Here is a 65,206-nt window from a genome sequence, read left to right as displayed (position 1 = left end):
ACAGGCAACTGCCTCATGCATTTATATAACATGATTTCTTCTTCTTCTGGGTTCATGGACTGAAACTCCCATGTACACTCGTGTTTTTGCACGAGAAAAGCACGAGTGGAATTTTACGTGTATGCCCGTTTTTACCCTGCCATTAAGGCAGCCATACACTGCTTTCGGAGGATTATAACGTGACAGAAATCGCAGTCGCTGGTAGAAATAAAAAATTAAAAACTGAAATGCAATAAGCAGGGTTCCCACAGGTCATGCAAAACCTGGAAAGTCATGGAATTTGATTTTTAATTTTCCAGGCCTGGAAAGTCATGGAATTCCAATTCAAGTCATGGAAAGTCATGGAATTTAACAAAAATAAGAAAGAAAAAAAATTAACCTTTGAAATGACAGGACCAACAAACATTACCGATAATCTGACTGCGTAGCAAATGCTTGACTTGCTTGTCGAAGAGACACTGCGTAGAAACTGACTCAAATTCAGTGCAAAGCAAGCCAGTGTCAAAACTGGCAGTGACAAGACGTAAAAAGTTTGCGTGTTCGGAAATGGTGACCTGTGGATCTAGTCATGGAAAATGTTATTGAGGCTCATGGAAAGTCATGGAAAAGTCATGGAATTTTGTTTCTAAAAACCAGTGGGGACCCTGAATAAGCATACATGTGAAGGTCAGCGAATTATATCACACACACACACACCTTTTTATAGATTAGTATCACATAACTGGGCACCATATGGCAGTTAAGGTAGATTAAGAGATACTTCTTCTTCTTGTCGATCACACTAGAACCTTAGGCTTCAAAAAGGAATGGCCGATATTAAAGCATGAACAAGCATGCAACTAAGATAATTTCTTTCTTTATTTGGTGTTTAACGTCGTTTTGCGGCGGGGAAAAGGGGGAGATGGGATAGAGCCACTTGTTAATTGTTTCTTGTTCACAAAAGCACTAATCAAAAAATTGCTCCAGGGGCTTGCAACCTAGTACAATATATGACCTTACTGGGAGAATGCAAGTTTCCAGTACAAAGGACTTAACATTTCTTACATACTGCTTGACTAAAATCTTTACAAACATTGACTATATTCTATACAAGAAACACTTAACAAGGGTAAAAGGAGAAACAGAATCCGTTAGTCGCGTCTTACGACATGCTGGGGAGCATCGGGTAAATTCTTCCCCCTAACCCGCGGGGGGTAACTAAGACAATCTGGAAAATAAATACCCAATACAATGAAGAACAAATGCCGTCATTACTTATCAAACAATAAAGATCAATAACAAAAATAACTGTCATAGCTGAGACTACCTTCCAAACTTGACTAAATGTAAATCTTTGCACCGCCTTGCCTCATACGCCCCACCCTGAACCACCTTACCCCATAGATGACTCCCTATCTTTAACGACCCACAACAGGACATTTTCAAGACCCTGTTCTATAAGATACTAGCAGCCTGGCTTCCCCCGGGGTATTACCAGAGCCCTTAGGACTTTATTCCAAGAACCCATGCGTGGGGGGAGGGGGGGGGGGAATGGTACGCCATAAAAATCGCTATATGGTACGGCAGCATTTTGCAGTCTGGCAGGTTGTTGAGCTCGAAGGCCTGTATCTTACAAACAAATAATTACTGCGTCGTAATTATCAAACCAGTGAAATATGTTTGGGCTCAGCGGATTCATGATTGCATGAAGATGAGAATGTCATTGGTTTGATTTTCGAGGCATGTTTTTTATTTGTGACAGCATCGTAATTGTCAATATAGGTTGATTTTGGGACTTTTGTCAGAAATAGTGGAGATAACAAGAGCAGGGTTCGACACTAGCGGGGGCGGGGGGCGGAACGCCCCAGAGTTTTGTGTTCCGCCCCAAACATTGCCGAAGCTTGGGGCCCACTCCGCCCCAGGATAAATTCCAACAATGACAAACCGAAAATTCTAATGCCAGAGCCAATCACTAAAAATCGCCAGTCAAAGTCGTCACTGAAATTTGCGTTACGATCAATGCTGCAGTCAAGAAAAAAAACACATTGAAATCGTCGAAGGACAATGCCGCAAGGGAAATAACTCCCAGATTGCGCTCTTTAGCGTGAGAGATAAGTATCGCCTTCAAATGCCAAACGCAAAATGTGGCGACACATCCCTGGTGTAAAAAGACATGGAAATGAAGATGAAGAACAGGGTGGAGAGAAACGAAACAAGTCGCGTAAGGCGAAAATACAATATTTAGTCAAGTAGCTGCCATTTTTCAGCAAGACCGTATACTCGTAGCATCGTCAGTCCACCGCTCATGGCAAAGGCAGTGAAATTGACAAGAAGAGCGGGGTAGTAGTTGCGCTAAGAAGGATAGCACGCTTTTCTGTACCTCTCTTTGTTTTAACTTTCTGAGCGTGTTTTTAATCCAAACATATCATATCTATATGTTTTTGGAATCAGGAACCGACAAGGAATAAGATGAAAGTGTTTTTAAATTGATTTGGACAATTTAATTTTGATAATAATTTTTATATATTTAATTTTCAGAGCTTGTTTTTAATCCGAATATAACATATTTATATGTTTTTGGAATCAGCAAATGATGGAGAATAAGATAAACGTAAATTTGGATTGTTTTATAAATTTTTATTTTTTTTTACAATTTTCAGATTTTTAATGACCAAAGTCATTAATTAATTTTTAAGCCACCAAGCTGAAATGCAATACCGAACCCCGGGCTTCGTCGAAGATTACTTGACCAAAATTTGAACCAATTTGGTTGAAAAATGAGGGCGTGACAGTGCCGCCTCAACTTTCACGAAAAGCCGGATATGACGTCATCAAAGACATTTTTCAAAAAAATGAAAAAAACGTATGGGGATTTCATACCCAGGAACTCTCATGTCAAATTTCATAAAGATCGGTCCAGTAGTTTAGTCTGAATCGCTCTACACACACACACAGACACACACACACACACACACATACACCACGACCCTCGTCTCGATTCCCCCCTCTACGTTAAAATATTTAGTCAAAACTTGACTAAATATAAAAAGGAGACCGATGCAGCCAAAAGCGCGAAGCGCTGTCGTAATTTCAATGTCAAATGGTTGAAACACCGCTCGTGCGAGACACAATTACTCGAGTTCATCGAAGAAGTCTCTACAGCCATGGAACGTGGTACTACAACGGAGGCAGTGGTGTTAGACTTTGCCAAAGCTTTCGACTGTGTAAACCACAGTCTGCTCTGCCACAAGCTCTACCACTACGGCATACGAGGAAAGACCAACAGCCCTTCACCAGAAGCCATTCTCCCCCTCTGTCCAACTACACCCTCCACGGCCAGACGTTGGAGAGAGTCACCTCCACCAAGTATCTTGGGGTCATTCTAGACACTAAACTAGACTTCACCCAGCACATCGAGCACATCTGTGCCAAGGCCAACAAGACGCTGGGCTTCCTGAGAAGAAACCTGAAGGTATGCTCCAGCCTCACCAAAATGCTGGCCTACAAGACAACGGTCCGCCCTATTCTTGAGTACGCCTGCACAGTATGGGACCCACACTCCGACAGGCTCATCACAACCCTTGAGAAGGTCCAGCGCAGAGCAGCCAGATTTGTCACAAACCGCTACCATAACACCTCTAGTGACACAGATATGCTGACGCTACTCGAGTGGCCTACGCTACAACAACGACGTCGCTGCGCCAGACTCGCTATGCTCCACAAGATTCTCAACGATCAAGCCTGCCTGCGTCGGCCTCAAGCGGCAACCTCGAAGTGGACGTCGCAGCAACCACAGCCAACAGCTGGGAAAAATCCCGTGCGGCACAGACTACAGAAAGTTTTCTTTCTGGCATACCACTTCTCCCATCCTGGAACCATCACAAAAGAGTTTTCTGAATGCTCTATCAAATAACCATAAACGAGATAAAAAATATAAAAAAATAAAGAAAACTCCCAATCAAACATTGGGGAATATAAGTTACCTCCCTTATGTAAATTGAACACTTCCGGACATTTAACATACTGTATGGCCTCAAACACAGTTGAACACTTTCAGAAAATCAAGCAGCAGGTTCAACTTATCATTTACCTGACACCTTGATAGTAGCAGGGTATGCTCGTATATAAAGAGTTACCTCCCTTCCAGGGATGACAAAGAGGTACTTTCTTGCAATATAGATGGGCTGTATTCAACAATGGGGAGGGTCTTATCCGAGGAAGGAAACAAGGTCTCCCAAACTTAAAACACATATGTGGCTCCTGGGCCTCTGTGACCGGTGCCTTCCACAGCTTACACACTCAACAGTAAAAAGACAACTTAATCTAGCAGTAGCAGAGAGTCCGCCTCCACCATGTTTCTTTGTCGACCAATTACTTTTTTTTTTTTTTTTTTTTTTTTTTGCCTCAGTTGCATGCAGTCCGCTTCAAGCTGAAAAATAAATGAAAAGAATGAAACCCTAAGTTTTTTTTTCTGGTTTTTTTTCCCTTTTTTCTTCTTTCTTTCTTTCTCTCTACAGCTGAGCGTCCTTCTTCATTGGCGTTTTATAAATTTATCAATTGTGTGTGGTTTTCTACAATGGACAAAATCTTGCATCTTTAATGTTGGTTATTGTCTCACATATGTCTGTGTTTGGGTTGACTTAGGTGTTGTTTGTGGCGGTGTCATAATGGAGTTAACATAGTAACAATCACAATAAGTAAGAGGCGACCAATTACTGAATTAGATGTACCAGGTCCATCTGCTCCTGTGGAACTTTCTCCAGCAGCAAGAAGAGTTGTTCAATTTACCGCTTTGATCTGCTCGTAGTCGTATGTCTGCTGAACAGAAGAAAAGAAGAAGAAAAATTCATGAAGATATAAAACAATCTATTGTCCATACAATTAAAAAATGGATGGAAAAGTGTGGTTCATCTGCTCTTAAAACAACAAAATAACATGAAAACAACCATAAACATGAAAACACTTAACTATAAGAAGAATACTGAGAAAGTAAACATGTCACAGGAGTAAATAAGGATTGTTACACCAGCTAAACATGTGTGTGCGAGCGCCTTCGACATAGATTTTACTAGTTCACGCAAAGGTATGGTATGCCAAACTACCAAGATTTTCTTTCTGTTTGAATGTGGGGCAAGTTTATGTATTAATCTTTGCAAGGACGGACGCAGTGGCGTAGTGTTAAGACATCAGCCTCACAATCGGAAGGTCGTTAGTTCAAAATCTGGACGCAGCTGCCTGGTGGGTTAAGGGTGGAGACTGTTCCTCCCAGGTCAACTTATGGGCAGACCTGCCAATGCCCTATACCCCTCTGTGTGTACATGCAAGCACAAGACCAAGTGCGCATGCAAAAGATCCTGTAATCTATGTCAGAGTTTGGTGGGATATAGAGACACGAAAACACCCAGCATGCTTCCCCTGAAATCGGTGTATGCTGCCAGAATAGCAGGGTAAAAACTGTCATACACGTAAAAACCTGCTCATGCAAAAACATGAGTGAACGTGGGAGTTTCAGCCCATGAACGAAGAAGATTCCATCAACTTCCATTGATACATGTAGATGACATTTTTCTCTTCATTCTTTTCAGCTGCCATCTCGATTTGCGTCCCCCAGGAACCAGGCACCACGTCGGCGCCACTTGAGCCCAGCTGCCGCAAACCCCCCAAATGCAAAAATGCCAAAATTGAAATCATACTCGCTTCAGGTCATTTGCATTGAACAAAATGCAGATGAATCAATCCCCATTCCACGGAAGCCGACAAAGGAAAAGTTAGAGGACGCTGGGCTTGTGCAGACAATTTGCTGGAACAGCACCGACACCGCCACCGAACTTATGGAAACAATTGGGGGGCCCTTTAAGAGGGCCTTTGGTGTGGATCCTGATGAACCATTTAAGTTCAAGTACCTGAGGTATGTTGTGCATGTAGTTACTGAAACTAGAACACAAATGATAAAACGACAAACTAGTAGACCACCCATAGTTAAGCCAAAAGTAAGTCACTGATAATTTTGAAGTATATAAATACTGTATTAATTCATGTCTGTGTTAAACCCATACTCTGTAAAGAGGTTGTCAAGAGTTTATCCCCATTCGGATGGCGTGGGTCTTGTATGACCCATACTTTTTACGTAGAATCCTGCTTTAGAAAGTATGGGTGGTACAATGACCAACATGATCGGGACTGTGTAGTTCAATGCGTGATCCGGTGAAGTTCAAATATAATACAACCAGAAACCTGGTTTTGCTTCAAATAACTGCAAAACCGTAATACTATGATTACTGTTGTAGCAAAAAGGTGGAATGATTGTTACTGGTGATATGTATTGCAGTACGTAGTTTACAATGCTTTCATTCTTGTCACTTTTCCAGTTCAATGGCATCAGTCAGTATAACTTTTTTCTTTTCTTATAATCTGTCTTAGCTCAGTGGGCGGTGCCAGCAGCAGGAAGCTGCAGCAAGTTACAACTTCACCTAGGTTTCAGTGGAGCGGGGCATCCGTAAAAAAACTTGCAGGGCAGGGGTCCCTCTACATCATGGCCGACAGCTCCCATAAGCTGCTTCATCCGGTATGGAAACCTTGTCAAGTGTCTGCTTTTTTCAAAACTCACTAAATTTAGTTATCGGAGCTTAACATCTCTGTAAGTGTTACACTACAAATACAAGTATCACAACAGATGCTGTAGCTGTACCTGTAAAACCTGTTGACAATTACACATGAACATGCTTCCATTTGAAACTTTGAGGTCGTCATCGTGGATTGACGCCCGACCAAAGCCTTATTGAACCCCAGGAGGGCGTCAATCCACGATGAACCGGCGTTTCCATCTGAGTGATCGACAAGAAGAAGAAGAAGATAAGCTCTCAGCAAGTCACATTCAAATTACTAACTGACGACTGCATTGTGAAAAAGGGAAACTGGATCACACGGGTTCACAATGGCTCAGGGGTAAGATAAGCCATGCAAAAATAAATTCTTTGAAAATTGCTCGCTCTTTACGTAGGGCACCTAGGATGTTCTCAAGTGGTAAGTGTTTATTGAAAGGGTGTTTGTACTGTGTGTAAAAGCCTGACAGTATCTGTGATGGTTTACAGGAGGCTTACTGTGCCTTTAAAGTTTAAATTTGAAAGACAATATCAGAACAACATTAACCCTGTGATTGCAAGAGAATTATGTGAGATTGCTTTTAATGTTCCAGGTCCTCGAGTCCCAGCTTGATGAAGATAGGACTTTGCCTGTGATCCATGGGCCAAGAAGAACCCAGGTGAAGACATTTTGAAGTTGTCAAGCAAATCTTCTCACACATATTTAATCACTAGCGAACATAAGTCATGTTTTACTGTGTGACTGCAAAAGAATTATGTGGGATTGCTTTCTATGTTTCAGGACCTCGTGCCCCAGCATGCTGACATGATTTTGCCTGAAATCCCCAAAACACAGGTGAAGACATTTTGACATTTTGAAGTTGTCAGGCAATTCTTTCAGCTTCACACTTATTCAATCACTAGTGGTTTCTGTGCTCTCCAAGGAAGACTGACAAACTGGCTGTGACTCTTAAGTCATTTGACATTGTATAATGTTTGATGGGTATGAAAATAGAGAATACTACATGGCTTGCTGTGTCGTACCAGATTTACACGAGTTGTTTTTTTAAATATTGAACTGCGAGCGAAAGCGAGCTGTTCACTATTTCAACAAGAGGCGAAGCCTTCAAGGCTCACGTAAGAAATAAACAAACAGTAACACAAACTCAATCACTCCGTCACACATACACACCCACACACACAGTAAGCTTAGGTGACACTGTGCAAGAAAGAGAGACACTAGATCTAGATCTGTCTGTCGTAGCCTACTTACAGGGACACGACTGCCAAATAGTCTCGGCCCGCTCAAAATAACAATGACCGAGACCACACACACCACGCGAGAGAGAAAGACTACAGGGAGGCATGCCGTCATGATGCATTAATTGACGTCAAACACTTTTGACCGTGACGTAATCTTATGCGAGCTTTATCCATAGTCTTGGATAACCACTCACACATAGACTCGGAAATGTTAAAGTTTCTACCACAGACATACACACGCACAAACACACACACACACGCACAAACGCACAAACGCACAGACAGACAAAGTTACGATCGCATAGGCTACACTTCGTGAGCCAAAAAGCAACAAGTGTAAATCTGGTACGACACAGCAAGCCATGTAGTATTCTGTTTATCCTACATACTGTACTTCCAGGGGCGGATCAGTTCATTTTATGGGGGGGGTTTCCATAAGTATATTGTGAAGATATGGGTGTGAAGGCGCGAAGCGCCGAGCCGACGGCGCGAATCGCCCAGCTTGCTAGGGGGGTCCGGGGGCATGCCCCCCGGAACATTTTGAAAAAAAGGATGCAAAATGGTGCATTCTGAAGATGATCATTACCAGTTTCAGGCAGCAGATTTTGTCACTGATTAATACCCCAAAAATTGAAACTCAACCCAAAAAAACACAATTATTATTTTTTTTTTTTTTGGCTGTGGGGGGGGGGGGGGTTCCGGAAACCCCAGAAACCCCCCCCTCGTCCGCCCCTGACTTCCGTGTATTTTACTGAAAATGTCTTGCAGACGACGCAGCTAAACTTGACGACGCTTGATTTGGAACCTCGATCTCTTCTAAAGCTTCGTGCAATTTATTACGTCAAAGCAAAGAAACGTCACTCTGAAAGTGTGGCGTGACGTGTTAATTCTAAAGATTCATCGAGGGTAATTAGCGAGCGCAATTTTTGTTTCTATAATGACGTTTGTCTCGGTGACTTTGGCATCAGAAGCAGTGGAAAAACAGGTCCCTGCCAGACTTGCTTGACATGACCTCATTTACATGATATACACACGTGTGATTTGAACGATTATTATCTCACGGGTGTCTCTCTCACGTATGTAGGATAAACTAAAATATAACACGTGATATGTCAAACACATGCAACTGCAAGTTAAAAAGTTAAACGAAAATAATAAAAATATGAAATTTAATATAACAAAATCCAGAAAAAGAAAAACCTAACAAAGAATGTCAAGTGGCAGCCCAAATTTTCTACCTGTTGCCAGGCCTTCTTCAGGGGCGTGTAATTCAGCGAGATGCCAATTCATGCATCAATTACACAATACCATGGTTATTTCAGTTACGAATCACAAAGCAAATATTTTAAAGATAAAAAGTTACATTCAAGCTTAGATCTACTTTCGTTTTGATTGTAATCAAAATAAATTAAATGTACACGTGCGAATTCCAAAGTTATTACGTCAAAGGTATACCTATCTTGTAGTGAAGTATCCGTCGGCAGGAATGTGCGAGATGTATGTTTAATACTTATTCAAGTTGTTGTGAGTGTGACTTTCTTTTTCAGACAAATCTGTTTGCGAGAGACCTGATAGGAGCTTCTGCAAGGTAAAAGATACTAACTGAACCCTGGAAGTGGAAGTAAGGTTCATGTTTGAACCTGGTAATAAAAACTCATTAAAAACAATTTTAGTTGATTGATTGTCAGGTGCTTAGAACTATTATAGGATTTGCACCATATACATACCCTTATTTTTATTATTTGCAATGAAAGGAAGCGGAGTGGACATGCACTTGACTTTGAAGCAAGATGTTACGGTTTCGAGGCTCAGCCATTACATGACCCTAGTTTTCTTGCCCCCCACCCCCCTGGAACTCGGTACCATGTTCAAAAAAAGTTATCTATCACTATCAGTATTTTGGGGGGACTAAAATAAATTGCCTTTGCTCTTGAATGTCACTGCCATAAAAAAAATCACTATTCATCATCAGCATCATCAGTGCGATTCCTGAAATCAACACCAGTTCTATGCCGGAGCTGTCATCAGACAGCGAAGAAGATTTGCCGGACATAGTACCTTGCCGGTAAGTTTTGGAATCAGTAAAAGACTGCACATTTCTGAGTGAAGTACATGTGGACATAAGAACACGGCAGGGTTTCTTTTGCAATTAAGGAAAAATACTGGAAAACCCTGTAACAAGTCATGAGGCACTTTTGTCGTACTTTCACCATGGAAGTCAACCGGTTAAAGGGAAAATGCCACTGGAGTGTTTTATGCCCTCATCACATCTTCCATCAACTACCCCCCCCCCCCTTTTTTATGTTCCAACACTGCAATCTATTCAAAAGGATTACCAATGTTGTTGTATCATGACTGTTCTTCCTAAAGCAGACAATTAGGGAAAAATTAGAGCTCATTCCTGCATAAAATGTAACTTTTATTGACCTCAAAATTATTACAGTAAGGTCATGTATAATTGTACTTTTGGTGAGAGGATGATTGCTTTAAAAGTTATTTATCTTGAAGCATCAAATCTGTATAGAACTGGAAGTGTGATTAACTTTTAATTTTTTTCATACATTTTCTACTTATAAGTAAAAAGAAAATATACATTTTCTACTTATGAAACTTTCAGGTGGGGTTCATCTTCGCAAAGAGCGCACCCTTTTTTTTACACTTAAAAAAACCATGGCAAAATCAAATTTGAGTTATACACAGTCACTTGTTGAACAAATGAAGTCAAACTCGGTGGTGTCTGACTGGAGAACTGAGTAAGTTATGTCTTGATATAAAACAAGAGGCGAAGCCTTCAAGGCTCACGTAAGAAATCGACAAACAGTAACACAAACTCAATCACTCCGTCACACATACGCACACACACACACACAGTAAGCATAGGTGAAACTGTGCAAGAAAGCGAGACCCTGGATCTGCCAACTAGTCTCGGCCCGCCCACAATAACAATGACCGAGACTGTCAGTAATTCCTTTGCGTGACGTCTAACCCTCTTACGTCATAATGTGACGTCTTCAAATAGTTTCTATCACACACGTCAAACACTTTTGACCGAGACGTAATCTTCTTATGCGAGCTTTATCCATAGACTCGGAAATGTTAAAGTTTCTATCACACACACACACACACACACGCACGCACGCACGCACGCACGCACGCACGCACAGACAGACAAAGTTTATCATCGCATAGGCTACACTTACGTGAGCCAAAAACACTCAGTAAACCCACATATCTATTTATGACCAACCTCAATTGACTCATATTGTTTTTGATATTTATTCAACACCTACCGTTTGACACTGACAGAACATACTCGTATCAAGACCAAACATCATAAATTTCCCAAAACCTAAATTTTAACATTAACTTCAATTTCAAATACAACTTTCCGATGAATGAATTATGAAGACTACTGATTTGTTAACTACTATACGTTATTTGCGTGTTTGACCAAAATATGACATTTTACACAGATCTCGACAGTCATTGTTCTCCGAGACCGCGATAGCGGTCGAGGTGAACAATGACTGTCGAGATCTGTGTAAAATGTCATATTTTGGTCAAAAACGCAAATAACATTTATGTATCGATCGAATTCCTTTCAGGTACTATGACTTTGTTGTTGTTTTGACGATTGAATGAGCCCGGGCACACACAGATGCAATCAAACACATAAGCTTCATATTTGGGCGTTTCAGGTTGATCGAAACTTCAAAGGAACTACAAAACACTCGTCATGTACTGACTTTGTTGTTGTTTTGACATTAAACAGCACACACACATGCAATCAAACACATGACATGTGTTTTGTAGTTCCTTTAAAGTTTCGGTCAACCTGAAACGCCCAATTATAAAGTTTTGTAGGCCTCTGACGTCACATGACTCAAAGAAGGGAAATCCAATCTCCAATCGATACATAAAACTTTGCTTGATTCATATTTTTCAGGGCAGAAAGTGCCCTTGAACTTGAGGACACGGTTCTACTGGAGGCCCGGACCTCAGAAATGTCCTCGAGCCTTCGTTCCAGGGTATTGGATGATTCGAGACAGAGGCTTATTCACCTCTGCCACTGGAACCAAATGGCAGACTTCTTGAACTACTTACACAGAAAGAAGAATTCGCTGAAGAACCCTGTGCGGATCAAATATGTTGATCAAGAAGGGGTTGATGACACAGGTACATGCCGCATAAACTACTTACAATTTAGGGAACATTGCTTTACTAATATCGTTACTTCAATTCTGCAAACATTGTGATATATTGTATTTCACAGTCGAGTTGCTCCATTGCTCTTTCATAAAAGATACACTAAATCAAATCATTTAGTAAGATTCACCAAGTTTGACTAACTCAAGTTGGAATTTACATGCATGACCTTTTTCCCCCAGCGTAGTTCACACCGAGGGAAGTGGTACGCCACAAAAATCGCAGTGTGGTACGACAGCATCTTCTTGTCAACCAGGTTTCGGGTACAAAATAGAGAATACTACATGGCTTGCTGCGTCGTACCAGATTTACACGAGGTGTTTTTTTTTTTAAATATTGAACTGCGAGCGAAAGCGAAAGTTGTCTTGAATTTTAACCATTCTGGTGTACTTACATGCTCATACCATATGTTGATGAATCGAAAATTTCAGTAATAAATTTTCATTTGATTAATATACTTACCCAACTCACACATAGCAATTTACTTCAGTTTAGTGCTAGGACACTGTGCCACACATCACCTTGGTAACAAGGGAGGCAATTCTAAAAAAAAGAACTACCTTGACCTACAAACAGGACAAAGTCAGACCGAGGCTGACTTCCTACTCCGTCACCAGCATCTTGGACAGCATGTACATCAACCGAAGTCACGGTGGCCGAGGGAGGAACACGCACCTTAGCCAAGGAAGCAGTATCGCCAACTCCCGCCGGCAAGGACAGAAACTCTGCCCTAGTGGAAGAAAACTCCGCTGAAAGAGTTAATTTGCGCACTCAAAGAGAGGAGTAACGCAGAAACATCATACTTATCGCTAGCTGAGCTAGAGCTAGCCGTAACCGGTACAATCTCTGAAGGCAGAGCAGGCATGGAGGGTGACTTTGGCAAGTCCATAGTGACATCAAGTGAATTTCCAGACTAAGGGTCTAAAACCTTGACTACCGCATGACTGGAAGAACCTTTAGCTTTCTAGAGGGTTTCTTAGCCAGAGACAGCTCGGCGGAAACCTGCTTAGAACTCTTCTTTTTGCCACTGTCCGACATGACGGACGAAAGTGTGCAAAAATTAAAGTGAACAAAACCAACTGTGTCAAACAATAAAAACGTCAAAAGTTTGGAAAGGGCTCACCCCAAACACAGTCTGAGAGTAGAGGGACGTGTAGAAAGAACCAAGGTGAAGTCTGACCAAAGCTTAGGCCAGACAAAAGGCTGAAAAGCCTGAGCGTAGCAGAAACATGTCCGTTAGACACAGACGCTGTAGAGTGAATGATTACAAGATGGCGGCACGAGTAGAAAGTCAGCCTCGGTCTGACTTTGTCCTGTTTATTGGTCAAGGTAGTGGTTTTTTTTAGAATTGCCTCCCTTGTTACCAAGGTGATGCGAGGCACAGCGTCCTAGCACTAAACTGAAGTAAATTGCTATATGTGAGTTGGGATAAGATATGTAATTTAATGAATTTCTCACTGGTAAATTTATGTTGAACAGGTTTGACAAAGAGCTTAAGCTCTGGACTCATACAAGGCATGCACGACAGTCTTCCGGGTGAAGACGGTGCTAAAGTGCTCCCACAGGACCCATACAATATGGAAGAATTTGGACGGATGGTCGGGTTCATCCTCTGCCATGGGGGCCTAAAATGCCCCATATTTTCACCGGTGTTCATCAAGTATATCTGTGGGGCACCGGTGGATATTCGGGTGGAGGATGTACCTGACCCTGCCCTTAGAGACCTGATCCGCAAGGTAAAATGTTTATTTGAGACTGCAGCACCTGTTTGTTTTTGAAGAAGAATGTAGTTTCATTAACACATTGATCAAAGTCAGTGGCCCATTTACCACAACATCATGTCAAAACATTAAACATTTATTGTCCTTGGATTAAAACCTTGACACGACCAAACCATAGTTTTTCCAACTGATAAGTTATACTATATTTTAATGATGGGTACATGCCTAAAAATTAGATATTACGTAATGACTTTTGTATTATCAATATCATGGTTGAGAAAGTTGAGAATTGTTTTGATGTTAATCGTCTTACCACAGCAACACCCTGTGGCTGTTTAAAGACACATTCTTGAAAATGTAAAAATCTGCTCCCCTATTAAACTGGTAATTTCAATAGATTAAAGAATCTTTATCCTTTAATTATTTATCTATTTTCAAATGACTATTATAAACATTGTATTTTCAAATCAGGTAATGGCAGAGCCAGAAGGAGTGACACCTTCAAGCAATGCCTTGGAACTTGCTGACATGGTTGGAACAGCAAGGGTCCAAAGGCAGCACCTGATCAAATCTGCGTTGGCCTACAAGGTGAATGTCTCTAACAGAGCCAGCATCGACTCCTTCAAAACCGGACTTCAGGAACTGGGAGTCCTCTCAGTTCTCAAGGAAAACCCAGGTAACATTTAGTCAACAGAATAGATATCGAGACAGTCATTGTTCTCCGAGCAAGGTGAACAATGACTGTCGAGATCTGTGTAAAATGTCATATTTTGGTCAAAAACGCAAATAACATTTATGTATCGATCGAATTCCTTTTAGGTACTAACTTAGTTGTTTTGACGATTGAACGAGCACACACACATGCGATCAAACACATGACGTGTGTTTTGTAGTTCCTTTGAAGTTTCGGTCAACCTGAACTGTATAGCTCTAGGGGCAATAGACCGTTTTCTTGTTAAATTTAATTCCTTTATTAAACTACCTCTTATTCCAATTTACACTGTTTTTTTGTACATTTTTACTGGACATGAATGCTCTATAAGCATCATGGTCATGGAGTTTAGGTTAGTTAAATGTTACAGTACATAAGCAATTTTAGAAACTGCGAAGAAGAAACAAATCTGAGTGAGCTATGCATTGGCCAAATATAGAGTAATAATTCATACTGCGCATTTCAGAAGTGGCCTGTCACCTGCTGTGTGGGGACTACCAGAAGGCAATGTCTGCCGAAGATATTGACAGCGCATTCGTGCGTCTGTACAGCGAGGAGGGGAGCAACAACAGGCGTCTCGAACAAATAATGTCCAGAGAACTGTCAACTTTTCTGCAGGACTGTGAAGACGGAGGTACATTTATTGATGTACCGGTACTTCTTATTTTAACATTCTCTTTGCCTCGTAATCTTATTTCAGCCACAGAGCAATCGGCCTGGTGGCCACACCACAAGTACACAGCAGTATACATATGTTGTCTCTATGTTATGACAATATAAAACAAGAATATATATCCTTATTGTCTGGGACAGTTGTCAGCGATCAGCTAAATTCACAAAGAAAGAAAATGACAGAAAAGCATTCTGATGAATTCGAAGCCAATCTGGCACTTGGATACATGTCTCAACACAATTGTTGTCAAAGTTTGTTTCCAAACCATAAAGAAAACAGGCGATGATTTAATCAAGAAATCCAAAATCTATAATCTAAATATTTAAAAAAAAGATATATAGCTATCATCAGCTGATTGTCAACAACAACCAGGTGGACTATCAATAAATGCAATAAAGACGGTGGGCGCGACTGTGGCGCATTTCTTTTGTCTCCTACTGTTCCAACAGATATTGAGCTGGCTACAATTAAATAAAGATCAAAATTGCCTGGTATCAGACCATCTGCTAGGGAGTGCATTTTCTGTGTCTTACTGTGGTTTTGGTTTCAGTATCAGACCATCTGCTAGGGAGTGCATTTTCTGTGTCTTACTGTGGTTTTGGTTTCAATATCAGACCATCTGCTAGCGAGTGCATTTTCTGTGTCTTACTCTGTGGTTTTGGTATGTTTGTTTCAGATACAGGATGCACATTGGCGGATTTTCTTTTTTTTGTTGCCGCAACTCGTCATATTCCCCCCACGGGCCTTGTTGGAGATGGTGGTATCGCCACCATACAATTCATGGAGGGTAGACGAATGCCGATGGCCTCAACATGCGTGTCCTCACTAAAACTCCCCAGGACACTGCTGGAGGGCATGACATTTCCCTCCATGATGGTAATGGCCATCAAAAGCTCTCCCTTCATCGACAATGAAGATCCCCACTAATGTTGTTTCCCCTAAATCAGTAAATGTTTTAACATAGACGGGGAATCGAGACAAGGCAAGGGTCCTGGTGTCTGTGTAGAGCAATTCAGAGAATTCTACTTAAAATTAGTTCAAGTTGATTAGTTTGCTCATTATTAAAATTAGTTGATTAGTTTGCTCATTAAAGTTGTCATTTAAAACTTTTTTTTAACTTACAGATAAAACAATCATTGAATTGTATTTCTCATCTTCTCCGTTCAAAAATATATTTATATGAATATGTTATGTTTACTTTAAAATAGGTTGTGTATAATGTTCCCCAGAGATAAGTGTGACCCATCTCGGTCTTTGAGTATGGTTAGCAAAGACTATCTGAATGTAGTCTCACTGATGACTGTTCTTTGGAGTTGATATTTTAGTTTGATACCTACAGATTTACTTAATGTTTTTATACCGCTTCCCATGCATTGCTTGATAAATGTCTTTGATAACATCATATCCCGCTTTTATACATTTAGTCATTTAGTATGATATCCCCAGACTTTTTTCCCAGTTTTTTTTATAAATGTCTTTTATGACGTCATATCCGGCTTTTCGTGAAAGTTGAGGCGGCACTGTCACGCTCTCATTTTTCAACCAAATTGGTTGAAATTTTGGTCAAGTAATCTTCGACGAAGCCTGGACTTCGGTATTGCATTTCAGCTTGGTGGCTTAAAAATTAATTTATGACTTTGGTCATTAAAAATCTGAAAATTGTAAAAACATATATTTTTTAACAAGAAGAGCAAACGCTCGATCGAGTCACTTTCGCAGTTCTGAATATTATATGAGGCATCAGATGGACAGGAAGAAATTGCTATTCACAACACAATGCATACCTGAAGAATGAGATTGCATGGATCGAGCAACAAAATATTGATCTCTGCTTTTTTCATTTGTTTAATTAAATTACAAGCAGAGGCTCCAAAATGCATTAAAAGCAATAAACCAAAAACACAAATCAAGGTTCCTATCATGTTGTATGCGGTAATGCCGTGCGCAGTGTATATTTTTTTTGTCTTGTGATACAGTTGTTTTTTTTGGCAAGGTGTTGCCGAACAGAAAAGGCTAGTTATCTCCCTTGTTTTTCTGATAACGTTCGTAAAAGGCTACAGATGTAAATACTTTGATGTAAAGAATAATCCTACAAAGTTTCAATCACATCCGATGAACTTTGTCAAAGATATAAAATGTCTAATTTTTCCTTTGACGCTGACCTGTGACCTTGAAAAAGGTCAAAGGTCAACGAAACCATCGTTAAAGTGCAGAGGTCATTGGAGGTCACGACTAAACAAAATATGAGCCCGATCGCTTTGATAGTTTCCGAGAAAAGTCCAACGTTAAGGTGCGGCCGGACGGCCGGACGGACAGACTAACACTGACCGATTACATAGAGTCACTTTTTCTCAAGTGACGAATAAAACGATCCAAATTTACGTTTATCTTATTCTCCATCATTTTCTGATTCCAAAAACATATAAATATGTTATATTTGGATTAAAAACAAGCTCTGAAAATTAAAATTATAAAAATTATTATCAAAATTAAATTTTCGAAATCAATTTAAAAACACTTTCATCTTATTCCTTGTCGGTTCCTGATTCCAAAAAAACATATAGATATGATATGTTTGTATTAAAAACACGCTTAGAAAGTTAAAACGAAGAGAGGTACAGAAAAGCGTGCTATCCTTCTCAGCGCAACTACTACCCCGCTCTTCTTGTCAATTTCACTGCCTTTGCCATGAGCGGTGGACTGACGATGCTACGAGTATACGGTCTTGCTGAAAAAATTGCATTGCGTTCAGTTTCATTCTGAGAGTTCGACAGCTACTTGACTAAATGTTGTATTTTCGCCTTACGCGACTTGTTTTGAAGTTGAGGTGGCATTGTCAACACCCTCTGTTTTTGAATAGATTACTTGAAATTTTGGTCAAGCAATCTTTGACAAAGCACAATGTATTGAATTGCATTTAAGCTTAAAAATAAATTGATGAGTTTTGTCAAAACATATCTGAACAAATGTTAGTACTCAATCCAAAAATGATGTCCTCTATTCTTTATTAATGTCTGCTTCCAGAAAAATACAAATGTATGTTTACATTAAAATTAAGCTAACAAATTTCAAAAGAATAAAGAAGAGCGCTTTCCTCTGTAGAGCTTTACGCTACTGTGCTGTACTATTTTGTCACTTTTGCATGTTTTTTCAGTTAACATTTAGCGCTTGTTTGGCGTATGGCTGCGGGAAACAAAGCGATAATGTTTTGGTGAGGAAATGTTTTCATTCTGTTGAGTTTGACAGATTCACCTTCTTCTTCTTCTGCGTTCGATGTTCACAGATTCACCAAATGTAGTTTTGGGCTAACTTACTATGGATAAAGACGTCTTCTTCCGAACTTGAATGTTGTACATTCAATTTTCAGAAATTTAAAAATGCCTTTTAACAAGTTTTTGTTCTCTCTTTTCAGTGGAGGCAAATCTGTAAAGAGTCTATGAAATAGTGTGGAATTTCATACTTTGTTACAAAGGAATGCTTAGTTATTAAAACAAATTGTTCTCATTTCTTTAGATAACTTTTCCTTTCACAAACATGCATGTTTCATCTTTTACACTCAAAGGAAACGTGTTGGAGCATGTAAAAACAAGGCTAAGTCATACATTTTCAACGTTAACTAATTAAAAAGGAAAACTGCTTACTAATTAAACAAAATACTTAACATAGAAAGTGCCTTGATGTGTTTTGTTTTGAGAAACCCTGTTTAATGTTGCTTTTCACATGCATAAAACCTCAAGAGGCACACTTTCACAGTTGTGAGTTGTAGCCAGAGATATTAGTCAGCAACTTAAGGCTTGTATTCCCATTGTGCCATCACAAATGATGAACTGGCCATTGATGAGTCAAGTATCTATATCAAACAGGTAGTTTTCTGTCGTAGCGGAGAATTGCCCATGTCAATGTTATGAAAGTGTGAACGTACTGTTATTAAATCAAGTAAAGAAGAAATGCAAGTCTGTGATTTCAAGTTTGAACTTTGATCCATAAAACGTTTGTCCTTTGTTTTTAGGCATGTTGACGCAAAATGTACTTGCGTTTTAAGTCACTAAATATTCTTAGTTTTAACCGATCTGTATTACTTTATTTGTATAATTTGGCTAAGGAATTTTTGTTCTCACAATCCTTGATTGAACAGAAAAACTACAACACGAGTCATGTTACAACATATATAATTTTACACTTTGCTACGTCTGCAAGGAGTCCTTGACTAGTATGGCCCGCCCATTCTCTACTGGAGACGGCAAGCTTAGTTACTGCTGACAATGTTCTGCCGAGTTTACTCACGTGCAAGTGCTCTCATGCAGGCAATACGTCTGCGTCTCTGGTATGGTCTAAATCAACTTGCGCTCTTTGGTCAGTCGAGAATCTGCACATCATTACCATTGTGTCATTCATACCCTATATTACTTACATCTACTGTCTTGGTATACCCAACCCTCTTAGTTGTCTTGATCAGTGTCTCTAACCTTCCTCCATGTTACATCAAAGACCCCTTTTAATTACAAATTATATTCCAACCCAAATCTTAAATTCCTCCCCATTTTATTAGAACCCCTTTTCCATTAAAAATGATATAACAAATCAAATCTCCTCTTACAATCCTCGTTTTATTCATTGTAAACCAACCATGACCAATTATATAACTTTCCTGTACTTTACAACTAAATAACATTTTTAACTCCCACTATTATGGTGCTGCATACAATTTTTATTATTTATCAAAATATAGTGTTTTACCTTATCATAACTGAACTGTCAGGCTATTAGGTAACTGAGTAATTGATTTATATAATACTTTACTAACTTTGTACTTTGTTGGAAGAAATGAGAATACCACGGCTATGGAATTATAGAAATTTCAATGTGCATAAAAAGAGTACATTCCCGAACCAACATTAGATGAATTTACGGATTAAACCCACTTTATAGCAAGTAAAATACAAAACTTAACTGCAACAGTTGTTTTACGGGTATAGAGCATTTAAGTCGAGCTTACCTTCTAAACAATCTAACTATGAGATATCTAAACAAATGTGGGAAAAGTTTGTAGAACGCAACAGAGTTCAGCTTAACGGCTAAACAAAAATTTAACAATGGTAACACTTCTTCAAAACAACAACACAAACAAAATATGGGTCAATCACCCAACAAGTGGCCTCCACAGGTCTCCAATAGCCAATCTATCTGGAAAACACAAATGTTTTCACAACATGCACCACAAGCAACAGTGCTTCAACGGGCTGCTTTCGAGACCATTCAATGATGAATCCTCGATCCATCAACGAGACTGACGAACCTCGTCAGGTCAAGACAAAAACAAAGGACCCGCAAATTCGTTCACAAACAACCACCTGACTGAAGCACCGGCTCCACAGATTCACTAAATACACGTACACGTCTACGAACATGACTCATGAGATGAGTCACTGCAATAATGGTTTCAGTCTCCACTAGCTCTAGACACGAGACTGATATGACTTGACTCGGATTTTCAGCAACACAGATTCACTAAATACATCACCTGTACCCCTTTGATCTTACCATGCAACGCAGCAAGACTGCAACGACGTCTACCGAAAACTCTATTCCATTACAATCAGATCATCTTACAAAAACGTATGTTAAACATCAACATTAAAGCAAAATCATGTCATAGTCAATGCAGGAAAAAATGGTGCTAAAAAAACACACACAACAAGAAAAGCAAATGCCTTCGCCATGTCCCATTAAATTTTTTTTCAAAACACGCCCCAATACCTCAACCTCACCCCAACACCTCCAATCCGCCGCAAGACTCCCTCTCTTCTTTTTCCAACACCCCACCTCACCCCAATTACACTCTCCACACTTTACAAACCAAGTTTTCTCAGATTTGCTATTCATAATCTCTGAAAGTTTACCCCCATTTAAAGACTCCTTATTTAACACCCGATTAATCTCAGATTTTACCAAGGTCAAAAGGAGGACGTTACTGAATATGACCCTAAACAACCCCCCCCCCCCTCCCCCCTATCCCCAAACAAAAAAAGTGGTATCTCTCATGTATGTAGTACACGGGTCACAGAAACTAGGGGATAGCCAAAAGGAAGCCATTTGAACAGGAAACATTCATAAAATTAAATTGTTTGCTTCAATGTAACTGTAACACCTGAATTACTTTTTGAAGTTGTACATATCATATGACCGCAGCAAGACTTGGAAACCAAGTGGGGTCAGCAGTTCAATTTCCAAAAATGGTTCAAAAGCTCTGGTAGTGGTATTGCATAGATCAGAGGTCCGTTATTGCAAATGGTTAAACAAAATCTTGAGTATTGTTCAGGTCACTGATTAGTATATTTAATGCAAAACACACAGTTCAATGATGCCTCATGCTGCATGTAACCACTTTTAGCCTTCTGATGCTGTTGTGGTGGATCTGTGGCACAAAAACATTGTTTTTCTTTCAAAAATCTTGAGGAATAAATAGCTTACACACCTCACCTCAGTGATAATTAAAAATAATGGTCTCAGTTCTTGGTAAAAAAAAAAAAAAAGAGCTCGTATTTTTCATTATCCGCTAAACTTCGACCATTATTTCTAATATTCACAGAGACTCGGCATGTAACCTTACATATCCCATGACCTTCCTTTTTTGTCTCTGCTATTCTAGTGAGCAAATCTAGCGCGATATTGCTCAGTGGGCCTCAACTTTGGCCATGAACTAGGACACTAACCTGCGCAGCAGCAGTGAAGAAGATAAAGGAAATCTTGAACACAATGATGATGTTTAGACTCTTACGCCCAATGACAGTAAATTGGGATGCCGTTACAATGTTACCAAAAAAGGGAAAAGAAGAATAAACGCTCGGTGGCAAAATGACAGTAGATTGAGCCTTTATTCCGGTCAATGAAGGGACAATTGGAGCTTCTACAAACCGTGTCACCCACCAAGGCTAGATTTGGAGCAGATGACAAACAAAGTATGTAGTACCCGTCCCGTGATGACGATTATGTCGTTTTAAGTCATCTGTACGTTGCGAAGACATTTCAAAACAAAAATTTGCTTGGATGGGTCATGGGATATACATTACACCTCTGATTCATCCATGGAATCCTGTGGTATTTCGTCTCGACAGGGTGAATGAATATGATGAATATTCATTGACCCTGTCTTGATGAAATACCATGTGATACCATGGATGGACTGAGGTGTAATTTATACATATAGAGAATACTACATGGCTTGCTGTGTCATACCAGATTTACACGAGTTGTTTTTTTAAAGATTGAACTGCGAGCGAAAGCGAGCTGTTCACTATTTGAAAAAGCAACGAGTGTAAATCTGGTACGAAACAGCAAGCCATGTAGTATTCTGTTTATCCTACATACTGTACTTTACATACGTGTATTGTACTGAAAATGTCCTGCAGTCGAGGCAGCTAAATTGAAGACACTTGTTTTGGAACCTCGATCTCTTCTAAAGCCTGGTGCAATCTATTACGTCAAAGCAAAGAAACGTCACTCTAAAGATTCATCGAGGGTAATAACGAGCACAATTTTTGTTTCTATAATGACGTTTGTCTCGGTGACTTTGGTATCATAAGCAGTGGAAAAACGGGTTCATGCCAGACTTGCTTGACATGACCTCATTTACATGATATACACACGTGTGATTTGAACCATTATCATCTCACGGGTGTCTCTCTCACGTATGTAGGATAAATACTTATATATATATAACTTATACATATCACAGGTTCGCTTAACTTCCACTGTTCAAGGCCTGACGCAAATAAATAGGTTTTGTCCTGTATATAGTAACCCTGAGAAAGTTTTGCTCACTGGGTTCTGAACAAAAATGCAATCACTGAAGGTTAACAATTTGATCTAATAAAAAAAAGCCCAAACCTGCCTGTTATGCTATTTTAAAAGCTATTTGTCTGGTGTTTACTGAATATCAATATGTCGCAGCAGTGTTAAAGTAGCACAAGCATTTATATAATAAGCTTTTTTTGCTTAAAATTATTTGCCATGTTGGTTACATGTCAAAAATAAATAAAAAGAAGAGTTGGTATCATGTTCAGTTTTGCAAGTTATGTTAAAGCGATGTGACAGATAAAAGTTGCTCAGACACAAAATTTCAGAAGCTGTCTGTCAATGTGATGAATTACACATTAACTTGCTTCCATTTGAAACTTCTCGTTAAAACGCCAACTTGATTGAATTACAATAGAAATTAAAGTTAGCCGAACCTTTGACACATATGTGTTATTCATCTCAGAACAGTGAACAGTTCTATGCCGACCAACATCACCACCATTCAACGTTTTTAAGGGTTTACACGACGTACGGTACAGTCACGAACAAACTGTGTGACATCAAGGAATGTCTGCCTGGCATCATTTGAACCAAGTGGGTTGATCTGCTGTTGCATCTGTTCAACCTCTGCATTGCTCAGAGGGCATCGAACAGACTCGACGGGCACAAAAGGCAGGTCACAGCCCGATTCGAGTAGCTGTCTCGCACTCAGACCGGGACTGTCGTCATGATGAAGTTCATGGTCATGCTCATGCTGGGCAATGAGATCTTCGTTGGCATAGAACAGTTGCAGAGGAGTTTGATTGTGTTCTGTGCGCAAAGAGTGGTTGTTGTGACCTGCACGGAACTCCTGCAATGCTCTGTTGATCTTTGGCAAGAAGACATAATGAAGACAAAACAGGTCAACATCATTGTCTCTGCACAAGATGCCTTTTTCCTCCATGTCCAGGAACACAGACTTGAAGGTTTCCACCACTTGGATTTTCACATCCAAGTGCATACGTTCAACCCTAGAGTTGTGCACAGAAGAACCAACAATAACAGACCTTTCCTGCTGCCTGTGGTTCTCCATTGCAGCCCACACCTTCACATTCTCACCTCCGTAATCAGTCCTCACATGGAATGGCCAGCCAAAGAGTTGAGTGGACTCGCAAAATAGCTTCTCCACAGTATCTGACCTGTTGTTATCAGCACAGTACAAATATATAATTGTCCTTGAAAACCCATCAACACAGGCATGGATTACCAGTTTCCAGTTAATGAGCTTGTGATGGCCATCCAGGTGCCACAAGAAATTTGGACATGGCACAGAGTAGACCCTGCGAGCAATCGCAACTTTCAATCTCTCTGCGACTCCCACAGGATCCACTCTGTGCAGCATGTCAATTACCTTTTGTCGTTGGACGAAAACGCCCCTAGAGCGGAGATGGCCCGTCAAGTAGACAAGGCCAGCATTGGGATGATGACCCTTGATCTCCCTGACATGGCGCTCCAAGTCCTCCTCAGAAATGTCCGTGAATCTGCTGCACGAGGTGTCAATCCCTGCAAATAAACAAACTTAAAATTATTATAGGATTAAAGTTTAATTAATATTGTAATTCAATCAAGTTGGCGTTTTATTAATGAAACAGATCCTGTAATTGGTCAGAATGCCCCAACTCATTAAAAATTACCGGTCATTATTTGTCCATGTACATTCACTAAAAAAAGCCATTAATAACCTGCTGGCAAGGCGCATTGATACAACCTAAACTAGTCTCAGTTAGCTTTGAGGGTCATTTTACAAGTAGAAAAGAGATCGTCGTCAGATTGAATTACAATAACATTAAAGTGCATCTAAACCCCATTTTTCAAACCAAAACCCTTATTACCAATGCAAACATACACTCCGATGTATTCCATCCCCACCGCTCTAAAGGCCCTTTAACACCCTCCCAAAGTCTAATTGAAGCCCTCTGTCGCGGCTTCAATTAGCTTTCGTCGGGCGTCAATCCACGATGACGACCTCGCACTTTCAAATGAAAGCATGTTAATGTGTAATTGTTTAAAAATGTGTGTCTGGTAATGCAAGACTTTTAAACTTCAAATCGGACAAATGACAACAATAAATAAACATAATATTAATAATGGGGGAGCAGACGCATGTTCAATCACACACATTGATAATGATGAAAAAAATACCTTCATCTCTTAGGCGTTTGTAGAGAGTTGGTCGACTAACTTGACACAGAGCTGCAACCTTTGTTAAAGGCATGTGCAACTCAAAAAGCAGGTCACATACAAAGTCCATATCAATGTCCTTTTTCATTCTGCCAACTGGTCGGCAACTGGTTTCGCCTTCGGCTCCATGAAGAGGAACTGCTGGTTGCTGGAGAAAACAAGATTGTTATTGTTAAACATTAATTAAGATTGAAGGTAAAAGTCTCTGAGGTCTCTAAAACCATTGGTTACATCAGTACATGAATTGAACCAGTAAGCATAGCTTATACTGGCTCATACAGCCGACAATAGTCTGACTAATGACTGTAACTGATTATTTGATATCTATCTATATATATATATACGACTTGTGTCTGTCTGTGTGTTTGTGTATCTGTGTGTTTGTGTATTTGTGTATTCGCCATGCACGCCCAAAGTTCTCGATGGATCTGCTTCAAATTTGGTGGGCTTATTCAGAGAGACCCCGGACACAACCTCATCGATGAGATATTTCAACACGTGCTCTCAGCGCGCAGCGCTGAACCGATTTTGGTTCCACCTCAGCTATTTTGGTTCCACCTCAGCTACCCGGGCCCCCATACCGACACACCATAGCCGCTACACCACATCACAACGCCAAAGTTCTCGGTGGATCTTTTTCAAATTTGGACACCGTATTCAGCTACACCCCGGACACAATATCATCGATGAGATATTTCAACACGTGCTCTCAGCGCGCAGCGCTGAACAGATTTTTGTTTTTGTGTTCATTTCACCATTATAAGTAACTCTTCCTTATCTTCTCCAGTGTTTGGCGTTTATCTCCCTTCCTTCGTGTGGCTTTCCCGTTCAGTTGTAAGTTACTACACTGCGCTGTCCACTGCGCTGAGCGTCTTCGGATATTCCCGGCGTTCTGTTACTGTTACCTATTTTTAGAAGGTCAACGCAGTGTACAGAACGTAAATTGGACCCGTAAATTATCCTCACTGTAAAAGTGCAAAGGTCGAATCAATTTATAGCCACGCGAAAAATACACTGTCATCTATCTCTCTATAGATACGGCTTCTCTGTGTTTTTGTGTGTGTGTGTGAGTGTGTGTGTCTCTTATGTAAGCAACACCTGTGCATTGTTCAGTTCTGTTTGTGATGTGGTCTGGCGGCTTTTGTGTAATTTTATGTACGACAGCGTCTGGCATGCTCGTCTACTCCTAAAACTCGGCAGAATCGGTGTCTCTGGCCACATGTACCAATTCATCAAAAACTTCATCAGCAATCGCAAGATGTCTGTCCGGGTGGGCTCTTCGGTGTCCGAAACCCATGCGCTGGACATGGGGGTTCCCCAGGGCAGTATCATCGCGCCAAACTTATTCAGCATCATGCTCTATGACATTACTTCTGTTAAGGTTGACGGTGCCAGTGTACTTCTGTATGCGGACGACCTCGCCTTAATAGACACTAATAGACCACGCCATAACAGAGTTACCAACACTGTTGACTTATCTTCTTACCAAACTAAAATCGACAACCTCTGTCAATATATGTACACCAACGGCTTCCAACTAGCCTCAAATAAAACAGTCTTTCTTGTTGTCTCCCGTAGACAACTGTACAGGAACTGCAGTATAAAGATAGGTTGTGATATTATCAAACCGAGCTCAGAAGTTAAGTTCCTCGGCGTTATCATCGATACCCGACTTAACTGGACCAGTCATATCGAACATCTGATCAATAAGGCCAACAAGGATCTTTATATCATACGCTACCTGGCGTCCCAATCCTGGGCCAGAGGGCGTAAGTGTGTCACAGAGGTAGTGCGGGCATTAATTCGCTCCCGCCTCCTTTACGGGTGCGAAGCTTATTTCGCGACGCGCCCGGCGCTCATGAAAAAACTGGCTATTATAGAGTGCAGGGCGCTCAAAATAGCTCTGGGACTCTCCCAACAAGCGAGTAAGAGTCGAGTCTACAGCGAGTGTGGGTGGCTGCCCCTTGTGGATGAGATAAAACTCCGTTCAGCTCAGTATGCTGTCAGAGCCCACGCGGTAGAGAACTCTGCCTGCGAGGTCCTGACTGACTTTTTTCCTCAGCACCAAAATTATGAGGCCAACACCAAACATAGCACTCAACTCTTGGCCAAAACGCTACCCTTATCCGACACAGTAAACCGCATTCTAGCCGATAGCGGGGTGAAGGTCAGTGAGCTGGCCAGGGTCCCCCCGCCCTCCTACCCGCCTTGGCTTGAGGAAACCCCTACTATCATATACGACAGTGAAGATAATACTACCAAAAAAGATAACCCCGTCTACCTAGCTACTGTTACAAAAGAAACCCTAAACTACAAATTCTCGGAGCATTTAAAAGTCTTTACTGACGGATCCAAATTTGCAGACGGCAGCGTTGGCTGCGCCTTTGTGATCCCAGATCTCAAAATCTCAAGGAAATATACTCTTAATAAAGACATCTCCATATTCTCAGCCGAGCTATTTGCCTTGCTCATGGCATGCACTTTTATAAATGACCTCCCAGTCACACCGCGTGCGGTAGTTTTCTGCTCTGACTCGCGCTCTTCATTACAAGCTCTGCATCGAAACACATCAAATCGGGCAGAGCTACAAAGAGAAATCCTCTTTATATCTCACGTAGGGGTCCGGGGAAATGAACTGGCGGATGTCGCTGCCAAAGAAGCGGCAGAATCTAGCCCAGCTAACACTAACATCGGCTACTCAGTAACCGAGTTCTACAGTAAAATCCGTAAACTCATTCGAAGTCAGTACGTAACATCTCTGTCCTATCAACCCATTGATATGAACGATCTACACCCCGATCTCCCAACAAACCTCCTCACTATCTTCAGACGCCTCCGTGCCGGCGGCTGCCGCTTCCATATCTTTAACAAGTCCTGCCATTGTGGAGAACCCTATTCATTTCAACACATTTTCGCTCCATGCGCTACAAATAGAATTACCTTTAAAACCTTATATGACCATATGCAGCTCCATGGTCTGAGTCCCCAGGATTATCTGCGCAGTAGCAGTTCTCTAGGCTGGTCACACAGCTTGCTGCTGTGCCGACTGGTCAGGGACTCGGACATGGGGCTGTGGGTATAACTAAGCCCAGATTATCACATCAGCGTGTTTCAGTTTGAGGTCGAGTGGCTCCCGCCATCCCTCCTGATTCCAGCGACTACCTTCTAGACAACATATCCTCACCCAAGGCCCACTAGTCGCCAAACTGTACATATTGTTTTTATTACCACGGCCTTCGTGGCTTACATCTTAATCCTTTTATTTGTAAAAAGTTTTGAGATTTATTGTTCGTGTTCCTCTTACTTGCTCATCTATTTGGTTTTATTGGTGATCCTGAAAGGTTCCACTTTTTAACTCGATTTGAAATAAAAAAAAATAATATTACAAGCCCGTTATTCAAGATATAGAATACAGACTTATAATTCTTACCAAGAAACATCTTAACTACTTTTCATTTTAACAAATTCCACAGAGCATTATCAACTCAACCCCACCCCCTGCCCTCCTCTCCTTATTTTTTGTTTCTTTCTTTCCTCTTTTTGAAAGCGGACAAACACTCAAGTCCTTAATGGCTCAAAACCGTAGGACTTTTAATATTAATTTTAACGTAATTTTATGTACTGGCCTTCCTTTGAGAAGCCATAACTTGCTCAGTCCTGTTTGAGTGGAGTTCGCCTCCAAAGGTGATTAACACGGTTACATTCGTCGACAAGGATGGGACTCGATATGGTCAGGAATGGCATTATGGCCACTGAATCATTTTCGTGCTGTTCCCATTCCACGAATCTGGGAGGGACCTAAGCTTGGCGGGTCCATAGTTCGGACCCGGCGAAGCCGGCGTACGGTTCTAAGTACTTCTTCCTGGCGAAACCGGCTACCCGGCGAAGCGGGTATTCATTCTAGTTTCACATATTTTAGTTTTACACCAGACCAAATATTTTTTTTTTTTTTTTTTAGAAACTAGAGCCTTGTGAAGTTGTCAAACAGGGCCAACCCATTTAAATGTAACACACAGTCAAGCTGATGATCTATCATCTAGCTGTGAAATAGAGCAAGTTAATTTTTTTTTTAAAAAGGCAAGAAATCATACCATTCAGTTTTTGTCACCCTGTCAACTGTTAAGTTATTCATACCATCAAAAAATGCCATTTGGGGGGTATGTGTGGTAAAGGACCTGGGAAGTTACACCAAAATATTGTTCAAATCCAGACATTCCATTTTCGGCCAGAACAAAGGCATTTCTTCAAGTACATGTATACATAATTCTGACCAAAACACTGCTGTTTTACACCTGGGCTGTGCCACTGAAAATATATCCTAAATTTATGTGCTCACTGTTCTGACGGTGACTGAGCAATCAACATTGTACTTCGATCTAGTATGACTTTATGTAACACTAACAGCTTCTGCTATCAGTCATACTAAAACCATTGACAGAGATTAAATTTCAATAACAATTAACATTGATGGGATTGTGAGTTCTAAGTTCTTCTTCAAGTTTTTGACTCTTGTCGTTTATGAGCAGGTATTGCACTCCGCCCAAAGTCAATTGAAATTTCAGTTTTAACCTTCCATATTTTGGACGGGAGTGGAACAAAACCTCCAAGTGTGAAATAGTAGCCTATCAATGTGTCATAGTCGTAGAACTGCGACTGGACAGTTTTTAACATTATCTGCACAGTAGAAGAATTACGATCTAGCAGCTATGGTTGGCTGTCCTCCTTCCAATTGTTCACAGCTGAATTATAAGCAGACTAGTGATACCCGTGCTATGCACTGGATTATCTTCTTTATAAGAATACAGAATTAATTGTGAATAAGCAACAACAAAAACGTGTTAAATGTTCGATGGCATCGTACAAAACAAAATGCGATAAATTGGAGAAAATAGTGTGCACCGTACAATAACAGATTTACACATCAGCAAATAGCAAAAAGTAACCCAGTGGTAAATATACAGTTGGTACTGTGAACAATAAAACGCCTATCAAATTTTCATATAATTGGGAAAGGATAAAACAGTCTGAGAAGTCAGTCAATGTAACAAAATGATTTTGTCACGCTTCAATTAAGATGCATGCTAGTTAAAATGTATAAAAACAATATGTCACACGCTTTCCTTCTTTGCCACTACTAAAGCAAACGTGTGCAAGATTGTATGTTACACGCATTGAAGCATGTGCAAGAACGGATTCAAACTCGTCCTTCCAAAAGCCCCAAAATGCACACACGACTTTTATTTCTCCTGCTGTTATCGTTTCTTCTCTTTACAAATTCTTCAACGCTGAGGATACTGAAAACGGCATCCCAGACGACAGTACTGTTTCCATACCCGAATTTAGCTGCCCTGCGTATTATAATATAGATAACTAGGAGAGGGTTGGCCTGGTTACCACTGGTCAGCTTGTCCCTCTTTTCAATTGTCAACCTGTCCCCATGGCAAAATATCCTGGGCAAAAGATAAACGATTTGATATAATTCTATGACTTTTGATCAAGCTAAAATAAATAAATAAATCCCTGCGCTTAGAACTGTACCCACGGAATACGCGCGATATAAGCCTCATTTTGATTGATTGATTGATTGAGTTGACTTACATAGATACAATGTATAAAATCAATATGCTATTGCTAGGTAAAGAAAGTCATTCTTTATTTTGACCACATACTTCTGGGGCTGCTTGAAGTTGAAGGTACTCTTCATTATCAGGAGACTCCAAAACCTGCCGCACGCATGTTGCCACAGCCTCGATAATCAAATCTGCGTCTAGGTTTGTTGCACCTGTGTCCATTGTTACCCTATGGTTGTAACTGTAAGCAGAAAAGTGGTTCAAATAGTGAAATACAAGTGTTTATGAAAATTCTAACAACAGTTGAAACAAAGTTTACATGAGGCATTATGTGGGCATAATGAAAAAACTAATTTGCACATTTTACTCAAGTGAGTTTGCCAATTTAATTCTTGATCAACAGTAACACTTATTATTGTAAAGAATTGAATTGAATTGAAATTTATTTCACGAGGGTAACAGAATAAGCAATGTATACATGCTTTTTTTCATCCGGCCCTCGCCCATTGAGGGGTAACAAACAAGAAGAAATAGAAGATAAGTTTAACTATCTATTACAAATGACATATTTACCATAATTAACATGTCAAGCAACCAATAAGACATTTTAAGATGCATTGTGATTCTCTAGCAAAGCTTGAAAATTATATATTATAACAGAGAAATAGGGTAAGGGTATCTAATTCCGACCGATTGAGATCATTGTTTTATTCTCAAGGCTCTAAACCGTAAAGTTTAGCAAATATGTCTTGTCTGGTAAGACCGACGTTTTCCGTACGCAATTCGTGTTTTAAATAGGTGCCTGTGTCGTTGCTTTCCGTTATTAAAGTAGTTGTCGGGGGTCCGACTAAGCGCTACCTTGAACCATAGCCCTTATACTTTATTTTTATATTTCATTCTAGTTAGTTTATCGTCCATTCTCACATAATACAAAATTTCAAACTTCAATGATGAAAATTACGGAAGTTATGACGAGTTTTAGGAGAGAGTATGCACTACTCTCAAGTAGAATGACTGGCTCCGCATCCGACTGACTGTGTTGGAACGAATGACTCCGTATCCGACATTGTCGGACATGGAGCCACGGCCTTAGGATAGCTCTCCTTTTACGCGTCTTAGCTATCGTAAATTTTATCACTGAAGTTTGAAATTTTGTATAATATGTGACCCTCCACCACGAAATGAGTCGCATGTCACCTTTGCATGATTTTCATATTTTTACATTTTCCTAAAGAATTTTTTATGCTCTATCCAGTGGTGCAAACCGTTTTAGAAAAGAGCAAAAACTGTTTGAGTTATAAGCCTGTGACTAAGGTGACCCTCACACTGTTACCAGACACTCCCCGGAATTACATTAAGCCTAGCGCAGAATCGCGCGAGGTGACATGCGACTCATTTCGTTGTGGAGGGTCACATATAAGAACTGACGATGGAATGACTAGAAACATAAAGATAAATGATATAACAGTTTAAAATTGGTAGCGCGCAGTTTTAGTCACTGCCGGATTTTGTCGGATCCGGATTTGAGGGTAGTGCATAAGCTCTCCTTAAACTCGTCATAACTTCGGTAATTTTCATCATTGAAGTTTGAAATTTTGTATTTAGGCTATGTAAGAATGACGATGATCTAACAAGAAATATAAAAATAAAGTATATAAGTGCTATGGTTCAAGGTAGCGCGTGCTGGCGCGTAGTTTAGTCGGGCCGCACGTCGGTAAACATTGTAGGTAGGTGTGGGAACCTAAATCCGACCGGGGGGTATCGAAATCCGACCGAAATCTACTCTGAGTCTGAACTAAATGACAGTGAACGTAATGTTTCTCTCACTCTCACTCTCACTCTCAGGCTTGTTTTGATCGTGTAGTACACACACAAACACACAACTTCGTGACTTTCAGTGAGCGAAACACTCTATTAATTACTATTAGGCTTAGTTACATGCTCGCAAACACTGACAAGCACCCATCCACGCACTTGCGATGTTGGTCGATTCAGTGGTTACGTCCCTTGGATAAACAAATTTTATTTTTGCAATGAAGCACATTCCTGCGTCACAGCATAATTTGTAATCACGAATTCGACTACATGAGTGGAATACGGGGTCCAAATGGTTAGACGAGAGGGGGTTAGAGTCTGGATCTAGTCAGTAAAGACAGTATGGAGTTTGTGAGATAAACATTGCCGATGAAGCAACCTCCAAAGTCTCCAAAAGCCGTCAAGCACGTGACGTGTACTGCGAGTCAGATTCCTATCACAAACTTCTCCTACAGATACTGACAGTTGACTAAACAAACAGCTGTGATCGATCTTCAACAACATACTGATGAAATAAGACCGAATTACGTTCACCTACCTTATACACTTTAGTGGTTATACTGTAGTTGAACTTGAAGTGAAGAGAAATCCACCCGTTACAAATGGCGGCCAGGTTTGGAAGACGAAGTCGAAGGTACTCGATAAAAAAACATGTAAATGATTATTAATTTCTTTTGTCATTATTCTTGCATCTAACAGGTAAATTCAGATGTATTAGTTGTTTGAAATGTGTCGGGAGCCGATTTCAACAAGAAATTGTACAGATATTTGCCAAAAATCCCTCTTTTACTGACAGAGCCATGCGGAGCTGTCCTGTAGTAGTTTCGTAACGTTATAGAATGCATTCTATATTATAGAATGCATTCTATATTATAGAATGCATTCTATAGTATAGAATGCATTCTATAGTATAGAATGCATTCTATATTATAGAATGCATTCTATAGTATAGAATGCATTCTGAATGCATTCTATAATATAGAATGCATTCTATATTATAGAATGCATTCTATATTATAGAATGCATTGTATACTATAGAATGCATTCTATAATATAGAATGCATTCTATAATATAGAATGCATTCTATAATATAGAATGCATTCTATAATATAGAATGCATTCTATAATATAGAATGCATTCTATAATATAGAATGCATTATATAGTAAATAATGGATTTTTTTATTAAATAATGAATTGTTTAGTAAATAAAAGATTTATTTAATTACAACAATCACACTTTTTACTTTTGTGTAAATAATGAATTATTTAGCTAAAAAAATGCATTATTTAGCTATATAATGCATTATTTAGTTAAATAATTCATTATTTAGATCAACAGGAAAAAACGTAATTTCTTTACAAACGGATTGCCATATGTAACCACTTTAGCACTTTTAATTTATATTTTTCTGTCTTCCAAGCTTTAAATTAAGCTTATAAAATGAGTAAAAAAGTGGTTTTTTTCTGAATTCACCAGTTAAATCACTATGTTGCATGTTCTATTTTGCTTCCCTATTTCTGTTCTTAAGTTTTGATCATCTGACTACCTCGCTTGTCTATTTGGAAGATAATATGCACTCTTTTCTGAAAAATAAGTAGGGGGTGGGGGTAGTAAAAGCATCACAGTTCAAAATTTAGCGCGACAAGAGGTGTATTTCTTTTAAAATTGGTGAAGAGGGATAACTCAACTTGTTATTTAACACTATTTCTGAACACTGTAACCACTTTAACACTTATAATTTATGTTTGACTGTGTTCCATGCTTCAAAATGGGCTTCAAAAATGGACACACAAGGTTTTTTTTCCAAATTCACCTGTAAAATCACTATGTTTGATGTTCTATTTTGCTTCCCTATTTCTCTTCTTCAGTTTGTGATCATTCGATTGTTTTTTTGTTAACATATTCACAATACAATATCACAAATTCTTCAGTAGGGTTTGCGTGAACAAATCTCATACCTATGCTCAAACTTCAGTCGTTATCTCAAAATTTTGCGCGACAAGCTCTATTCATTTTGTTTTTTCCTGATAAACAAAACACTGAACTAACATAAAAACAAACCTTTAAAACTGCCTAACCACTTTGAACTATGGCCTCAGGTGTGTTCTCCAGCCTTAAGTTACTCAGTAAATGTCTATGCTTGATATTCGTAATGCTTATAAGGTATGGCTGAACATCGTATGTCTTGCTTACAGAGGAATAAAATTTCAGCCTTGGACGTATGCGTGCGTGTGTGTGTGTGTGTGTGTTTGTGTGTGTGTGTGTGTGTGTGTGTGTATGTATGTGTGTGTGTGTGTGTGTGTGCATGTATGTGTATATGTGTATGTATGTGTGTGTGTGTGTATGTATGTAGGTGTGTGTATGTGTGTGTGTATATGTGTGTATATGTGTGTGTGTGTGTGTATGTGTGTGTATGTGTGTGTATGTGTGTGTGTGTGTGTGTGTGTGTGTGTGTGTGTGTGTGAGAGAGAGTGTATGTGTGTGGGCGGGTGGAGAGGTAGGGAAGGAAAAAGATAAGGGACACATTGTGTCTGCTTCATTCACAAAGTGTGAGTGTAGCTCTGTCTGTGTGTGTGTGTGTGTGTGTATGTGTGTATGTGTGTATGTGTGTGTGTGTGTATGTGTGTGTATGTGTGTGTGTGTGTGTGTGTGTGTGTGTGTGTGTGTGTGTGTGTGTGTGTGTGTGTTTCTGTTTCATTCACAACGTGTGTGTGTGTGTAGGTGAGTGAATGTGTGTGTGTGTGTGTGTATGTGCGTTTTTCTGTTTCATTCACAACGTGTGTGTGTGTAGGTGAGTGAATGTGTTTGTGTGTGTGTGTGTGTGTGTGTGTGTATGTGTGTTTTTCTGTTTCATTCACAACGTGTGTGTGTGTGTAGGTGAGTGAATGTGTGAGTGTGTGTGTGTATGTAGGGGGAGGGGGGGTAAGGAATGAGAACAAGAGGGGATGCAATGTGTCTGCAATATTCACAACGTGTGAGTGTGTGTGTGTGTGTGTTTGTGTGTGGAGGGGGGGGGGTAAAGTAGGAGAAAGAGAGGGGACACAATGTGTCTGCTTTATGTACAACGTGTAAGTGTAGGTGTGTGTGTGGGGGGGGGGGAGGGTAAAGAAGGAGAAAGAGAGGGGACATAATATTTATGTGTGTTTCATTCACAATAGTATGTCTGCTTTATCTACAACGTGTAAGTGTAGGTGTGTGTGGGGGGGGGGAGGGGGGAGGGTAAAGAAGAAGAAGGAGAGGGGACACAAAGTGGGTGCTTCATTCACGACGTGTGATTGTGTGTGTGTGTGTGTGTGTGGGGGGGGGGGGTAAGGAAGGAGAAAGAGAGGGGACATAATAATTATGTGTGTTTCATTCACAATAGTATGTCTGCTTTATCTACAACGTGTAAGTGTAGGTGTGTGTGGGGGGGGGGAGGGGGGAGGGTAAAGAAGAAGAAGGAGAGGGGACACAAAGTGTGTGATTCATTCACAACGTGTGTGTGTGTGTGTGTGTGTGTGTGAGGTTTGGGCATGGGGGGGGAGGGGTAAAGAAGGAGTGCGTCTGCTTTATTCACAACGTGTGTGTGGGGGAGGGGTAAGGAAGCAGATAGATCGATAGATAGAGAGGGGACATAATGTGTGTTTCATTTACAACGTGTGATTGTGTTGGGGGGGGGGGGGGGTAATAATAATAATACTTCGTTCAATGATTAAATTTCTCGATTTGCTCTATAAATCTCTTAGCGCACTGTGATTTCTCAATAACTAAAATAATAATACAATAATGAACACTTGCTCACTAAGACCAAACCACGGAGATAAGTGGTGATATATGGCCATGGCTCAGAAATGATTTCGAAGTCATGTCTCACCTACTTGGTGTCATTGCTAACTAATTTCTGTTAATAGAGCAGCTCTTGGAGAACAAAAACTTGTTAGTTACATCTGAAACATGTTTAGGTTTCTGTTCCCATTGAAAAAAAATACCAGGGAGGTAATTTTTGGTTATTATAATGCAATTTCTGCAAAATATATACCACATTTTTCTAACTCCAGTCTGTCTGACTGGCCAAAGAAACTTGTCAGTTACATCTGAAATATGTTCAGGTTTCTGTTCCCAATGGAAAAAAAATACTAGGAAGGTAATGCTTGGTCAGTATGATGCAAATTCTGCAAAATATATACCACATTTTTTTAACCCTGAAAGGTTTGCATAATTCATTGGATACCTTCTTTTCACTATACATTCATTGCTGTGAATGATGGAAAGAAGCTGGGGAAGCAACTCACATTTACAAGCTTTGTATTTATGAGACAGAAAAGTATGAACATGAAATATGCAATTGAAGTGACAGTGCAATTTTTACTCTATATATAATACATCTGAGGAATTCAGGATAATATTCCATGTATTGTATGAACAGTTTAAACAAAAAGGGAGGTGTTTATTTATGAATGAATCGACATTGTTATTTCACTTTCAGATCCAAGACTGGCCTTTACGAGGGTCAATCAGCTTCTCACCAAGCACATCCGTCTGTTTCCAAAGTGTGCGACCTTTCAGTGATTATTATGATGCAAGCCCCACAGACATGTCAACAGTGAACACATTGCTTCATCTAAGTGTTCCATTGCAAGAGCTGCGATTGCCCTGAATTATCCTTGTAGATTATGTGGTGGATTGTAAAGCTTAGACCATCAGGTGACAGAATAAGGAGTTCAGTGGAAGACTGATGCTGCAGTAAGGAGTCCGGGTTGGAAAATCTGAACTAAGGTTTAACTTGTGAATGCTGATATGGCCCTTCGTGGTCGGCTGGGCGTTAAGCAAACAAAAAAACCAAAAAAAGGGGTGTTTACTCTGCCAGTACCATACTGCTGAACATCCCTAAAGAGTTATTTCAGGACAACATGTAATGAGCTGCAATTTTCATCCTGCAATAAGACAATTAGGTTGCGTCACTTAATCAATTAGTACGAAAGCCAAATTTACTTTGCTTTGGTGTTTAATGTGGTTTTGGTGTTCAAGGTGGTGAACACCGTCTTGACAATGCTGCTTTTGAATTTGTCGCACTCAAGCATAACACACCTGACACAGCTAATTACTCCCACCCCGCACCACCCTACCCCCACCCCGCTTGTTGTGGCATAGGACTACCTGTGTACTTGGCATAACACACCTGACACAGCTAATTACTCCCACCCCTCACCACCCTACCCCCACCCCGCTTGTTGTGGCATAGGATTACCTGTGTACTTAGCATGAATTGAAACACCTGAAACAGATAATTACTCACACCATTCACCACCCTACCCCCACCCAGCTTATTGTGGCATAGGACCACCTGACATTGACACAGCTCATTCTTTTTGTCGCACAGGACTTATGCGATTCTTGTGGAAAAATTTGCTTTTCTTGTTTTTGGGTGAGTTGCTTACAATACGACCAAATGTCTGCTTGGGCACACACATATAAAAGATCCACTACCTATACTGTTCAAAAAAAGAAACGCATAGCTTGTAATATTTGGTTAATTTAGTTATAACTTATATGGCTACAAGGATATCCACCAAACTGCAGAAAATGTTTATCTGGTCGTCGACCTTTCGTCCATTGCCACAAGTGAGCTCTGCACGTGACGCATGCGTTATCAGTGGCTACAATGTCAAAATTGCTCATTTGGCATGACCACTCGTCATGCTTCAGTGTAATCTCGTGAAACTCGGGGAATATTGAGCTCTCACCATGTCTTCCAAAACCCATAAAAGCGGATTGTTCGCCACAAAGAAATCAGACGACAATTCAGCGACGAAAGATGGCCCGATTGAGCAGAGAAGACCGCCAAATTGCATTGGGTCGTTTACAAGCAGGCCAAAGTCAAAGTGCAATCGCCACACACTTCCACGTGTCCCAGAGCACCATCAGTAGACTGTGGGTCAAGTTTCAAGCCACTGGCTCCGTTGCTGACTTGCCACGAGCGGGAAGACCAAGGGCGACAACTGCTGCTCACGACCGCTTCATACGGCTCCGCCACCTCCGGAATCGTTTCCTGTCGGCCTCATCTGCTGTCCAGGCTCTCCCCGGTTATCGGACCAGACCGTGCGGAACCGCCTGCATGAAGCTGGTTTGAGAGCTCGCAGACCTCACAGAGGAGCTGTCCTCACCCGCCGCCATCGCCAGAACCGAGTGCAGTGGGGCAACCAGCACCTTCGCTGGACCGTCCGGAATCACTGGAGACACGTGTGGTTCAGCGACGAGTCCTACTTCCTGCTCCAGCGACATGATGGTCGGAGGAGGGTCTACCGGAGAGTAAACGAACGTTACGCGCCCAACTGTGTGGATGAGGCACCCGTTCATGGTGGTGGAGGCGTCATGGTGTGGGGGGCGATCAATACCGCTGGAAGGAGCACCCTGGTGCACGTCCAAGTGCGCATAACTGCCCAGCGCTACGTGGAGGAAATTCTGCGCCCACACGCCCTTCCTCTTCTGGCTGACCAGGATGCCATATTCCAGCAGGACAACGCTCGCCCGCACACAGCACGACTCACCACCCAGTTCCTCACCGACCACCATGTCCAGGTGCTTCCCTGGCCATCCATGTCGCCAGACATGAACCCGATAGAACACCTCTGGGATGAATTGGACAGACGTGTGCGCAGGCGAGAAGAAGCGCCGGCAAATCACCGCGATCTATTGCAGGCACTTCAGGAGGAGTGGGACACCATCCCACAGCAAGATATCCGGCATCTGATCCAGTCCATGCCCAGAAGGTGCCGGGCAGTTGTTGCTGCTCAAGGCAGTCACACCCCCTACTGACTTGACAGCCTCGGCACCCAATCGTATTGATTGACTGATTGATTTGAAGATGCAAATTAACTGTGTGTGCATTCAACTGTGTCCATACCAAATTTCAAATAAATAATCTAAATATTGGATTTTCTTGTTGTTTTTTTTGGTTTTGTTTTTTTTTTGGTGTGGACAACGTCTTTATTTTCAAATTTTGCAATTATGAAAAAAGTGCATAGTGTAAAGGGTATTATGAAACACGAAGTTTCATTTCATTTTCAAGCATGAATGTTAAATTTACGGGAGTACCATATCTAAATTTGCTAATGCACATTTTAGCAATAAGAACTAAATGGTTAATGATATCTAGACATACGTTGCCTGCATTTTCAACACAAACAACCCCAAGTAGTACAGATTTTGCGTTAAGTTTAACACGTACACCAGTTTTATCTAGTATAGTGTTTTCGACGTGTTTCCATAAAGGCTTAACTTTACTACAATCATAGAAAAAATGTTCGATGTAGTCTCTTTCGTGTGTGCAGTATGGACAATATTCACTGTCGGACAGTCCCATTTTTTGTAGAAGAATGTTTGTGGGATAGATGTTGTGAACAATTTTCCAGTGCAATTCTCGTAGTCTTGATTCTTTTGTTGCGTTTTTTGCTATAGACCAGCATGTTTCATTGACGTCAAAATTAAATGTATTTTTCCAAAATAAAACAGAACAGGGAGTGGAATACTTCGTCTTTACAATAAATTGCCTAATTAGGTTTGCAGTCATATGGTTCGTACCGTTAAAGGCTGAATAGTGTTGTTCGTTAATATCAGATGTCACAAACTCTGGGTTGTTTCTCAAGTATCTGGAGACAGCGGCTCTAACGACCAGGTATTCCAGATAGAGATTTGGCGAGGGCCCTAAAATTTCATTTACCATTTCAAATGGCATAATAGTATTGTTGTGCAACACATCATTCACATATGTAAACCCTTTCTGAGCCCATTTCTGATAATAAATAACCTGATTCTGGTAGACTATACCACTATTATTCCAAAGACACGTCATTTTTAACGATCCATGCCATGGAGTTTTACTATAATCTAGCCATGTCGAGGCAACACGTTGCCAAAAAACAGACTTAATCTGATGAAAGCCTTTGAATTTTTTTGTTCCTATAGTAGTACTAAAACAAGCTAAGTTCCTTCCAAAAGATTGAAATGTTCCTCTTGGTATCCATGTCCACGTGCCATTCACATCCTTACTCGACAGTTTAATAAACCATTGACACAGGAATGAGTCTTGCATCACCTTGATATCTATCATATTTACCCCGCCCTGGTCTGTGTTACTGTTGACTACTACCCTTTTCACCTTTTCAAATGCTTTCTTATTACAGTCCCGTTTCCTCCACAAAAACCTATACAGTAGAGTGTTGATTTCTTTCAGCACCTTATCTGGCAAGCAGATGGACTGTAACACATACACAAACTGTGATAACAAAAAGCTCTTAATTACGCATATTTTTCCGAGAATACCCAGATTTCGTTTTTCCCAGTTTAGAATTATTCTTTTAACTTTAGCGATTTTTTCTTGCCAGTTCATCTCAATTTCGGATGCGCTTTTAGCGTTTGAGAAGTAAACTCCTAAGATTTTTATCTGGTTTACGCGTTTAAAGCCAAAATCATCCATGTTTTCATTTCTTTTGGAACCAATCAACATCATTTCGGACTTGTGCATGTTTAACTTAAGACATGATATTAAAGTAAATTGCTCCAGTATTTCTAAAACACAGTTAATGTCTTCTTCGTCTCTTAGAAACATGGTGATGTCATCAGCATATAACAATACTTTTAATATGTTGTCTGCTACGTTTAGCCCTTTTAGCTCTACACTCTGTCTAAAACGAATCGCTAGAAGTTCTACACCGATCACGAAGGCCAGAGGTGAGAAAGGACACCCCTGACGAATCCCGGAATTCACTTCAAAGTCTTCGGAAAACCACCCGTTATAGCCAATACAACTTCTTGTATTAGCAAAAAGAACTTGGACCCACTGAACAAAGTCTAGACCGAAGCCTAGCCTTCTAAAGGCACTAAGCATGTATTTTTTTTGGAAATAGAGTCAAAAGCAGCCTGAAAATCGAGTGCTAATAGTACACCAGGTTTTTCTTTAAGTCTGAAATATTCAATTACATCATCAATTGTTCTTAAATGAGTACTAACGTTCCGACCTTTTATATAACCCAACTGGTCCTCGTGTACAACGCTATCTATAACAGTACATAGTCGATTCGCTAAACATTTTGCTAACACTTTGTAATCTGCATTTGTCAGTGAAATTGGCCTCCAGTTAGAGAGTTTGTCTTTCGGGAGGTTTTTCCCTTTATGAATAAGGGTTAACACAGCCGCCGTTTGTGAGTGCGACAAGTGACCGTTTTGAAACGACGCATTATAGGAGTGAACAACAAGGCCCTTTAACTTGACCTAGAAAAATTTCAGAAATTCAGTTGTAAGACCGTCAGTGCCAGGAGATGAGCCGTTATTTAACTTACTTAGCGCCCTAGAGGCCTCTTCAACACTTATTTCACCTTCACAAACTTTCTTCTCCTCCTCTGTCAGACGAGGGGTTTCACAATTTTGCAAAAAAGAATCTGTATCGTTATCGATGTTGATGCTATTGTCACTGTACGCATATTTGTTTTCAAAGTAGTGTTTTTGAGCCTGCAGTATGTCAAACTGATCGACTAATACATCGCCATTATCAAGCTTGATGCTGGGAAACAATTTTGCACTGGCTCGAGATTTTTCAAGGTTTAGAAAGTACTTTGTATTTTTTTCCCCTTCATCAATCCATTTCATTCTAGATCGTGCTTGGGCACTTTTTAAGCGTTCATGCTCAAAGACTTCTAGTTGAAACTTCAGTGCCTCGCGATTACGAAGCAGATTTTCATCAAGCGGTTGTTTGGCAAGTGATGATTCACACTGTGCCAGTTTATCTTGTAAGTGCAAATACTTGTTTTTCTTTAAAACTGCCAGGTTTTTGCTGTACTGAATAGTTTCGTCCCTTATCTCTAACTTAAGTAATTCCCACCGGTTCTCAGCACTCTCTGGTGTGTCTGTGCGAAGGGAAGAGTCAATAAGGTTATTCATTCTTTCTACGAATACACTGTCCTTTAACAAGGCGTTGTTGAACTTCCAGAAGCCGGGACCTCTGGTCACTTCGGAACATTTTAAAGACACAAGCACACCCCTGTGATCAGAGGAGGGAACAGAGTAAATCTCTGTTTCCAACACACTGTCCATTGCAGCATCGTTCAAAAACACGTAGTCGAGTCTTCTTGCAGTTAATTTGCCGTTGCTGATTCTTGACCAGGAGAATTCCTTGCATAGAGGGTTTAGCACCCGCCACGCATCACATAGTTCGCACTCAGTAACAAAGTCGTTGAAAAGTTTAACGAGTGCTGGCGAGTGATTTTCGCCTGCGATGATGTCTAATTTATTGTCTATCACTGCGTTAAAGTCACCGCAGACTACTTTAAGATCACAATCACAATCACTAATTGTATCTGAAAGAGAAGTCAGAAAATGTTTAGTGTCAGCTAAGTTACACGGGGCGTACACATTGAAGATAGCCATTTCTTTAGTGCCAATGTTAACTTTTACCATCAGAATTCTATCAGAAATGATTTCTGTGGACCATGCATGGGGAAAGTGTTTTCTCACCAGTATTACCTGGCCTCTACTATGACGAGTACCAGCACAGTACACAACCTCACCACCCCATTCTTTCTTCCACTGCTCTGCATCTTCGGGCATTATGTACGACTTTTGCACACATACAATGTCATATTTCTTTTCCTTTAACATTCTAAATATCTTTTTGCGTTTTGATGTATTCCGGAGTCCTCTAACATTTAAGGAGAACGCTTTGACACCATCTGCCATCGCTGGAGTGAGATAGTGTAAATACGAAAAAACAACTGGTGAAATCGCAGAGCCATAGTACGTAAGTCCGTAAGGCAAAGCCGGGCCATCGTCGTTGGGTCAGTCGGTCAGTTAGTCGGTCGGTCAGCCTTTCTCCTGGCCTTCTTCATCGTGAGAGGCCATCTTCGCCATCTTCGTCGGTGTTCCTAGCGGGCTACCAGAACGGTCCCGCTTGGGAGTGTAGGAGCGACTTCTGCTCTGGGTGCCAGCGCGGTTTCCAAGACGCCCGCGGTCAGTTGTGTGAGACATTGAGTTTCTGCTTTGTTCGCTGTTGTTACCCACAGCCGCGGACAGCTGTTCTGGCTTCTGCTGGTCTCCTGAAGCGGAGCCAGAGTTGACGTCAAGATCACAACATGGGTCGCCACTCTTGTGGCCCGGTTTTTTGCATGATCTACATACCACGTCCCCCTGACACGAGGAGACATGGTGACCCGTCTCTAGACACTTTGAACAGATCACGGTCTTTTTCTGGTTTTGTTCGCGGTGATACACTTTGGCAGTGAAGAAACTGACTTTGAGTGTTTTCTCTAGTGGGGTGTTTGGTGTGGAAATGAATACAAATCTTCTCCCCGTGAGAAACCGGGTTAGTTTTCCATCAGCGTCTCTGGCCCTTTCTTGTTTGATGGCTGATCGGAGTTCTACTCCAACCCTGATAAGGGCAGTTTCGATTTCAGAATCGGCCACAGATATAGGAATGTCGTCCACCCAGACTTTCGTCGAAGGTTTCTCTTCTCCAGTTTCGTTGCGCAAGATGAAGGGGTTAGTGCCTGCGACTTGCAGAGAGACCCCTCTGAGGGAAAGTCCCTTGACCAAAAGAGTGTTACGAGCCTCAGTGGAGGCAGGGTAGATTCTCCATAGACCTTTGATGTTTTGAGCACCGAGAACCGTCTCGCGCCCAGAGACCCTTTCTGCCGCGACACAAATATCAATGCATTTAGGTCGATCACTGTCACCATTTGGAATAGCACTGGTTTTTTTATAAAAACTGGCAGTACTTGCGATGCCATGGTTGCACCACACAGGTGTCCACAATCAAAGAAAGAAAACGAAAAATTCTGTCCAGAAAATCTGCTATGGTGGGCCAAAGGCCAAAGCCCTTGTCAAAATTCAAACACCTGCGACGAGGCCTGTAACACAGGTAAGGCTTAGCCACAAAGCACAGCAGTCATTGAACACAGCTCACGGCAAATCAGAGCATCGACACTTGCGACCGTCTCCGCCGAGAGTTCAGCTGCGAATGATGGATTTTCTGTTAATTTTTTCGAAAAATAAAACAAATTTGGCAAGTAGCAACTATGCGTTTCTTTTTTTGAACAGTATAGCAGTTGTCAGTGCAAAATGGATGATAAGAAAGTAGAAAAAAATAATTTAAACAAAAATCTGCCTTTCCAGGAAGCAACCTGGCTGTTGACTGTCCTTGAGCATGTTGAAGTCAGTCTGGACAGAAGGTGACCCGATACATTTGCACGTGCAGGACTGTGCCTTTAAAGTTTAGGTGCAAGTGTGATGGTACTTAATAAACTGGTCATGTGCATTAATAAAACTGCAAAAAGAATATGGTACTTACACTTAACAGCTGATTTTGTGTGTGTGCTTGTGCATGAGGGTGTGTGTGGGTCATGTGTCATATTTGCAGAATAAACCAACAGTAGTAACTGATAAACAGGATTGATTTATTGATAACACATGTATTACACAAAGTTAGGTCACGCATTTCACAAAGAAAAGTAAACAAGTCGCGTAAGGCGAAATTACTACATTTAGTCAAGCTGTCGAACTCACAGAATGAAACTGAACGCACTGTATTTTTTTTCACCAAGACAGTACAGCTTCGTCAATCCCCGCGAGAAGGAAATCTCTCACCTCCCACGTGCAAAACGCAGTGATATGCACACGCCAGAATAGCGCGGTAGCATATTGTGCTAAGCAGGAAAGCGCGCTTTTCTGTATTCGTGTTAACTTTCTGAGCTTGTTTTGAATACAACATATCATATCTATATGTTTTTGGAATCAGGAAACGATAACGAATAAGATGAAATCATTTTTGGATCGATTTCTTAAATTTTAATCGTAAGACTAATTAATCTATTTTCGTTAACTGTGATCACATTTTAAGAGTAAACATGACATATGTATATATTTTTAGATTCAGAATGTCATGAATAATACGATGCAATCAATTTTAAATCTGTTTGCGAAAAATCGATTTTAATGACAACTTTAATAAGCAAACTCGTCGGCATTATACTTGTCTCGTCTAAATATCGGGCCCTATTGTTACGCTGAAAACACAATAGCTGTTAATGTTGATGCTATGTATAGTAGTGTCATTAATTGATTAAGTGATCCATGGGTTAAGTACAGCTTGGATATTGATTGTGGACGGAATGACATACATGACATGATGTCAGAAGTACGTGTGTAATGTTTAGTTTGGAATGTGAATGTAGAATGGAGAATGAAAGTGTGATAATGATTATGTTTGGATTACGTTAGGTATTTAGTAAATATGGCCAAGAGGGAGAGAAAGGGAAGAATGAACGAGAGAGATGATACACGACTGTTTAGAGAGAAGAGAGGGTTTAAGAGAATGTTATATTAAGACTTGGGTTATTCTTTAGGAGTTTCTATGATGGTGTCCGGGGGTTGGTACCCACACTGGAGATGAATTCGTGACGATGTCAGGACAAGAATCCACATCGGCGAAGGTGGAAGGACGGTGGAGTCCCCATCAACACTGGACGTTGAGACGAACCGGTACTTTTCGCTAAGTGCGAAGTAGTGTTTCCTCGAGGAGGAACGTGAGATATGGATAACGGTATCGGCATGGATTACAGTGGCACAAGAGTGTGTAAAGGACGGCAGGACTGAGAACTACGAATTCGTTAGTGTCTGTCAACATCCTCTCTTGTGGCCACTAAAAGATTATATTGGAATAACATAATATTAAGATAGTATGGTTAAGAAAGATTGTTATACTATGTAATCACGTGTATTAATACAATATTATTATGTGAACTGTGCGTTGTGAGTGGAAAGTTGTATTTCTGTTATTGATGTGAATATTGTATTGCTTTTTGTGAGGATAAATAATAAGTCTGTATCCTCCAAATTGTGTGTGTGGAGTGTATTGAATTAGAGTGAAAGGAGTTAGTTAAATAGATAGGGCAGAGCACGCATTAGTACAAGAAGAGCAAACGCTCGATCGAGTCACTTTCGCAGTTCTGAATATTATATGAGGCATCAGATGGACAGGAAGAAATTGCTATTCACAACACAATGAGTCACGTTCACATAAAATTTGAGCCCGGTCACTTTTATAGTTTCCGAGAAAAGCCCAACGTTAAGTTGTGTGTTGCCGAACAGAAAAGGCTAGTTATCTCCCTTGTTTTTCTGATAACGTTCGTAAAAGGCTACAGATGTAAATACTTTGATGTAAAGAATAATCCTACAAAGTTTCAATCACATCCGATGAACTTTGTCAAAGATATAAAATGTCTAATTTTTCCTTTGACGCTGACCTGTGACCTTGAAAAAGGTCAAAGGTCAACGAAACCATCGTTAAAGTGTAGAGGTCATTGGAGGTCACGACTAAACAAAATATGAGCCCGATCGCTTTGATAGTTTCCGAGAAAAGTCCAACGTTAAGGTGGTGTCTACGGACGGCCGGCCGGCCGGACGGCCGGCCGGACAGACTAACACTGACCGATTACATAGAGTCACTTTTTCTCAAGTGACTCAAAAAGTAACTTCTCTAATTTCATATACCACTTCATGACAGTACCCTCCTTTATTTTCTTTTTTTTTCTTTCTAAAGGCATCTGATGAAAGTTTGATATTGATTTGTTTTCTTTTTTTTTGTTTTGTTTCTTCGTTGATGGGCTTATACTCCCACGTTAACTCGTGTTTTTAGCATGTGTGGACTTTTATGTGAATGACCGTTTTTACCCCGCCATTCAGACAGCCATACGCCGATTTCGGGGGAGGCATGCTGGGTATCTTCGTGTTTCTATAACCCACCGAACTCTGACATGGATTACAGGATCTTTTACGTGCGCACTTGGTCTTGTGCTTGCGTGTACACACGAAGGGGGTTAAGTCACAAGCAGGTCTGCACATAAGTTGACCTGGGAGATCGACAAAATCTCCACTCTTAACCCACCAGGCGGCAGCGACCGGGATTCGAACTCACGACCTCCCGATTAGGAGGCCGACGTTTTACCACCCCGCCACTGCGCCAATCTGATATTAATGGAAAATTGTACAGATACACATTTTTTTTTAAATAGATTGAGTGTATATATATAAATAAATTTAGTCATTTTGTCTTTTTTTAAATGTAGAATGTGTTGTATTTGTCCCGCCCATTTGTTCTATAATGTTGTCGTTACAGACAAGATTATCAAAAGACTGTATGTTGCTATTGTGAGTATATATAGTTTAAACAATATTTTTTTTAAAGTAGTAAAAATACTATTGTGTGTGTTTTAAAAGTTCTTATGCTTACTAACACATAATGAAAAACCATCACAGTACACTCCAGCAACAACTCAAAGTCGTTCAATGTCTTCCTGGCTGAGGCCGTAAAATTAACTGAAGCAATATGGTAAGACAGCTCTTGCCCTAGGCGGAAAGATAAGTGGTTGTGACATAACACTGCCTGTAAGCGTCGCTGTGAAGGGTACTTCAGTTTCCGTTTAGTTCCGTTTTGTTCCGTTTTATTCTGTTCTTTGCTATCTTCCAACAACATGAATATTCATATTTACACCAACTATAGGGGACTGTAACTCTCAGGGAACTCTTACGTGTAATCAGAAAAAAGCGGAAAAAAGACCAAAAAACGTAAAAAAACGGAAAAAACCCGAAAAAGAGACCCGGAACGAAACGAAACAAAACGGAAAAAACGGAACGAAACGAAAAAGGGGCGGTCCTTAACAACCGGAATGAAACGGAAATAGTCCCAATACTCTGGAAATATTTTTACCTGGGCGCGCTACACCTCTCTGATGGCGGAGAGAGAGGGAAGCATCACGCTACTGACACCTCTCTGATGGCGGAGAGAGAGGTAAACATCACGCTACTGACACCTGTCTGATGGCGGAGAGAGAGGTAAACATCACGCTACTGACACCTCTCTGATGGCGGAGAGAGAGGTAAACATCACGCTACTGACACCTCTCTGATGGCGGAGAGAGAGGTAAACATCACGCTACTGACACCTCTCTGATGGCGGAGAGAGAGGTAAACATCACGCTACTGACACCTGTCTGATGGCGGAGAGAGAGGTAAACATCACGCTACTGACACCTCTCTGATGGCGGAGAGAGAGGGAAGCATCACGCTACTGACACCTCTCTGATGGCGGAGAGAGAGGTAAACATCACGCTACTGACACCTCTCTGATGGCGGAGAGAGAGGTAAACATCACGCTACTGACACCTGTCTGATGGCGGAGAGAGAGGTAAACATCACGCTACTGACACCTCTCTGATGGCGGAGAGAGAGGTAAACATCACGCTACTGACACCTCTCTGATGGCGTAGAGAGAGGTAAACATCACGCTACTGACACCTCTCTGATAGTGGAGAGAGAGGTAAACATCATGCTACTGACACCTCTCTGATGGTGGAGAGAGAGGTAAACATCACGCTACTGACACCTCTCTGATGGTGGAGAGAGAGGTAAACATCACGCTACTGACACCTCTCTGATGGTGGAGAGAGAGGTAAACATCACGCTACTGACACCTCTCTGATGGCAGAGATCGAGAGGTAAACATCACGCTACTGACACCTCTCTGATGGCAGAGAGAGAGGTAAACATCACACTACTGAAACCTCTCTGATGGCAGAGATCGAGAGGGAAGCATCACGCTACTGACACCTCTGACCACTGATGAGACACAATAGTGTCGAAACACGTGTCTGGTCTAGGTACAAATACAATGGTCCTCCTCAGGACTAGATTACCTTGCGATACGTCCCCCACAAAGGGACTTTGCTCTGTAAATCTCGGTCCCCCTTGAGGAGGGTCTGATGCTCCCAATAGGCTGTCTGTGAAGGGATACTTAATTCTCTCTCTATCTCTGCTAAGAGATTTTAACAAATCTCGAAGAAAGTCTCTGCTGACTTTCAATTGTTTCTTTCACAATTTCTGATGTTTTATAATGTGGTCACCGTGAAAGTTGCATCGCCTTTAAAGCGATCCAATTGAATAAAGCAGAAAACTTCTTCTTTACCAAGTCCTGTGTTGAACAGCAGTGAAAAGTTGACCGCTTTTCCTGTTTAACCTTTTCAAAATTAGATCTAACTTGTTCGCGTATCCATTTCTGGATCTGCAGGCTGGTACAGAGTTACCTCCCTTTAGGCTTTTTCAAATTTCCCTTGTTTTAACCTAATTTCTTGGTTAAAACTTGTCTAAATTTCTAAATTCTTTCTTAATAAATATCAATTCTACACTTTGGCCTTAAATCAAAGTGTTTCCCTTCACAGATATCCTCTTGGGGTTGTCAGATGAGGGTAGTCTCCCATGCCAACAGAAGCTACCATTCAGAGAATGGTTTGCTTCTTAGTTGGATACCATGGGTTGACAACTCTCGCCATCAGTACCACCTGACCACTGATGAGACACAATAGTGTCGAAACACGTGTCTGGTCTAGGTACAAATACAATGGTCCTCCTCAGGACTAGATTACCTTGCGATACGTCCCCCACAAAGGGACTTTGCTCTGTAAATCTCGGTCCCCCTTGAGGAGGGTCTGATGCTCCCAATAGGCTGTCTGTGAAGGGATACTTAATTCTCTCTCTATCTCTGCTAAGAGATTTTAACAAATCTCGAAGAAAGTCTCTGCTGACTTTCAATTGTTTCTTTCACAATTTCTGATGTTTTATAATGTGGTCACCGTGAAAGTTGCATCGCCTTTAAAGCGATCCAATTGAATAAAGCAGAAAACTTCTTCTTTACCAAGTCCTGTGTTGAACAGCAGTGAAAAGTTGACCGCTTTTCCTGTTTAACCTTTTCAAAATTAGATCTAACTTGTTCGCGTATCCATTTCTGGATCTGCAGGCTGGTACAGAGTTACCTCCCTTTAGGCTTTTTCAAATTTCCCTTGTTTTAACCTAATTTCTTGGTTAAAACTTGTCTAAATTTCTAAATTCTTTCTTAATAAATATCAATTCTACACTTTGGCCTTAAATCAAAGTGTTTCCCTTCACAGATATCCTCTTGGGGTTGTCAGATGAGGGTAGTCTCCCATGCCAACAGAAGCTACCATTCAGAGAATGGTTTGCTTCTTAGTTGGATACCATGGGTTGACAACTCTCGCCATCAGTACCACCTGACCACTGATGAGACACAATAGTGTCGAAACACGTGTCTGGTCTAGGTACAAATACAATGGTCCTCCTCAGGATTAGATTACCTTGCGATACGTCCCCCACAAAGGGACTTTGCTCTGTAAATCTCGGTCCCCCTTGAGGAGGGTCTGATGCTCCCAATAGGCTGTCTGTGAAGGGATACTTAATTCTCTCTCTATCTCTGCTAAGAGATTTTAACAAATCTCGAAGAAAGTCTCTGCTGACTTTCAATTGTTTCTTTCACAATTTCTGATGTTTTATAATGTGGTCACCGTGAAAGTTGCATCGCCTTTAAAGCGATCCAATTGAATAAAGCAGAAAACTTCTTCTTTACCAAGTCCTGTGTTGAACAGCAGTGAAAAGTTGACCGCTTTTCCTGTTTAACCTTTTCAAAATTAGATCTAACTTGTTCGCGTATCCATTTCTGGATCTGCAGGCTGGTACAGAGTTACCTCCCTTTAGGCTTTTTCAAATTTCCCTTGTTTTAACCTAATTTCTTGGTTAAAACTTGTCTAAATTTCTAAATTCTTTCTTAATAAATATCAATTCTACACTTTGGCCTTAAATCAAAGTGTTTCCCTTCACAGATATCCTCTTGGGGTTGTCAGATGAGGGTAGTCTCCCATGCCAACAGAAGCTACCATTCAGAGAATGGTTTGCTTCTTAGTTGGATACCATGGGTTGACAACTCTCGCCATCAGTACCACCTGACCACTGATGAGACACAATAGTGTCGAAACACGTGTCTGGTCTAGGTACAAATACAATGGTCCTCCTCAGGACTAGATTACCTTGCGATACGTCCCCCACAAAGGGACTTTGCTCTGTAAATCTCGGTCCCCCTTGAGGAGGGTCTGATGCTCCCAATAGGCTGTCTGTGAAGGGATACTTAATTCTCTCTCTATCTCTGCTAAGAGATTTTAACAAATCTCGAAGAAAGTCTCTGCTGACTTTCAATTGTTTCTTTCACAATTTCTGATGTTTTATAATGTGGTCACCGTGAAAGTTGCATAGCGATCCAATTGAATAAAGCAGAAAACTTCTTCTTTACCAAGTCCTGTGTTGAACAGCAGTGAAAAGTTGACCGCTTTTCCTGTTTAACCTTTTCAAAATTAGATCTAACTTGTTCGCGTATCCATTTCTGGATCTGCAGGCTGGTACAGAGTTACCTCCCTTTAGGCTTTTTCAAATTTCCCTTGTTTTAACCTAATTTCTTGGTTAAAACTTGTCTAAATTTCTAAATTCTTTCTTAATAAATATCAATTCTACACTTTGGCCTTAAATCAAAGTGTTTCCCTTCACAGATATCCTCTTGGGGTTGTCAGATGAGGGTAGTCTCCCATGCCAACAGAAGCTACCATTCAGAGAATGGTTTGCTTCTTAGTTGGATACCATGGGTTGACAACTCTCGCCATCAGTACCACCTGACCACTGATGAGACACAATAGTGTCGAAACACGTGTCTGGTCTAGGTACAAAAACATTGGTCCTCTTCAGGGCTAGATTACCTTGCGATACGTACCCCACAAAGGGACTTTGCTCTGTAAATATCGGTCCCCCTTGAGGAGGGTCTGATGCTCCCAATAGGCTGTCTGTGAAGGGATACTTAATTCTCTCTCTATCTCTGCTAAGAGATTTTAACAAATCTCGAAGAAAGTCTCTGCTGACTTTCAATTGTTTCTTTCACAATTTCTGATGTTTTATAATGTGGTCACCGTGAAAGTTGCATCGCCTTTAAAGCGATCCAATTGAATAAAGCAGAAAACTTCTTCTTTACCAAGTCCTGTGTTGAACAGCAGTGAAAAGTTGACCGCTTTTCCTGTTTAACCTTTTCAAAATTAGATCTAACTTGTTCGCGTATCCATTTCTGGATCTGCAGGCTGGTACAGAGTTACCTCCCTTTAGGCTTTTTCAAATTTCCCTTGTTTTAACCTAATTTCTTGGTTAAAACTTGTCTAAATTTCTAAATTCTTTCTTAATAAATATCAATTCTACACTTTGGCCTTAAATCAAAGTGTTTCCCTTCACAGATATCCTCTTGGGGTTGTCAGATGAGGGTAGTCTCCCATGCCAACAGAAGCTACCATTCAGAGAATGGTTTGCTTCTTAGTTGGATACCATGGGTTGACAACTCTCGCCATCAGTACCACCTGACCACTGATGAGACACAATAGTGTCGAAACACGTGTCTGGTCTAGGTACAAATACAATGGTCCTCCTCAGGACTAGATTACCTTGCGATACGTCCCCCACAAAGGGACTTTGCTCTGTAAATCTCGGTCCCCCTTGAGGAGGGTTTGATGCTTCCAATAGGCTGTCTGTGAAGGGATACTTAATTCTCTCTCTATCTCTGCTAAGAGATTTTAACAAATCTCGAAGAAAGTCTCTGCTGACTTTCAATTGTTTCTTTCACAATTTCTGATGTTTTATAATGTGGTCACCGTGAAAGTTGCATCGCCTTTAAAGCGATCCAATTGAATAAAGCAGAAAACTTCTTCTTTACCAAGTCCTGTGTTGAACAGCAGTGAAAAGTTGACCGCTTTTCCTGTTTAACCTTTTCAAAATTAGATCTAACTTGTTCGCGTATCCATTTCTGGATCTGCAGGCTGGTACAGAGTTACCTCCCTTTAGGCTTTTTCAAATTTCCCTTGTTTTAACCTAATTTCTTGGTTAAAACTTGTCTAAATTTCTAAATTCTTTCTTAATAAATATCAATTCTACACTTTGGCCTTAAATCAAAGTGTTTCCCTTCACAGATATCCTCTTGGGGTTGTCAGATGAGGGTAGTCTCCCATGCCAACAGAAGCTACCATTCAGAGAATGGTTTGCTTCTTAGTTGGATACCATGGGTTGACAACTCTCGCCATCAGTACCACCTGACCACTGATGAGACACAATAGTGTCGAAACACGTGTCTGGTCTAGGTACAAATACAATGGTCCTCCTCAGGACTAGATTACCTTGCGATACGTCCCCCACAAAGGGACTTTGCTCTGTAAATATCGGTCCCCCTTGAGGAGGGTCTGATGCTCCCAATAGGCTGTCTGTGAAGGGATACTTAATTCTCTCTCTATCTCTGCTAAGAGATTTTAACAAATCTCGAAGAAAGTCTCTGCTGACTTTCAATTGTTTCTTTCACAATTTCTGATGTTTTATAATGTGGTCACCGTGAAAGTTGCATCGCCTTTAAAGCGATCCAATTGAATAAAGCAGAAAACTTCTTCTTTACCAAGTCCTGTGTTGAACAGCAGTGAAAAGTTGACCGCTTTTCCTGTTTAACCTTTTCAAAATTAGATCTAACTTGTTCGCGTATCCATTTCTGGATCTGCAGGCTGGTACAGAGTTACCTCCCTTTAGGCTTTTTCAAATTTCCCTTGTTTTAACCTAATTTCTTGGTTAAAACTTGTCTAAATTTCTAAATTCTTTCTTAATAAATATCAATTCTACACTTTGGCCTTAAATCAAAGTGTTTCCCTTCACAGATATCCTCTTGGGGTTGTCAGATGAGGGTAGTCTCTCATGCCAACAGAAGCTACCATTCAGAGAATGATTTGCTTCTTAGTTGGATACCATAGGTTGACAACTCTCGCCATCAGTACCACCTGACCACTGATGAGACACAAGAGTGTCGAAACACGTGTTTGGTCTAGGTACAAATACAATGGTCCTCCTCAGGACTAGATTACCTTGCGATACGTCCCCCACAAAGGGACTTTGCTCTGTAAATCTCGGTCCCCCTTGAGGAGGGTCTGATGCTCCCAATAGGCTGTCTGTGAAGGGATACTTAATTCTCTCTCTATCTCTGCTAAGAGATTTTAACAAATCTCGAAGAAAGTCTCTGCTGACTTTCAATTGTTTCTTTCACAATTTCTGATGTTTTATAATGTGGTCACCGTGAAAGTTGCATCGCCTTTAAAGCGATCCAATTGAATAAAGCAGAAAACTTCTTCTTTACCAAGTTCTGTGTTGAACAGCAGTGAAAAGTTGACCGCTTTTCCTGTTTAACCTTTTCAAAATTAGATCTAACTTGTTCGCGTATCCATTTCTGGATCTGCAGGCTGGTACAGAGTTACCTCCCTTTAGGCTTTTTCAAATTTCCCTTGTTTTAACCTAATTTCTTGGTTAAAACTTGTCTAAATTTCTAAATTCTTTCTTAATAAATATCAATTCTACACTTTGGCCTTAAATCAAAGTGTTTCCCTTCACAGATATCCTCTTGGGGTTGTCAGATGAGGGTAGTCTCCCATGCCAACAGAAGCTACCATTCAGAGAATGGTTTGCTTCTTAGTTGGATACCATGGGTTGACAACTCTCGCCATCAGTACCACCTGACAACTGATGAGACACAATAGTGTCGAAACACGTGTCTGGTTTAGGTACTAAAACAATGGTCCCCCTCAGGACTAGATTACCTTGCGATACGTCCCCCACAAAGGGACTTTGCTCTGTAAATCTCGGTCCCCCTTGAGGAGGGTTTGATGCTTCCAATAGGCTGTCTGTGAAGGGATACTTAATTCTCTCTCTATCTCTGCTAAGAGATTTTAACAAATCTCGAAGAAAGTCTCTGCTGACTTTCAATTGTTTCTTTCACAATTTCTGATGTTTTATAATGTGGTCACCGTGAAAGTTGCATCGCCTTTAAAGCGATCCAATTGAATAAAGCAGAAAACTTCTTCTTTACCAAGTCCTGTGTTGAACAGCAGTGAAAAGTTGACCGCTTTTCCTGTTTAACCTTTTCAAAATTAGATCTAACTTGTTCGCGTATCCATTTCTGGATCTGCAGGCTGGTACAGAGTTACCTCCCTTTAGGCTTTTTCAAATTTCCCTTGTTTTAACCTAATTTCTTGGTTAAAACTTGTCTAAATTTCTAAATTCTTTCTTAATAAATATCAATTCTACACTTTGGCCTTAAATCAAAGTGTTTCCCTTCACAGATATCCTCTTGGGGTTGTCAGATGAGGGTAGTCTCCCATGCCAACAGAAGCTACCATTCAGAGAATGGTTTGCTTCTTAGTTGGATACCATGGGTTGACAACTCTCGCCATCAGTACCACCTGACCACTGATGAGACACAATAGTGTCGAAACACGTGTCTGGTCTAGGTACAAATACAATGGTCCTCCTCAGGACTAGATTACCTTGCGATACGTCCCCCACAAAGGGACTTTGCTCTGTAAATCTCGGTCCCCCTTGAGGAGGGTCTGATGCTCCCAATAGGCTGTCTGTGAAGGGATACTTAATTCTCTCTCTATCTCTGCTAAGAGATTTTAACAAATCTCGAAGAAAGTCTCTGCTGACTTTCAATTGTTTCTTTCACAATTTCTGATGTTTTATAATGTGGTCACCGTGAAAGTTGCATCGCCTTTAAAGCGATCCAATTGAATAAAGCAGAAAACTTCTTCTTTACCAAGTCCTGTGTTGAACAGCAGTGAAAAGTTGACCGCTTTTCCTGTTTAACCTTTTCAAAATTAGATCTAACTTGTTCGCGTATCCATTTCTGGATCTGCAGGCTGGTACAGAGTTACCTCCCTTTAGGCTTTTTCAAATTTCCCTTGTTTTAACCTAATTTCTTGGTTAAAACTTGTCTAAATTTCTAAATTCTTTCTTAATAAATATCAATTCTACACTTTGGCCTTAAATCAAAGTGTTTCCCTTCACAGATATCCTCTTGGGGTTGTCAGATGAGGGTAGTCTCCCATGCCAACAGAAGCTACCATTCAGAGAATGGTTTGCTTCTTAGTTGGATACCATGGGTTGACAACTCTCGCCATCAGTACCACCTGACCACTGATGAGACACAATAGTGTCGAAACACGTGTCTGGTCTAGGTACAAATACAATGGTCCTCCTCAGGACTAGATTACCTTGCGATACGTCCCCCACAAAGGGACTTTGCTCTGTAAATCTCGGTCCCCCTTGAGGAGGGTCTGATGCTCCCAATAGGCTGTCTGTGAAGGGATAATTAATTCTCTCTCTATCTCTGCTAAGAGATTTTAACAAATCTCGAAGAAAGTCTCTGCTGACTTTCAATTGTTTCTTTCACAATTTCTGATGTTTTATATATATATATATACTTTTAAAATGTCTTGGATCTGGGGACATCTGTAAGTGTGAGAGCGTGGATCTGGGAACATTCTGTGGTTATGGGAACATTAGCATGTTCTCATATCCAAGGTAACCTCAAAATGTAATTTTCGTGTTCAGCTTGACCATTGAGGGGTTTTAACTCGTGTTCCCAAAAGCATTTGAGTTCTGACTTGGTTGTCCCCCTTCCCTTGCTACAGATCTCTGCATCGTCAAACAATCTCTTCTGAGCTTTTAGCATTCTTGTGCTTACGACACTAAAAAAAAAAAAAAAATTATCTCTCTCTCTCTTTTTTTTTTTAACATTGCTGTGTAAAATAAAACTGTAAAATAACTATTTTACAGGTTTATTTCACAAGTTTATCTTATATTTTCTGAACATTTGGAAATAATTGCTTTACCTCAGTGAAATATTTATTATTGTTTAGAGCGTAAGCGATAAGCGATCCGGGCCTTTTCAAGAAATCTGAACAATGAACATGGTCGCTGCATGGGATTTTTTTTCCCTTTCGTACAATCAGGCACACCACTCGTACAGGTAAGCCTTAGATTTTATGTAGCGCACTTTATAAGAACAGTGTTATATCTATTTATTTGAGTTAGGCATTGAAGATTTGAGAGGGCTTCTTCGCATCGAAGGAGTCTCTTCTGAGTGGGAATTCCGCTGTGAATTGATAGTTCTGGTCAATGGCTGTCTAATCGGCCCTCGAAGGCAATCACTGAAGTGAAGTGCACCGGGAGTGACTATTGCAACGACTGTCGTGTCCAGCGTTGTGTTTGTCAATGAGGTTCTTGAAAGCATTTGTACTGGGAGCCCGTTTAATGTTAGTTGTTAGTTTGTTCCAGTCATTTGTAACTCTATAGCTGAAAGCAAATTTTCTTGTATTGTTATTATCATGTCTTTCTTTTTGTATTTTGTCAGTACTGTTACGTGTTACAACAATGTTAGTCTGCGGTGATTTAAAAAAGAAATCTTTGTTAGTGTCATCAATGTCGTTAAATATTATATACGCTTGTATTAGGTCCCCTCTCTTTCTTCTTGCCTTTAGTGTAGGCAAAGTCAAGTATCTTAGTCTCTCTTCATATGTGTAGTCTTTTATTTCGTAAATCAGTTTAGTAGCTCTTCTTTGGACTCTTGCGATTGATGTTGATTGGCGTACTAGTCTCGGAAACCAGGCAGGATTGCCGTATTCTAGATGAGGTCGTACTAGTGTACACTCCACTCTCTGTTCCAGGAGGCTGTTCTCTGAAAATCCACCAGTACCTAGGAATGGCAGTGACACTGTACTCTAGGACCAACACAGCTAGTGTTTCAAATGTTACCTTTTTGTTTCAGGAGTCCTTGAATATTCTAGTCATTTTTCCCCATTTATTTTAAGTTCATATCATATTTGACAAATAGGTGGCGTGATCTAACCATGTTTACCTGGTTGATTCTGACGGTTGGCAGTTTAAGTTTCTGGCAATTGCCAAAGTTGAACGTTTATTGTCATTAAATGGCAAAATTAATTTGAAGTCACGTTATAACTTATTGTGGAAAATCAGCTCCCTCTCTCTCTCTTTCCCCTCCCACACTCACACACAAACACACACACATGCGTGTGTGCTGACACAAATTTGTGATTTACTTTAAAATTAACAAGGGTGCCGCGGTCAATTGTAGACGGTAAGACCTATTACTTTTTTAAAGCCAGGACATTTGGACCTATTGATTTCTTACGGTCAGGTCCAAATGACCTATTGTCCTCTAACGCTGGCAGCAACACTGATGTAGATGAAATATTCATGAGGACGTCCCTCTGCAATATTATCCCAGCTATCTAAATAGACTGGAAGAACAAAAAGTGATTGCATGGAGACCTGATCAGAAATAGAGGGTTATAACTGACATTTATCTGCAATTAAATTGCTTTAAACTGACGGTTGCCAAATTGGGTTGTGAGTGAAGCGTAGCTCTGGCTTGTCACTCACTTCCACTACACATAAATGCGCGCAAGGATTTAGTTCTTCAAACATTTCTGCTTTCTGTAGCTATGCAGGGTTTGTGGATGTGGAACGTGGGAATATTACAGTTTGGAAGGTGAGGATTCTGATAGACTCGATGCAAATTGTCCGAACTATAGCTATGGCGTGCCCCTTTAATAGCTCATAATGATTAGCCAAATATGGAAAGGCAAAACTAGATTCAAGTAGCTGAAAATTGAAACACGAATGGCGGCTTGATTGAAACTTTACGAAATGGAAATCCTGTGTTTTCCAACACATGAATGTACAAATCAGTGTTTTGGGTCTACAGAACACGACAAATCCCGTCCAAGTCCACTTCAACACAACTTCACAAGCCCATGTCTTCAGAACTTCGCAATTCCATGTGTATACGAGACCACGAAAGTCACACATTGGCTGGATTCATGTCCTGACGACATATCTGTGGTAAGTTTAAAGGCTGTCTCCATGGTAAAAAAAAATACTGAAATAACCATTTGTTTCTCTTTCTTCTTTCAATTTAATGACTTATGCGCTAGAGTTCGTATTCAATATGTTCCAGTGAAGATAATGACTCACTTTTCTAACCCGTATTCTCAAAAGCTCGGGAGAAAACGAAAGAAAATAATGTCCCTCTCCGGAAGTGACGTGTGGCTGGTGGCTTGATTCGGCCTTCCGCCATTTTGACAGAGATGGGAGAGTGAACCACAGCTTCGCGTAACAATCTGAACACGCATGCCGCATCAAGTTGTCAATAGACAACCACTGATGTTGATAAAGTAAGAGATCTGTCTTACATAATTGAGTTTCGGCGCTGTTTGGTTGCAAAGAAATGTGCGCAGTCTATATCACAAGTAGGTTTGGAAAGTGCATTTTCCGATGATATCGACGCAGCTAAGTATCAGGATCAGGAATATTGCGTCGCGGAACCTTTCAGATTATGACGCAATGTTGGCAAGAGAGCGCCTCGCCTAGCCCTACTTAAAACGATTTAAAACCTATCATTTTGGAATTTGTTCTCTTCCATAAAAAGTCTGAAGTCCATTGCTACTAAGTTAAATAGCCTCTGGACTTATTTGAAAAATACATCCTTTCCTAATAGTTTTCTTAGTGCTGGCAATCAATAGTACTAGTAATGAGAGGGATGCACGACTCGTACCCTTTGATGACAGTGAGGGGCGACATTTGTATTGTTGTAGGCTATAATACAAATGTCGCCCCTCACTGTCATTAGGGCTAAATGTCACTTTTGTTAACTCCTTCATGATACGAACCCACCTTACTGTCACGGGACGCAGGGGTGGCCACATTTTTGTCAATTCAGCTTTCCCCGGGTATGTAACATGTCATTTTTAACTTACCCGCACAAAAATCAGGTTACCCACAATCTGAATGCAAAAACTCGTCGCCACCCCTACACACAGTCATGGAGTTGCGCTCACGCACACTCCACTGTCGAAATCTAACCAAGGAAATTCGTCCTTCCATTCTGGCAAAAACCTTCTGACACGTTTTGATCTGTCGCAGTGTCGATTCTAGACCGCGCATTCCCGCAAATATGAAAGAAATCCCGCAAAAATAAAATTTGGATGCGCGCCTTTTCACGCAAAGAAATACCAATTCCCGCATTTTCAAACATCTTGTGCATGCGCGATATAATAAATATAATTTCGTCAAACAGCCCAGCGTTGCAGATCGTAAGCGCTTGCAATCTTTTTGAGACAAGTGAGGCCCTGACAAGGATGTTTACATTTACCTATGTTTTCAAAAGTTACATTTTCCCTAAACATCCTTATCAGGGCCTCACTTGTCTCAAAAAGATTCACTTTTTCTCCCACAAGTCTTTGCTTCCCTTTGTGGTCACTTCCTGTTTTACATTCAAAATGGCCACCACGATAAGTGAAAGCGTGGATTTTTTCAAGAATGGAGACCCATGTGCAAATCAGCTTGACGACAAGTTGCCAAGTGAGGCAAAACATCCAAATAAATGGTCTTGGAAGTGGATGAAGGAGTTAGATTCTCAAAAAAGATAATGGAGTTTATGATTAAGAAGTTTCTGTTGTGCATGCAACGATGAAATTACATACACCTGACTTCACTCTTCAGGCAAGAAAGCCATCAGGAACCATACGTTGGTTCTCTCTCTCTCTCTCTCTCTCTCTCTCTCTCTCTCTCTCTCTCTCTCTCTCTCTCTCTCTCTCTCTCTCTCTCTCTCTCTCTCTCTCTCTCTCTCTCTCTCTCTCTCTCTCTCTCTCTTTGAAGTCTCTCTCTCTCTCTTTGAAGTCTCTCTCTCTCTCTCTCTCTCTCTCTCTCTCTCTCTCTCTCTCTCTCTCTCTCTTTGAAGTCGTGGGGGCAATGACGGCCTCCGGGATGCCACAGATTCCATCCTCCCCCAGCCTAGAGACTGGGACTTTTTGTTCTTATTTACGATAGAGTGACATAAATCAATAATTAGCAAAGATTCTATAATTTTAAACTAATCTTTGTTTCAGTTGGTCATGGTGATTTGGGCAATGACAACACCGGCATCGTGGGTGATTTGGGCAGCGATGACCCCTCCGTCAAGGATTGCGACGTGACGAGCACACATGCAGAACCGCTTGGTATGTTTATACCGCCACCATCATAAGTGACGGTTTCTGAGACTTCCACTACTCGTGCAGAACTTCTGATTGGAGAAACTCGAGGTCAAAGCTTGTTCCCAAATGTTCTTATTATTATTTCACATTGCTCAACATCCAGTTAGCAACACAGGCTAGATGTTAAGCAACGTGAAATAATAATAACACATTTTGGGACAAACTTTGACCTGTAGTTTCTCCAATCAGAAGCTTCTGCACGAGTAATGGAAGTCGCAGAAACCGCCACAATATTATTTAAATTTTATTTATATATAGATGCTACATGTCGGGTTCATCTACGGGGCTAGTGACAGACCGCCAATGATGTTTTTTGTTGTTTTTTAGTTGGCAGCATGGGGATATCTTGAGAAGGCTCTCCGTAGTCGGCTAGACGTTAAGCAATGCTAATAATAATAATAATAGCACTTGAGCAAAGAGCTAAAACATTTCGAGGTACGGTAGAGTGTTTGACATAAATAATAATAATAATACGAATATTTATAACGCGCACATATCTCCCCAACAGGCGACTCAAGGCGCACATACACTCATTCACACACACGGAGACTTAAAGTCACCAACACACACACACCAGCAACCATTAAAATATGTACAGTTATTCAAGGTGGGATGGACAATGATAATGGACAACAGGAGGGGGGAACATGTACACAGGGAGATAGTGATCAAGGGGGAGGTCGTAGAGAAGGTAGAGCAGTATAGGTATTTGGGGGTGATTATAGACAATAAGTTGACATGGAAACCAAACTCTGATGCCCTTGTGAAGAAACTCCACTCTCGCCTGTACTTTTTGAGAAAACTCAGGTCTTTTAACATCTGCAGACAAGAAATCCTTCAGATGTTTTACACTTCAACGTGCAATAGTGTGTTGTACTTTGGCTCCGTGTGTTGGGGTGGCAACATCAACAAGCAAGACAGGGATAGATTAGATAAATTCATCAGGAAAGCAAGTGGGGTGGTTGGGAGGAAGCAGGACAATTTCACATCAACACATGAACGACGACTGACTGACAAGGTACAGAAGATTTTGGCTGACGACTCGCACCCACTCAGACCGGAATTTGACAGTAGACGGACAGACAGGAGCAACAGATTCAGACAACCAACCGCAAGATCCACACGCTACAGAAATTCGTTCATTCCATCTGCAATTCACATCTTCAATTCTCAGGTGGGGCGGTAGATGCTGGTGTTGTCGCTCTGATGCACGGGGTCAGTGTTCTGTATTGTTTCAGTATTGTTGATTTTGTTTTGCATGATTATATACTCTTATTCTACTCTCTTAGACAATATGTGATAACCGGCAAGGTGCTGACTTTCTTTTGTGCATTGTTGATGGTGAATGCATGTTAATTTATTTTTAATATACTTTCTTATGTGATAACCAATGTGCTATATTTTCTCAGGACAAAGAACAAATGTTTATTTTGAATGTTTTATGTATGTTATTATTACGGACACAAACGCTCAGCAATGTAATTTCTCTTTTAGAGATTAATAAAGTTATTGTATTGTATTGTATTGTATTGGGGTGGGCAGTGTAGAATGCATGGATTATGTGGAAAAAAGGAATGTCTTGAGTGCAGATTTGAATGATTCGAGGGACTGTTGTTGACGGAGGGGGAGAGGTAGTGTGTTCCATTGGCTAGGTGCTTGGAAAGAAAATGAGCGTTGACCTGCTGTTTTGAGTTTGGTGTGGGGGATGTTGAGCTTGAGGGAGTCGGCAGATGATCTGAGTGCTCGTGAAGGGACATAGAGAGAGAGAGAGTCGGAGAGATAGGCAGGGGCGAGACCATGGAGGCATTTGTAGGTGAGAGTGTTGATTTTGTATGTGATACGGGCAGGAACGGGCAACCAGTGGAGCTGATTTAGGAGGGGGGTGATATGATCTCCCTTTTTCTTTCGTAAGGCAAGACGGGCAGAGCTATTTTGAATGCGTTGGAGACGAGAGATAGAAGAAGAGGGAAGACCCGCCAAGAGAGAGTTACAATAGTCAAGACGTGAGAGAATGGTGGACGTGACCAGTTTGGCGGTAGCATCTGTGGTGAGGTACTTGCGGATAGTGGCGATGCGGCGGAGTTGGAAGTAGCAGGTGCGAGAGACAGAAGAGATGTGTTGTTTCATGGAAAGGGTGTTGTCTAGAGTGACTCCGAGGTTTTTGACAGCAGAAGACAGAGGGACAGAAGAGTCAGAGAGTTGAAGAGAGTCGGAAGTGGCTTTGGAGAGTTTGGATGTAGTGCCTACTAGGATAGCTTCAGTTTTGTTGCTATTGAGCTGAAGTTTGATTTCTGTCATCCAATTCTGCACGTCAGTGATAGTGTCAGAGATAGAGGAAAGAAGAGATTCAGACTGGTCAGGGGAAGAGCTGTTGTGAAGTTGAGAGTCGTCGGCAAAAGAGTGGTGGAGAACGTTGTGTCGGTCAAGGATGTGGTCAAGAGGTTGAGTGTAGAGAGTAATTAGTACAGGCCCAAGGACTGAGCCCTGAGGGACTCCGCACTCAAGCCTGATGGGGTCAGAGTTCAGTTTGTCAATCGAAACAGTCTGGTAGCGGTCGGTGAAATAAGAAGAGAACCAAGAAAGAGCTGTGCTATGGATACCAAAGGTGTACTGAAGGCGTTGAAGGAGGATGTTGTGGTCGACTGTGTCAAAGGCCGCTGATAGATCAAGTAGAGCGACGGCAGAGATTTCAGCTTGGTCAGTGGCAAGGAGGAGATCAGTAGTGATTTTGAGAAGGGCAGTTTCGGTGGAGTGGTGAGGACGATAGGCAGATTGAAGCGGAGAGAGAAGATTGTTGCAAAGAAGGTGAGAGTTGAGTTGTTTTAGGACGACTCTTTCAAGGAGTTTGGAGATGAAGGAAAGGTTTGAGACAGGGCGGTAGTTGCTGAGAGTGTTTGGGTCGAGCGATGGTTTCTTCAGTAGATGTTTGACAATAGCAGTCTTAAAGGAGTTGGGGACAGTGCCTGTTTGCAGAGAAGTGTTGATGATTTTGAGAATAGAAGGGAGGAGTTCAGGAAGACAGTCAGAGTAGAGTTGTGTGGGAAGAGGGTCAAGGTCACAGGTTTTCAAGGTCATTTCTTTGAGGACTTTCTCCAGGTCAGTGAGAGTGAGAGGCTGAAAGTGTGTGAAGGGAGTGCCTGTAAATGCAGGAGAAGTTTCAGAGTTTTGGTGTGGGATTTTGTCTAGTTTGTCACGGATGGTTTGGATCTTGTTATGGAAGTAATCAGAGAAAGCTTGCGACAGTTTGGAGGGGTCGATGTTGTTGGGCAAGGGAGAAGCAGAAGAGCAGCCAACAAGGTCATTCACTGTGGAGAAGAGTGTTTTGGCAGAGGTTGTTTCACAGATTTTGGTGCTGTAGTGCGATTGTTTGGCGTCTGCGATGAGTGTCTGAGCATGTTCCATTTGCTTGTTGTAAATCTGTCTGTCAACTACCAGCTTTGAGGTTCGCAACTTCCTCTCTGCTCGGCGACGCAACTGTTTTGTATACTTAACTTCAGCTGTGATCGAGGGTGCAGAAGGCCAATCTACGATGAGTTTGGTTTTTGCGGGTGCATGTTCGTCAAGAAGTGTGCTGAGAGTGGAGTCGTAATGACGTACAGGGTCTGAGGATACCGGAGGATCAAGCAGTCGGCGGGCTGCTTCTGCGCGAAATGTGTCAGTGTTAACTTCTTTGAGGTTACGGCGGACTACGCGCTTTTTCTGTTTGGATGGTTTGGCCATCTTAAGAGAGAACAAAACTGCAGAATGATCGGATCTGAGGTAGTCATTCAGCAGGATGTCGTACACCAGGTCAGTGGACTCGTGGGTGACAATCCAGTCAATGATGTGTGTTTTGCGTGTGGGAGCGTCT

At 41.0% G+C, this 65,206-nt stretch overlaps 4 protein-coding genes and 1 long non-coding RNA gene across 8 annotated transcripts in view; 2 read left to right on the top strand and 3 right to left on the bottom strand.

Moving 5' to 3' along the window:
• Window positions 1–4,519: 4,519 nt before the first annotated feature.
• LOC138957854 (uncharacterized) lies at window positions 4,520–33,375 on the bottom strand. 3 transcript variants are annotated; one of them, XM_070328900.1, is made up of 6 exons: window positions 33,076–33,365; window positions 30,822–30,963; window positions 25,114–25,300; window positions 24,323–24,474; window positions 19,420–19,501; window positions 4,520–4,797 (listed from the first exon to the last, which is right to left on the bottom strand). In XM_070328900.1, the coding sequence occupies exons 2-5, from the start codon at window positions 30,942–30,944 to the stop codon at window positions 19,490–19,492; spliced, it is 474 nt and encodes a 157-aa protein (XP_070185001.1). In that variant the 5' UTR covers window positions 30,945–30,963; window positions 33,076–33,365; the 3' UTR covers window positions 4,520–4,797; window positions 19,420–19,489. The 3 variants fall into 3 exon arrangements, with proteins under 3 accessions (XP_070185001.1, XP_070184999.1, XP_070184998.1); XM_070328898.1 differs by having other exon boundaries at window positions 4,520–4,794; window positions 33,076–33,364; XM_070328897.1 differs by lacking the exon at window positions 19,420–19,501 and having other exon boundaries at window positions 4,520–4,794; window positions 33,076–33,375.
• Window positions 5,567–16,780, top strand: LOC138957852 (uncharacterized). Its single transcript, XM_070328895.1, has 11 exons — window positions 5,567–5,887; window positions 6,400–6,544; window positions 7,175–7,240; window positions 7,363–7,416; window positions 9,371–9,411; window positions 9,796–9,888; window positions 11,770–11,999; window positions 13,509–13,765; window positions 14,222–14,426; window positions 14,929–15,096; window positions 15,812–16,780. The coding sequence occupies exons 1-11, from the start codon at window positions 5,652–5,654 to the stop codon at window positions 16,060–16,062; spliced, it is 1,746 nt and encodes a 581-aa protein (XP_070184996.1). The 5' UTR covers window positions 5,567–5,651; the 3' UTR covers window positions 16,063–16,780.
• Window positions 21,154–24,314, bottom strand: LOC138957853 (uncharacterized). Its single transcript, XM_070328896.1, has one exon. It carries the CDS (start codon window positions 24,311–24,313, stop codon window positions 23,444–23,446), a length of 870 nt encoding a protein of 289 aa, XP_070184997.1. The 5' UTR covers window position 24,314; the 3' UTR covers window positions 21,154–23,443.
• Window positions 33,376–43,375: 10,000 nt separating the features above from the next.
• LOC138957855 (uncharacterized) lies at window positions 43,376–44,716 on the bottom strand. The gene is made up of 2 exons (XM_070328901.1): window positions 44,692–44,716; window positions 43,376–44,199 (listed from the first exon to the last, which is right to left on the bottom strand). The coding sequence occupies exons 1-2, from the start codon at window positions 44,714–44,716 to the stop codon at window positions 43,376–43,378; spliced, it is 849 nt and encodes a 282-aa protein (XP_070185002.1).
• Window positions 44,717–56,721: 12,005 nt separating this feature from the next.
• The window catches only part of LOC138957856 (uncharacterized), a 12,752-nt gene continuing 4,267 nt past the window's right edge, over window positions 56,722–65,206 (top strand). Inside the window, exons 1-3 of one of the 2 annotated variants that reach the window (XR_011453206.1) lie at window positions 56,722–57,269; window positions 59,028–59,164; window positions 61,210–61,320. This is a non-coding gene — a long non-coding RNA (uncharacterized lncRNA). Of the gene's footprint in view, window positions 57,270–57,329; window positions 59,165–61,209; window positions 61,321–65,206 lie in introns of those variants that run through there. The other variant, XR_011453205.1, reaches the window with a different exon arrangement.

This window comes from Littorina saxatilis, unplaced genomic scaffold (genome assembly GCF_037325665.1).
Source record: "Littorina saxatilis isolate snail1 unplaced genomic scaffold, US_GU_Lsax_2.0 scaffold_641, whole genome shotgun sequence".
Taxonomy (NCBI): domain Eukaryota; kingdom Metazoa; phylum Mollusca; class Gastropoda; order Littorinimorpha; family Littorinidae; genus Littorina; species Littorina saxatilis.
This window is presented reverse-complemented; position numbering and strand designations above follow the sequence as displayed.

Excerpts from the sequence above, each read along its gene's own strand:
- LOC138957854 (XM_070328897.1), bottom strand. The coding sequence starts at position 30,944 with ATGGACACAGGTGCAACAAACCTAGACGCAGATTTGATTATCGAGGCT. Across the intron at positions 25,301-30,821 it reads AACTTCAAGCAGCCCCAGAA|CAACCAGCAGTTCCTCTTCA; the intron begins GTATGTGGTCAA and ends TGTTTTCTCCAG. Across the intron at positions 24,475-25,113 it reads CAAACGCCTAAGAGATGAAG|GGATTGACACCTCGTGCAGC; the intron begins GTATTTTTTTCA and ends GTTTATTTGCAG.
- LOC138957853 (XM_070328896.1), bottom strand. The coding sequence starts at position 24,313 with ATGCTGCACAGAGTGGATCCTGTGGGAGTCGCAGAGAGATTGAAAGTT.
- LOC138957852 (XM_070328895.1), top strand. The coding sequence starts at position 5,652 with ATGCCAAAATTGAAATCATACTCGCTTCAGGTCATTTGCATTGAACAA. Across the intron at positions 12,000-13,508 it reads AGAAGGGGTTGATGACACAG|GTTTGACAAAGAGCTTAAGC; the intron begins GTACATGCCGCA and ends TATGTTGAACAG. Across the intron at positions 15,097-15,811 it reads GCAGGACTGTGAAGACGGAG|ATACAGGATGCACATTGGCG; the intron begins GTACATTTATTG and ends TGTTTGTTTCAG.
- LOC138957855 (XM_070328901.1), bottom strand. The coding sequence starts at position 44,716 with ATGCTCAAGGACAGTCAACAGCCAG. Across the intron at positions 44,200-44,691 it reads CAAGGACAGTCAACAGCCAG|AAAGGGTCTCTGGGCGCGAG; the intron begins GTTGCTTCCTGG and ends GTGTCGCGGCAG.